The sequence below is a fragment of the Prosopis cineraria genome, unplaced genomic scaffold (assembly GCF_029017545.1).
Source record: "Prosopis cineraria cultivar Desert tree isolate PC_DT_omini unplaced genomic scaffold, ASM2901754v1 PC11, whole genome shotgun sequence".
NCBI lineage: Eukaryota > Viridiplantae > Streptophyta > Magnoliopsida > Fabales > Fabaceae > Prosopis > Prosopis cineraria.
This window is the reverse complement of record NW_026555342.1, coordinates 16740782-16812870: the sequence shown is the minus strand read 5'-3', so window position 1 is coordinate 16812870 and position 72089 is coordinate 16740782. Positions and strand designations below refer to the sequence as shown.

The 72089-nt window shown below is 29.9% G+C and overlaps 2 long non-coding RNA genes across 8 annotated transcripts; one reads left to right on the top strand and one right to left on the bottom strand.

Annotated features, from left to right (window-relative positions):
- The first annotated feature begins 31310 nt into the window (after window positions 1–31310).
- Window positions 31311–43987, top strand: LOC129285275 (uncharacterized). Of its 6 annotated transcripts, none has more exons than XR_008587146.1 (4): window positions 31311–31910; window positions 40257–40751; window positions 42584–42905; window positions 43753–43987. It is a non-coding gene; the product is annotated as an uncharacterized LOC129285275 (long non-coding RNA). The 6 variants fall into 6 exon arrangements; XR_008587149.1 differs by lacking the exon at window positions 31311–31910 and adding an exon at window positions 36095–36440 and having other exon boundaries at window positions 40524–40751; XR_008587148.1 differs by lacking the exon at window positions 31311–31910 and adding an exon at window positions 36468–39804 and having other exon boundaries at window positions 40524–40751.
- On the bottom strand, window positions 31951–35064 carry LOC129285276 (uncharacterized). 2 transcript variants are annotated; one of them, XR_008587151.1, is made up of 4 exons: window positions 34808–35064; window positions 34542–34734; window positions 33284–33358; window positions 31951–32297 (listed from the first exon to the last, which is right to left on the bottom strand). It is a non-coding gene; the product is annotated as an uncharacterized LOC129285276 (long non-coding RNA). The 2 variants fall into 2 exon arrangements; XR_008587150.1 differs by having other exon boundaries at window positions 34542–35064.
- Window positions 43988–72089: the final 28102 nt, after the last annotated feature.

Here is a 72089-nt window from a genome sequence, read left to right as displayed (position 1 = left end):
TTTTAAGTGAGGTGCTTCATTAAATAAGAAAAAATATAAAAAGATGGTATAAATTTAAAAACAATTAACTAACTTATTAAGAGATATGATTCAATTAGAGATACCTTATACTTTTTTAATGAAGAGAGGATATAAAAAAAAATCAAAGTCTAATGTTTTTCTCAAAAAAGGAAAACATATCTCCTCCCTTGATTCAAGGTTAAGGACATAGCTCTCATGCAAAACACTACAAAAAAATAGACTTTTGGTGGTGACTTAAGTTCAAAAGTCATAGCTAAAAATTTTTAGCGGTGACTTTTCACGTTAAAAGGTTGTCGCTATAACAATCGTCGCTAATAATTTTTTGCTGTCAAAAAGACTTTTTATGGTGACATTTGTCCGTGCCAAATTTTTTTTAAGAAATAATAATTTATTTTATACTACATCACTTTGCCATGTGTGCATTAAGTGATGCCACGTCACCTACCATATATGTGACAGATGATGCCACATCACTTACTGTCTTGGGCCACATTACAAGCCATGTGTTCAACAAATGATGCCACATCATATAGCCATCTTATGCCATGTCACATACCACATGTGTACTTTCTCAAGCCATCTCATGTGCCACATTACCATCTTGTGCCACATCACCTACCACATGTGTATCCTTTCAAGCCATCTCATGTGCTACACCACCACTCATACCATGTCACTTGCCACGTGTGTGCCTTCTCAAGTCATCTCACGTGCCACGTCACTACCACGCACCACGTCACATATTTGTTGCAAAATATGACAAAGTTAAGGTTTGAACCTTTGATCTCTTCTATTTCCAAGTCTTAAGCCTTCATTTTTTGACAATTAAACTGAAATGCACCTACAATTATTATATGTGAAATTACATATATTTTATATAATTGCATACACATATATTAAATAATATATTATTAACAAGATATACATATATTTTATTTTATTTTTAATTATTAATATGACAAAATGATTTACATGGATATTTAAATTATAATTTTAATAAAATATTATTTTTTACCAATAAATATTATTTTTGTTAGGAAAATAAACTTAAAATAAATGATTTTAAAATATTAAATGATATTCTTATATACATTGTAATCAATGTTTAAATTATATTTTTATTTTTTAATTAAAAATTATTAAGTATAAAATTTATTTATAAATATGTATTATATTATGTTATGTTAAATATCTTTTATGTTTTTCTTCTCCATATTTTTTTTCAAAAATTAATAAACTAAATGATTAAATTTTTATATTCTCTCAAAATAGCTAAATGTTCCCCCTCTTTTATTGAAAATATATTTTATCAATAATTTTTCAATATCTTAAAAAATTATTTTAATAGAAAATTAATTTTAACCACATAAATTTTATTAATAATCAATTTGAATAATTTTGAAAATGAATACTAATAAATTTTAAAATACATGATAATTACAAGAATCTCATATGTGATCAATCTAGTTAACATCTAATCATTCTCAACCTCATAGCAAGGCAAATTTGAATTGTTATTCATATTATTCTTAGTAATAATTAGTTATAAAAATGTTATTAGTAACTTCTTTTTTATAGCAATGAAAACCTAAATATACTAAAAAAAATTACATAGAATCCTTATCCAAAAGCTATTAGAGCTCAGTAGAAGAAGTAAACATAATATGTATATCAAGCTAAGCATCAAGTGCTCAATATGATAAGTAGTCTACAATATCATTTGCATCTCACGACATTTATACAACTTTAACATCCCACTGCCATTTATATATTTGATTGTAAGTAATAATTTATGTATAACTTAAACCTAATTATAATTGAAAGTAATAACCCATCAAGATTTTAATTTATCATATTAAAATACTAGCTTAATAATATAATTCTTAAAAAAATATGAGATATATATGTCTAAAAAATGATTATGAATAATATAAAATTAGAAATAGTTTAATAATTAAACTTAACACATCTTGACTATTATTTTTTTTGTTTCATGATCCTATATATAATTTATTTCTAATTTTATACATAAAATAATAAATTAAATTTCATAAAGATATTTTGAAATTTTATTTAATTTCAAATTTTTAAAATAATTCATAATTTTTTAAAAAATTTAAATTATAATTCTATAAATGTCACCACCAAAAATATATTATATAAATTATTTTTAATTTTTAAATTATTTTTTATAAAAATACTTTTGGTGGTGACAAATGTTGCCACCAAAAATGAATTATATAAATTATTTTTTATAAAAATACTTTTGGTGAGGATAAATGTCACCGCCAAAAGTAAATTATATTAATTATTTTTAATTTTTAAATTTAATAAAAATATTTTTGATGGTCACAAATGTCACTGTCCAAAGTAAATTATATAAATTATTTTAAAATTTTAAATTATTTTTGTAAAAATATTTTTAGTTGCGACAAATGTCGTTGTCAAAAGTTCACTTTTGGCAACGACAATAGTAAACTTTTGGCAACAACTTTAATTTATCACTGCCAAAAATGAACTTTTGAATCATCACCAAAAATTATATTTTTTTATAGTGAAAGATGATATACTAGAAATATTCATTATGAGTTGCCCAATCTTTCTTAATTTATAAGACATTTTTTGACATAATTATGCATATCAATAAAATTTATTAAATATTTTTTGCAATCTTATTTTTAAAAATACAAAAATATAAAATTTTAAAAAAAATTTTTATTTAATATAACCTTATTTATAAAACATTAAATAGAGAGAGAAAATATAACAAGGTGGGAATGGTAATATTAATAAAAAAATATAGTTAATGAAATTTTATTTTTATCAAAGTGACATTGAATTACCTCTAAAAGTGTCATATGAACAAGAACAGAGGGAGTACTTATTCTTTTTAGTATTTTGCCTTTAAAAGTTCAATGTCAAAACTATGAACTATGTTCTAACAAAAAATTGAGTATCATAAAATAAATTCAGTGATAGGAATAATTCAAATATTTGAATTCTCCTAAATTTCAAATTCAAGAGTTTCTTACATTGTAAAACAAATAATTTAATGTTTTAAGGTTACGAAACTAGCTTCGTTAAAGTTGTTTTTCCCATATTAATATATAAATAAACTTCTTTCAACACCATCTATACAAGAAGGAACATTCTTTGGAATTTTTTTTCTTATATCTAAAAAGTTAAGTTTCTTCAATATTTGAAAATGATATTTTTATGAAAATTTAAACATACTAAATTGATCAGCTATAGGGATGAGAAACAAATAAAGCCATAATTTAGGGGAGATACAGAGCTTACGTAACCCCCTCCCCCCAAAACAAAAAGGTATATTAAATTGAGCCCCTAGAGTTGGCTCACGTAGCAAAGAGTGGAGCGGGGATGAGTAAAGTTAAGGTTTTAAAACTTTTTGATTGCATAGAAAGGTAATTAATCAACGAAAATAAAAAATAAAAGTGCCATAGTATTCCTAAATTTTTTTTTTCCAACGAACAAAGTGAAAATTTCCAAGGCAATGATTTTGGGAACGTAAGTATGAAATAAAGAAGTCACAAGAAAGAAGAGAAGAACATTTAAATTTTTCTGGCCCCCAAAACAAGGATAAATGAATATGAACATACCTTATAGCTGACAAGTGACCTGAGAATGTGTTCGCATCCGGTATTTGTTGCTTTATCTTCAATGCTTAAATCCATTTTATGATACTCTTCTATTTTCAAGCTTGGTAGATCATTAGTATCTTTTGTTACAATTTCCTCCAATATTTGACAGTCATTTATCTCCAACGTAACAAGATTCACCAAACTTTTCGCTGTTGAATTTGTCACTAAATAGATGAGCTGATGACATCCAGATACGTTCAACTGTGTCAAATTCTTGAATGAAGCAGGTAATGGTGCTAACTTAATCAAGCTACAACAGTTTTCAACCTCAAGGATTTCTAAATTTTGGTGAATTGGTGGAAGTTGAGAATCATCCCTCCCTCCATATGTTCTTGAGGTGATCCAAACTGACAAGGTTCAATTTCTTGAACAGTAGAATTTTTTCCATGTGATCGACAATTTGGGCATGTGATGGGAATATCTCCTCAGAGGAACTATGTTTCACATGAAGTGCATTCAACTTTAGAAATCTTTCAAGGAATGCATTTGGAAATGCTACCCATTCATTGCAACATTCTACATGAAGAATTTCAACTTGAGGACAACAGTCCACTGGAAATTGGTCATTTCTGATCATGGCTGCATCAATTTGATCTAATTTCAATTGTCTTAATTCCAGATATCGCTACAAAACAATTATGGATATTTATTCAATTATAAGTACACAATATAAGTAAAAATATATTGTTTTGTAACACATGATTTCTTTTTTTAATTGAAAGCTTATTGAAATTTTTCTATTTTTTTCCTTGTCCAGTGTTGGGAAGTGGGAGTGACCACCCAAAAACGAGAGAGAAAACAATTGAGCAAGAGTAATAAAAGGATGTTACATCTTAACTCAAAATCTCAAAATAAGTTCATGAGTCATTTTCCTTTATCAGATATAGAACTTTACACATGATTAGCTTAAATCCACTGAGTCAATATGGGAAGTTTCATATTGGATAAAGTTGAATTTAATAATTAATATAAAATATACTAACTTGAGCATTGAGATCTTAAATTAAGATGTAACATCTTTCTTGGCCATTTGTTCATTACTCTTCCCGTATACAACCGTTCATTCCCATTCTTGACATCCTCAATAATCAAATTTGCAAAAACATGTATGGTGATGTTTATTGAAAAATTCAAAATGTCATATTTTTTAAAATGATAATTCATGAAAATGTTCTATAATACTAAACGGAAGAGTAAATATTATAACACCATGGAAGATTTATAGATGACAAGTTTTGCAAAAGATGGAAATTGAGCATGCATGCTAGACGCACCTTCTGTTCTATGAAGTGTCGGGAGATCTTCCGTTCTATTGCAAAGTGTTGGTAGATTGTGTAGTTAAGATTAATCATTAGAAAACAATATCAAAGGATTAATTTTTGTGATGGAATTATTTTAATATTAAACAGCCTCTATATCTGGAAACAAAAGTAATTAATTTTTGTCAATAGATTGAGGTTTTTTTATGTGCATAACAGATAGAAGTTTTGCTAACAGGGGATGAAGGACAAGGCCAAGTCCTTCGTATGTCCCTTGATGTTTTGTGGTATATGACAAAAACAGTCACATATATCAAATAATTGAACATCACTAAAGAAACACAAAACTGGGAATCTAATAGAAGCATCATCACATATCTAGTTTTTCAACTTCTTTTAGTTCATTTGAAACTATCCAGTTTCTGTGATTGTGGACTCTGTTGATTAGCATTTGGTAGTTAATAATATATGATTGCAGGTATGCCTGCCCTGTTTTGTAGCTTTGGTAATAGAATTAAATGATTTAAATCTTATCTCTAAATTCAGGTAAAATAACTTGTATTTAAAATTTAAATCTAGCTTTCTTGAAATTAAGTCTTGATTAATTTCATGTATTAAATTATAGACATAAACATCTCATTTTACTTCATTCCTTGTTGTTTGATACCTTTATAGATCATGAAACATGAATCTTGTTTTATACATTTACGAGGATCACTACATCACCAATCTCATTGAACTAAGTAATCTTAATAATAATCTTAGCCACAAAAAGAATATTAATGCCTTAACAAAGCAAACCATGATACCTGACTAAACATTTAAAGTCGAATACATAATTGTGCAAACACTTAGTTGTGGAATGAAAACTTCACAATCATGACACACCAATTTTTGAGTTTTTCACACATTATAGTCAGAATACACAACAAAACAAACCACCTATTGAGGGTAGGGTTTTGATCAAGGCCAAGTCCTTTGTCCTATAATTTAATAATTTATTGTTAAATTATAACGTCAGTCGCATAAAAAACAGCGCCAACTACATAAAATAAGTTCATTTCGACATATATATTAACTACTGAAACAAATAACATGAGAACTCAACAAAAAGCATCAAGGCACAAGCATCTATCCACATATCCTTAATCAAGTGTCAACATCATCACCAACAACACCTACATTAACAAAGCAATGAAAAGAAAAAAGATTATTGAGTTTATATTTTACATACATCCATGCTATTTAGATATAGTAGCATGACCATTCTGTACTAAGCGTCAACAAAATTATATTTATATGATCCTACTTTGTAAATATATAGCATTTATATTGAAAAAATTGGGTTAAATAGTTGGGAGAATTAAATTATCAACGTAATCTTTTTTTTTTAATTTGCCAGTCCCCCCCCCCTTAAAACCACAGCTAGTCTCTTTAAAATAAACAAAAATTTTTCACTTTTTTCAACCAACTCAATCGATGCAATAGAAAGGATGTACAAAAAGGTTAAGAAAAGATAGCTCCTCTATGTTTCATCCCTTAATATATGAACATGTTCTTGATATCATGATATATAACTACTACCGAGAAAGAAATATTGAAATAAATTTCAACAAGCAATTACTCTATTTTTCAGTGATAGAATAGCACAACATGGCAAAAAGTACAAATAGTTTAACATAAGAGAAATCTCTCTAGTAATAAAATCTTGAAACTACAAACCTGCATCTATATAGATGATGGACTCAACTTGTATATATCAATGCCATCCTGCTATAACTTGTATATATCAATGCTATCCTACAATACCAAACCATCATATTAGTTTGCTTGTAAAAAATGTGATCTCAAAAGAAACACTACATTGGCATTTTCCATGCAAAATAATAATTGTTAGTGTGCGTATATACATCATACATTTGCTGACAATATCATTTCTAATGTCTTGTTAAGATCTCTAGCTTTATCCTTCGATTCCATATCATGCTCTTCTAGTTTCACTTTCAACAAATTTGGTGTTTTCAACTCTCCTCAACAAATCATCTTCATTTGGGGGCATCCCGAAATTTTTATCCCATCTAGTTTTGGTAATTCAAAGGAGTGACTATGGTTGAATGTGATTCCATCTTCCACATCTTCATTGGCCTCATTCTTTATTATTTCCTCTATCTTTTTGCAATCATTTATCTCCGGTTTTGGCTGTTGAACTCATCAATTTTAGCCAAATCAAATTTTCAAATGAAGAAGAGGATGGTGCCAACTTAATCAAGCTACAACAACTTTCGACAGTGAGAGTTTTTAGATTTTTTTTATGAATCGGTGGTAGCTAAGAATCATATATTATTCCATATGCTCTTGAGCTGATCCAAATAGGCCACGTTTAATCTCATGAATGGTGGAAATTTTCCCATATGATCAATAATATGGTCTTGTAATGGGAGTATCTCCTCAAAGGAACTATGCTCCATACGAAGTGCATTCGGCTTTGGAAATCTTTCAAGGAATGTGCATGGAAATGTTCCCCCTTCATTTAGAAAGCTTTCTACATAAAGACTTCTCACTTTAAGAAAGACATCCGTTGTCATTGTGATATTTTTCACATTTAACACCATGCTTTTAGTTGTGAAAAATTATCTACAAAGTTATAATTAATAAAATAAATTACAATAGTTAGTAGTGGGCAATTTAATAAATTAGATCAAGATATAGCTTTAAAGAATAATTTCTTGTTTAAAGTATATTAAATCTTTCTTAATTGATCTTATATCTTTTTCTGATATTTATACTTTTCATCATTTCCCCCTAACACCCAAAAATTAAAGTTAGTTCGATCGAAATAAAAATTAAAGTTAGAAAAAATTTCTTCAAATTAATTTTATTGCCTCCTTTCTTTACTTTAAATTAAATTTAAAAAAACCATCATTTACTTTGAATTCGCATTTAGCCCTAGGATTTTTTACAATGGAAAATTACCTGTAAAAAAATAATTGATAAAACTATTACTATATGAAGGCGATTTAATAAATTAGGTCAAGATATGTTTTAACAGAATAATTTCGTAGTTGATTGCAGATAAAATCTTTCTTAACCGATCATCCATATTTTTATAATATTTATATTTTTCATCATTAGTTCCCCCTAAATCACGTCACCATATATACTTTTCTAAAGAATTTTAAATTTTTTTGATATCTTTGGAAATGAAATAATAATATTAGCAAACGGAACAATCACAAAAATAATAGGATTATTTGCAGCATACACATTTGTCAGTCATTGTTTTCTTGTGTGTATATGGTTTCTTACGAAATTAGTATCATGTAATATGAAAAGTTTATAATTTATAAGGGTGGACAAAATATTGAAACTTGAAGATTTGTATGAAATATTTATGCCATGCTAACTTTTAGAGACGAGGAATTTTGTTAAAAATGGAAAATAAGAATGCAAGAATGTTGAAGGTATCACTATTAGAAAAAATTGATTCAGCGAGAGTAAATAGCATATATCCATCACTAATTTCATTAAAAAAAACAATCTCACTAAATTTAAGTGCGAAATACATTTCTCACTAAATTTAGCGGGAGATGCCCTTGCTAAATGTAGTGAGGGATCATGTATACATTGAAAAAGAGTAACCTAATGTCACATCACTTATGCCTCATCACTAGTCATGTGTGGGTTAGCTCATGTCATGTTGTGTGCCATCCCATGCTTTATGCTAAAAGCAAGACTTAAACCCTCACCCTCGTACCTTTTCCAAGTCTTATATTTTCCTTCTTTATCATTAAAATGCACCTATAGTCATTATATGAGAAATTAAATATATATTATTTAACAACATATATATATATATATGAAATAATATGTTATAAAAATACAAATGTATATTATATTATATTTTTAATTATTAATATGCTAAAAATATTTATACTTGTATTTATATGACTCTTTTATATTATATTTTGTAATAAAAAAATATTATTTTTGTAAAGAAAATAAATTTAAAATAAAAATATTGAATATTAAATATTAAATAATTTTATTATGAATATTTTATTTAATTTTTAAAATTGATTTTCATTTTAAAATGCAAATTATTAAATATATAATTAATTAAAAGTTATTTCAAAAAGTCATTTTTATTTTGCAATGATTAGCTAGGAATAGAATCTATCGCTAAATCCCTTGTTAATTATATAATTTTAGAGAGGGATGACAATCCTTTACTATTTTTTTCTCTAATTATCTTATTTTAAAAAGGGATTAACAGTCCCTCGTTAATTATCTTAGAAAAGGATTGACATTCCCTTATTAATTTCCTTACTAATTATCTTATTTTAGAGAAAGATTAACATTTCCTCGCTAATTTCAAGTCTAGCTATGAAATAAACATTTCTCGTTAATTTTTTTGCTAATTTAGTATTTCAAAGAGAAACAGACAATCCCTTACTAAATTTCCTTAGGTGAATTCTATTAGTGTATGTACCTATTGAATGGTAAAGTGATGTTGAATGGTGTTGTTAAAATTGCTCATCCGAATATCTTTTTATGAAGCCACTTTAATGCTTTGAAAGTGCAGGGTATACATGACTCCTGCACATAACATCTTCCAATAACGGAAACTTGAAGATATAATTCCAAACCACAAAAGCTCTTCAATCTTGCAAAATAGGTTCACGAATCATGTTTAGCTTTTTGAGTTTTCAAAGTTGAAAGTTCTTGACCTCTCTCATAACAATCTGAAATACCTACCTTCTAAAATTGCAAGTGAAATCACTAAAAAGTTTATAGTGTGAGAAGCTCCACCTTCTCTCTAGTTTCTTAGAGAGAAGGTTCATCTTCTCATTGCCTTCGATTATCTTTCTCTTCTTCTGCTACCTCCAATGAATTCTCATCACAAGGTAGATCCAAACTTCACTTTTTCTGCTATTTCATCTTATCAAGTATCTCTTAATCCTCCTGCTTCTAAGGAAGAAACAGATTTACTTAACAGAAATATATCCAAGCTAGATGATATTATGTCTGACAAAAATGAAGAATTGTATCAGCACTCAGATATCCAGAATCAATAGGAAAAACGTAACCAAGTTGAGATGCCAAGTATTAATCAACAAGAACAACTAATGGAAATTCAATTTAATGGATCTTCTAGAGACACTACTCTGCCAATCAATTCAAATGCTATGGTACAAAGGGCCAAAATACCCATCTCCTATAAAGACTCTATAATTGGCTACAATGATTGTCATGGCATCAACACAAGCAGAGAAGCTAAACACAGAATGAATCCCTTGCTAAAGAACTAGAAGAAGAGTGGATACCTTCAGAAAGAACCAAGAAATTGATGGGTCAATACCCAGCTCTACAAATTTCAAATGATGAATGGAAGAAAATATGCTTGCTGTAACAGTCACACCCCCCGAGCCCACTGCTGCGAGTGGTGGACTGGGCCGTGCCACCTCACGGCAACCACCAACCAGCTTTCCTCTTGGTAGTCAACTTGACTCAATGGTACCAGGTTCAGCCTCAACTTTGCTATGTAGGAGAGGTTGGAAGATTGAACCTGGGAAGGCTCCCTTAGCGCAGTGGGTGCGGGGAATAACTCCTGAACTACCAGGAGGAAAGCCGGCTGGGTTGCCGTGAGGTGGTTATGGCCCAGTCCACCACTCGCAGCAGTGGGCTCGGGGGGGTGTGACTGTTACATAAAAGGCCTTTTATGTAACAGTCACACCCCCCGAGCCCACTGCTGCGAGTGGTGGACTGGGCCGTGCCACCTTACGGCAACCACCAGCCGGCTTTCCTCCTGGTAGTTCAGGAGTTATTCCCCGCACCCACTGTGCTAAGGGAGCCTTCCCAGGTTCGATCCTCCAACCTCTCCTACATAGCGAAGTTGAGGCTGAACCTGGTACCATTGGGTCAATTACCAATTAGATAGAGATGGAATAAAAGTATAATTAATAATTATTTTTTATTGGTATTATGATAAAAAACTATTATATATATGCTAGGTTGGATATGTTTTAAATTGAAATTATATTTGTAATGTTTTTATAATTTTTTATAAATATATTTGCATGTATTAAAAATGTATCATATCCCATATTTTTGAAAATAAAAGAATCAATATATCAAATATGTATCGTAGCATATCAATATTTGTGCAACATAGATTTCAATATTCATGTTTTGTCTAATTGAAAAATTTGTTCAAACATTGGTTAAATTAAAGTTTAAAATTTGATTATGTTGTCTGCAATTTCACGAAATGAAAAGCTGGTGTTGTTCAAGTTCATGTCGAACGGCGATTTAGGAAGGTGGCTCCACGAGTTGCCAACGGGGGCTACTAACGTGGAGGATTGGAGTGGTGGCACGTGGGAAATTCAAAATGGCGTCGGATCACAGGCCAAAAATATTTAAATTTTTGCAAATGTCTAGGTCATTTTTTATTACTTTTATTTTTAATATTAATTGAATTTAAGCTTGTTCTTTTGTTCCCTTTTTAGGTAATTATTTGTAAAAATTACAACACACCTGGCCCTAAATATGGGGGTTAGTTAATTTAACTCACATAAATTGAGGAAATTAGATAAGTTAATTTCTTGTAAAAAATGTGCATTGGTTATTTTGATATACTCATCCTTTTAATGATTTGTACATTAAAATATTATCAACTTAGCCTATATATGGTCATGTAAGAATCTAACCCCAAAAAAAAAAACAAGGAAATCATTTCAAGACTCAAATAATAAATCATTTTATCACATTATTGTTCTAAAAGAAAGAAAGCTTTGAAAAGAAGAGACACATCCACTTATACATCTATATCCAATTCAAGGCAATGTTTTGGAACCTAGACCAAATGTCAAACTGGAAAGAGTAACGGGTTGTGATTTTTAGGATTCAGTTAAACCTATGACATAAAAATTAAATAAAAAATAATATTTATATATACAAATATATAAATAAAATATTAATTCATTGATAGTGTATGGGATCTAGACGCCAAAGGCTATACACTTGGACAGCTAGAGTTGGAGGTAGAGGCATGTCGGCAGGAGCTCGCGATCTCAGAGCAAAATGTTAGAGTTAGAGGTATGCCGTCATGTCACAACTCATAAGTTTTTGATCTTAATGTCAAAGGCTAGATCACTAGAGCCAAAGGCAAAGGTCAGAGGAGAGATTATAGATTGAGCCCGGGTTATGAAGGAGAAATCAAAGATTAAGAAGAGAATTATAAATTAGAGAAAAGAAATTGTGAACCCCAACGATTCAGCTTAAGTTTTTTTTTAGGCTTCTGGACTGGATTGACCTGCTCTAGTTTCCATGTTAACCCTGGGTCAACCCACTCCAAATGCTTAAGTGGTCCAAATAGTTAAGTCAAGCTGTTGTGTTGAGCGGTTGACGATTGGACTAGTTAAATCATCTCATCCAATTTGGATTTCAAAACACTAATTTAAAGTTACATGCTAGACTGTTAGTTAGTTTGATTAACTCAAAAGTCAGGCATGCAAAAAAATTTCTTTAACATTATTTTCTCTAATAGACAAGTAGTTGATATATATATATATATATATATAAAATATATGCATGTGTGTATTATCATCATTAAGTTGAAGGGAGAATTTCATTTAAGGACCAAGGAAGTAACTTATCTTTAGGTGGGTCCTAAAAAATTTTAAAATATTAGTTCAATCCTATGGGACTAAATTGAAAATAAGTTGAAAGTAAAAAATACCAAAATATCCTCAATTGAAATATTTGAAAAAAAAACCGCCAACCACCATTGCTAGTGATCGAAGCTTCGTCGACGACGACAATCACTGGCCCTCTGTCGCCGAAGCTTCGGCCGCTAACTGGACCATCATCGATGGTGGCTGGAGAATTATGGATAATTAATTTCTCCAAAGGTGAGTATAGAACCCAAAATTCCTTGGTTTGCCAAAAGGTTTTTGACTATCAAACTACTCAACCCATTCAATTATATAATGTATAAAATTATATATATAATAAACCTTGTTTCTAAACCACTTGATTATCACGTTACTATTTAATCACGTGACTTTACTTGTTAATACCTTAATAGAACTTATTAATTAATTAATTTTCTTTGTTAACCCCACAACTCCTGCAATAGAAATAAATTACCTGTTAATTGCGTAACTATATTTGTTAATACCTTAACAGGACTTTGTCGATTACTTAACTCTCCTTGTTAAGTCCGTGACTCCCACAACAGAGCTGCGTGACTTGTCAATTGTGTAATTGTCATTGTTAATACCTTAATAGAACTTGTTAATTACTTGAATTTACTTGTCAAATCCATGACTTCTTTAACTGAACTGCATTACGTGTTAATTATGTAACTTTACTTGTTAATTACACAACAATATTTGTTAATTGCATAGCGTGACTTATTAATACCATAACAAGACTTGTTTAACTATTATTTTAAAAAAGAAACTAAATTATTTGTTAATTGCATAACTTTATGTGTTAATTTCTCAACAAAACTTGTTAATTATCTATTATCACTTGTTAAATGAATATATAATTTACTTAAAAGATTGAGTTTTTCAAATAACGAAAGCGATGACAGTCGGGTCTCCTTTATCAGTATTAAGCATACTTGTTAAAATATATTAGGCTTTAATTGTATAAGATTTTTCAAACCTCGATTTTGATGAATACTGATAAGGAAGACTCAACTGTCATTGCTTTTGTTATTTGACGAACTCATTTTTTTATGTAAATTATATATTCATTTAACAAGTGAGAATAGATAATTAACAAGTATTGTTGAGGAATTAACAAGTAAAGTTATGCAATTAACAAGTAATTTGGTTGCTTTTTTGAAACAACAGTTAAACAAGTCTTGTTATGGTATTAACAAGTCAAGCTATGCAATCAAAAGTATTGCTGCGTAATTAACAAGTAAAATTACATGATTAACAAGTAATGCAGTTTAATTGAAGGAATCATGGATTTAACAAGTAAATTCAAGTAATTAACAAGTCTTATTAAAGTAATAACAATAATAGTTATGCGATTAATAAGTCATATAGCTCTGTTGTGGGAGTCACGGACTTAACAAGGAGAGTTAAGTAATTGACAAGTCCTGTTAAGGTATTGTCAAATGTAGTTTAGCAATTAACAAGTAATTTATTTCTGTTATAAGAGTCGTGGGGTTAACAAAGAAAGTTAAGTAATTAACAAGTCCTGTTAAGATATTAACAAGTAAAGTTACACAATTAATAAGTAACGTAATAATCAAATGGTTTGGAAATAAGGTTTATTATACACACACACACACACACACACATATAATTTTATGCATTATATAATTGAATGGGTTGAGTGGCTTTATGGTTTAAAATCTTTTAGTGAACTAAGGGGTCTTGGGTTTTACACCCACCTTGATCACCTTTAGAGAAATTAATTCTCCATAATTCTCCAACCACCATCAACGGTGGTCCAGCCGTTGGCTGGAGGTCCAGTGGCTGCCGTCATTTGGCGAAGCTCTAGTCTCCGGCGATGATGGTTGTTTTTTTTTAATATTTGAATTGAGGGTATTTTGGTCTTTTCTACTTTTAACTTATTTTCAATTTAGTTTCATAGGATTGAATTGATATTTTAAAATTTTTTAAGACCCACTTGAAGATATGTTGCTTCTCTAGTCCTTAAATAAAATTATCCCTAAGTTGGAAACATGCTATTAACAAAGCCAAGAATAATGTGGTCTCAAAGATCTAGCTAGAAAGATTAGTGTACTAGAAAACTTTATTTAATTCTCTCTGTCTTAAACAAGACAACTTTATAGATATTTTATTGTTTTAAAATATAAAATAATTTGATAAATAAAATTTCTCTAACGATATTTTTCTTAATATTACATTCCAAGTGAAAAAAAGAATTGAAATAATATAATAATGTAATGATTAAATATATAGATACATTTTTAAAAGTTTATAATTTTATTTTTAAAAATAATTTGTTTGTTAAATATTATTATTAAATTTTATTGGTTTGTATAATCTTATATTAAATTATTTTATAATTAGAAAAAAACTGAATGCATAAAATCTGATTTTTTTTTAAAAAAAAACTTCTTTCCGCATCGAATAACTATGAGGCTGCAAAAAATTCAGGTTACTTTTGTAATATATGGATAAGTCATCATAAGATGTTTGTGTCGCATGGGCATGACATTGTCGATTTTCGGCTTTTATCGTAGTTTGTCTGTCTGCTCACAGGCATGCTATGCTTGCGTGTAAATGTGGAATCATAAACACGTTGGTCGGAAATTATTGAGGTTCGCTCACATTTTTTTCTTTTTTAAGTCTTTAATTATTTCTCTTCTCTTTTAATTGTTTATTAATTAATTCCATTCATAAGCATAAAATGTGCAAAACTATTCTAAGCGACATCCAGGTCCCAAAAAAATAAAAAAAAGGGCGATTCCACTTATTAAACCGACACATCCCCTACTAGTTGATCTACATGCATATTGATTCTCATATGAAATTGAAATGATTTTGAATATTCTGCAATAATAGTATAATTATGGGAAAAAATTTTATAGTTACCTTTATATATTAATATTGTGCTTGACATGAGAGGGAAAGAGAAAAGTGGAGGAAAATGACATTTTTTTCCTACCTAAGGGGAGAAAAAATTGAGAGGAACATAATATATAAAATTTACATTTTTTTTTCTTCAACTATTTTCTTCAGATATGGGGAAGTTTCAAAAAGAAAACTTAATTTTTAAATTTACTCAAGAATCTTTTCGTTTTCCTCCTATTATTTTCTTCTATTTTCATTTTCATTTTTCCTCTGCTTCAGAATTTATATTATTATATATTAAATAATTTAAGAAATAAAATTTAAATTCGAACAGAATTATTTTTTGCCTGGATTAAAATTCACAATTATATTTTTATTCAATTAATAATATATAATAAAATTATATAAATAATATACTAAAATATTAAATTTTATTATATATAAATATTTTTTACAAATAATAAGATTATTATTATTCATATGAAATTAACAAATTTTTCTTTTCATTTTTTCTTGCTCAACCAAGCATAGAAAGGAAAAATTGCAGCCATCTCTCTCCTCCTTGTTTTTCCTTGTGAGCTTAACACTAGGTGAATGTGTTTGTTTGCAGTTAAATCAAACCTTATGAATTTTATAATAAACTATTATTATTGATATTATTAATGTATTAAAATTCAATTATCTTGATTTGATTAGATGAAAGTATATGAATTATATAAGGCTAAGTGCATAAATCTTATCATATGATTATATAATATAAACAAAATTTATTTATTATTATGCTTTTCATAACATTATATTCACTATTTATTTAGGGGGAAAAATAAAGATTCAATTGAGGTCATTGGCACTTGATGCTGGAGTGCTTTAGTATTGGATTTGTACTGCTTTTCTTTTGCTTTATTTCGTGTTTCAAAACATGACATCAAGATTCGATTTCATGACCCTGTTGCTGGGTCTGATGCAGCCACTTAGCAGAAGAGGAAGAAGGGAAGTCGCCGACAACCTGGAGCAAGATGAGTAGTGGCGGAAACTAAGCTGCAGATGACACACCAAAAGCTCCGTTTTTGATGACCTGACGGCAGAAGCATGACCTGGAGCAGGGCGAGCAACGGCGAAGAATGGAGCTGCAGACGACGCACCAGCAACTCCATTTTCAGCAATCATGTCCAACGCCCTTGGAGTCCTTCTTAGGTGATAGAAACATACAGTGAACAGGGAGATGACGCCGAGAAGGAGATTTTTTTTAATAAATATAATAAGATTTAAAATAAAGTTTTCATATTTAAATCTTATTTCCTAAAGAATATGGATCATAAGGAAATTTATCAACATGAGCATGAATCTTTATCAATATATCAATATATACATAAGAAGAATTGAGATATATAAATTTAAAAGTCATTACCAAGGCTCTGATGCCATGTGTAAGACCTGTATATCTTAATTCATATAAACAAGTAAAGTAATGTATGCGTACCTGAAGAATCTATGAGTGCTAGAGAAATCTCGATTATCTCAAGTATAGGCAGGTACACAACCCACAGGTTCCCAAAGTCTTTAGAGAGTTTAGAGATAATGGAAGTAGAAGAAATGAGTCGTGTATCTTGCGGTTATCGACTAATCATCTTATATAGATCAGATCGGTAACCGCCTTATTAAATAATAAATAATTATATATTTCATTATCTCTGACTCAGTCAGTTAAGAGATAGGGAATAACTAACGGCTACTGGGTTGTGGGTTGGACCTCTGCCAATTGGACTCACTTGTGTGGTCCTTCTATCACGGTCCACACAAGATCATAAAAACCAATCTGATTGGGCTTATTATTTAATGTTAATCTATAAATAAATAAATATTCCAACAATTTCCCACTTGAATTGCATTAATTAAGCAAGTTGTATAGACAAGCCACAAACAAGATTCAAAAAATGAAACTCCACAAAATCACTAAATCCTATGGGGAAACAAGTGATATGATATCTCATAATCTGAATAAAACATGAAATTTTATTTCAAACATAGCTCAGTAAGATAACAACATAAATCACTGACTCCTATGGGGAAACAAGTGACATGAATAGTGTATCACAACAGAATCATTGAATCCTATGGGGATACAAATGATATAGACACATCTAACTGAACTGAACATAACTCACAGAAGAAAACAAAGCCTAAAGAGAAATTGCAACACAAAAGGTTCTCAAAACCTCCCACTAAACCAGGGCATCAAAGGAATTCATAATACCCATACAAGTTACATGATTTTGAAAAACTTCTACAGGTAAGCCCTTAGTCAGTGGATCTGCAAGCATCTGTGTGCCAGGAATGTGTACTACACGGGTCTAAGACTCAGCAATTTTTTCTTTCACAAACATAAGTTTGATATCAAAATGCTTTGTACGGCTCGAATTTCTGTGGTTGTTAGCATAGTATACTGTAGATTTGTTATCACAGTAAATGGTTAGAGGACGTGATATTGACTCAACTAGACGCATGCCAGATATCAACTTCTTCAGCCATATAGCGTGACGTGTAGTCTCAAAGCAAGCAATATACTCAGCTTCTATAGATGAAACTGCCGTAAGTGTCTGTTTCACACTTTTCCAAGAGACAGCTCCTCCAGAAAACATGAAAATATATTCGGTCGTGGATTTATGATCATCCAGACAAGAGGCAAAATTTGAATCTGAAAAGCCAACAATCTCAAGGTCTTCTGACCTTTTAAAGTCATAATCAAAATACCCAACAATCTCAAGAGAATTTGACCTTCTGTAAGTCAACATATGATTCTTTGTACCTTGAAGATACCTCATAACTTTCTTAGTAGCCTTCCAATGATTCGGACTTGGATCTTTTAAGTATCGACCCAGCACTCTAATGGCAAAGACTATATCTGGTCGAATATACACTTAAACATACATAAGGCTGCCGACAGCGAAAGCGTATGGTATCTTTCTCATTTCAGCCCTCTTCTTATCATCCTTGGGACACTGTAACTCTGACAGTAACTCACCTTTCTGTACAGGAGCAGGTGAAGGAGAACATGAGTCCATTCTGAATCTCTTAAGTACTCACTCAATATAAGTGGTCTGTGATAAACCAAGAATACCACGAGATCTGTCACGATGAATCTGTATCCCAAGAACGAAGGAGGCTTCACCCATGTCCTTCATGTCAAAATGGCAAGACAATAGGTGTTTTATCTCATTAAGGAAATTTATTGAATTACTGGCTAACAAGATATCATCAACATAGAGAACAAGAATGGCAAAATTGTTCCCATCAAACTTTTGATAGATACACTGATCTGAGACATTCTCAACAAAACCGAGCGAGGTGATAACTTCATCAAACTTCAAATACCATTATCTAGAGGCCTGTTTTAACCCATAGATAGATCTCTTCAATCTGCACACTAGATGTTCTTTACCAGATTCAACAAAACCATCAGGTTGTGTCATGTAGACTTCTTCATATAAATCGCTATTCAAGAATGCAGTCTTGACATCCATTTGATAAAGATCAAGATCAACCTTGTAACTAAAGCCATTACCACTCTAAAGGCATCTTTAGTGGATATCGGAGAGAAAGTTTCTGTGTAATCAATACCTTCTTTTTGGTTGTAGCCTTTAGCTACAAGTTTGGCTTTATATCTATCAATTTCACCTCTAGTTCCTCATTTTATTTTAAAGACCCACTTGCAACCTACTGGTTTAATACCTTTTGGTAGCTCTACAAGCTCCCATATGTGATTGTAGTACATAGAGGCAATTTCTTCACTCATAACCTCCAACCATTCAGAAGAATGCAAGCTAGAAATAGCCTCTTCATAAGATATTGGGTCTAAACTATCAATAGCATCTAAATCAAATTCCTGCATATACACCATGTAATCATCTGGAATAGCAGACTTGCAAACCCTTTGGGACCATCTTGGTTCAATAACCAGATCCCTATCACCTTCTAAAGGTGGTTCATCTTGAGCTTCATCTTGATCCACGGCATTATTTTTGTCAACATGAGGGTTTGTCAAGATAGGTATAGGCAAAATGCTACTTTCGTCATGCAAAGTAATATGCCTAGGCACAGAGCTCCCACTGTCTAAGGCATATTCAAAGAAATAAGCTCAGTCAGATTCAATTACCCTAGTAGTGTGATTTGGACAATAGAATCTGTACCTACGAGATCCGATGCAATAGCCAATAAAGAAACCATCAACAGTTTTAGTATCAAGCTTCATCTGTTGTGGATTGTAAGGTTTTACCTGTGTTTTACAACCCTAAACTCGCATATGCTTCAGCACAGGAGTCCTTCCAAAATACAACTCATATGGAGTCTTTGGAACTGACTTGCTAGGAACTTGATTCAAAATATAAACAGCAGTTTTAAATGTATCACCCCACAAGAATTTCGATAGTGAGGAGTGACTGATCATACTCCTAACCATATCTATGAGCGTACGATTTTGCCTTTCTGTAACCCCATTTTACTGCGGGGTGCCAGGCATAGTATACTAAGCTTCAATGCCGTGCTCTTGAAGGTACAAAGCAAATGGCCCAGGGTTCCTGCCAGTCTCAGTATATCTCCTATAAAATTCTCCTCCTCTATCAGATCTCACACACTTGATCAACTTGCCAGATTTTAATTTGACTGTTGCTTTAAAAGTCTTGAATGCATTAAGAGACTCACCCTTTTCACGCAAGAGTTCAATCTATCCATAATGAGAGTAATCATCTGTGAAGGTGATGAAATATCTGAAACCACCCATAGCCGGAGGTGTAATAGGTCTACAGATATCAGTATGGATTAGGTCTAAAGTGTTTTCAAACCTTTTTGCCCCTTTAGTTCTAGCTCTAGCAGGGAATTTTCCCTTTATACAGTCAATACAAGTCTTAAAATCTGAGAAATTAAGGTCTTGTAAGACACCTTGCTTGGTCATGTGCTCCAATCTCTCTCTAGAGATATGACCCAAACGACGATGCCATAATATAGAGGAATTATCATTGGGCCTTTGACATTTATGCCCAATAGCAGCATTGATATGGAGATTAGGAAGTTCCAGTGACTAATCATTCAATCGATATAAACCATATATCAAGGAAGTAACACCAACATTAATGGAATCAAAACAAATGTCAATTTTCCCATTTCCTTAAAAGAATGAATAGCCACAAATATCCAATGCAGAAGTTGAAATTAAATTTCTCTTCGCAGAAAGTACATAAACAACATTGTTCAAATGTAAAACATGACCAAAATTTAAATACAAAGAAACAGTTCTAATGTATTCAACTGATGCCTTGCTCCCTGCTATGCCAAAAACTAACCTCTGTGTCTCACTTAGAACCTTCTGGTTTCTTAGCCCCTGTAGAGAATTCACAACATGTATAGTGGCACCAGAATCCAGCCACCATAAGTCAAAGGAAGTTTCAATGGTGTTAGATTCAAAACAAACTAGAGCTAGAGGGGCAGTTTGAAGAGTTGTACCTTCACTTTCTTGTTTATTCTTCAATTTGAAGCAATTAGCTTTAATATGACCCTGTTTCTTGCAATAATTGCATAACCCCTTAAAGGGTTTCTTCCTCGACTTCCCACTTTTATCACCATCCTTCTTAAAGGTTGGATTATTAGGCTTTGGGCATCATGATTGTTCCCCTTTTTCTTATATGACCCTCCAGATTTGCTGCTAGAGCCATGAGAAACATAGTTTATTGAGTGAGAGGAATTCTTCTTTATAGCTTCCTCTTCTTGAGTGACTATCAATATCATCTGGTTAACAGACCATTCAGCTTCTTGTGAGTTGTATAAAGTCCTCAAGAATGCGTACTCTAATGGCAGTGATTGAAGAACACGGTAAACTAAGGTACTTTCACCCAAATCAATCCCATATGACTTAAGCTTGTTATAGTAATGAACAAGTTTCAGAATGTGCTCCCTGACACCAGAAACTCCGTCATATCAAGTATTGTTAAGAAGTGACAGATAGTAGTTCTTTTGAGTCTTGTCAAGCTTTTTGTATTTATTACCAATAGCTTTTAAATACTCCACTGCAGTATCATTTTCAAGGATGCTGTCCCTAATTTCCTTTTCAATTGTGTACTTGATGATCGCTAGACAGATCCGGTTGAACTCACTCCATTGTTTATGGAAGGCTATTTCAGAAGCACTGAACTTGGAAGAGAGATCCGCAGGCTTAGGCTTTCTCAGAGCTAAATCTTTCTTAGAAATGGTCAGATACATATTGAGGGACTCTTTCCAGTCATCATAATTAGTCCCATTGAGAGCCTTCACAAAGGATAGTTGCATAAAAGCGAAAACTAAAATTGCAAAATAGAAAATAAGAAATATTAATTATGCGTGCACAACATAATTATAAAACAGAATTCCCTAACAAGCGATTATCAATTATGCAACTATAACCATGCACCAAGAAGGCTCATATACCATAAAGATTTAGCTCACACAAAAGTCCATACAAAAATAATGCATTAAACATTTCCATACCTATAGGGTACAATAAATATCTAACACATTAAAGGAGTACTATTAGCCTATCCTCAAAGCCAACCATCAAAATCACATTAATAATGTCATACCTATGGGGTATGTCTATTATCAATGCTACAAGATCCTAAGCATCATCAATAATTTACAAAGTCACAAATTTTATGACTTTAGGACAAAACAAAATAATTTTAAAAGTCCTTAGGGTCTTTTGGGAATTAAGGAACAAATTTAGGACTTGAGTGAAATTTTGAAAGGTTATCAGGGGCAAATAAGTAATTTTGAAATAGATTTGGGTCAAAATTGCAATTCTGAAAGTTAAGGGACTTATTTATAATTTTTAAAAATTTCTTGAGGTTATAGAGTAAATTCAAGAAATTATAGGCTAAATGAGGTAATTTAAACTAAGGCCAAAATGCAATTAACTGAAATGTTGTTTTTTTCGTTGCACTGTCCTGGGCCCATTCGATTTGGGCCCACCACTAATGCCAACCCATGAAAATTTCCCAATTTTTTTTAAATAACGAATCTAGGCCCAAACGAATTTTGGGCCCAGTACCATGAAACTGGATTCGGTTTCATGACCCTGTTGCTGGGTTTGATGCAGCCGCTCAGCAGAAGAGGAAGAAGGGAAGTCGTCGGCGACCTGGAGTAAGATGAGCAGCGGCGGAAACTAAGCTGCACACAACGCACCAGAAGCTCTGTTTCTGACGACCTGACGGTAGAAGCACGACTTGGAGCAGGGCGAGCAACGGTGAAGAACGGAGTTGTAGACGACGCACCAGCAGCTCCATTTCCGGCAATCATGTCCGACATCCTTGGAGTCCTTCTCCGACGATAAAAACATATAGTGAACAGGGAGATGACATCGAGAAGGATATTTTTTTAATAAATATAATAAGATTTAAAACAAAGTTTTCATATTTAAATCTCATTTCCTAAAGAATATGGATCATAAGGAAATTTATCAACATGAGCATGAATCTTTATTAATATATCAATATATACATAAGAAGAATTGACATATATAAATTTAAAAGTCATTACCAAGGCTCTAATGCCACGTGTAAGACCTGTATATCTCAATTCATATAAACAAGTAAAGTAATGTATGCGTACCTGAAGAATCTATGAGTGCTAGAGAAATCTCGATTATCTCAAGTATAGGTAGGTACACAACCCACAGGTCCCCAGAGCCTTCAGAGAGTTCAGAGATAATGGAAGTAGAAGAAATGAGTCGTGCATCTTGCGGTTATCGACTAATCATCTTATATAGATCAGATCGGTAACCGCCTTATTAAATAATAAATAATTATATATTTCATTATCTCTGACTCAGTCAATTAAGGAATAGGGAATAACTGACGGCTACTAGGTTGTGGGTTGGGCCTTTTTCGATTGGGCTCACTTGTGTGGTCCTCCTATCACAGTCCACATAAGATTATAAAGACCAATCTAATTGGGCTTATTAATTAATATTAATCCATAAATAAATAAATATTCTAACAGTTTCATGATGAGATAGAGTGGTTTTAAGCTTTTTGATCAAAGTTTCTAACACTTGATTAAGATTTGCTTAAATTCCCTAGCTTGCTTTAAATTTTAGGGTCACATATGTATCTTATCTCTATGTACATCTTCTAGTGTCCATCTGAACAAAAAGGGATGACAAATTCAATGACAAAAAATGATCAAAAATAAATTAATGATGTGCTTGGATTAATAAATATTTTAATTAAATTCCTCATTTAGATTAAAAAATTATGGATTCAATCCAAATCTATCTCTTATTATGATTTTTTTTATAATTTAAAATTCTTTTTATACCCTAGTTATTTAAATCTTGAATCATTTCAAACATCACATTCTCTTCATGTTTTTGCTATTGATGTCTTAATGACTCTATCTTTTCTCATCTTTTGTCAATTGAAAAATATAGGTAATTTCGTCACTTCTAATTTTTTTTCCTATTAAATTTCAACAAATTTCTTTTCTTCATTTGATTTTTTTAAATTATATCATAACAAAGAATTTTGAGTATATGAATTCTAAACATAAAATTTAAAATGCAAGATTTTAAATATAAAATTTAAATTTAAATCCACCAATCAAAACACCACCTCAAGTAAATTAGTTTACGACTGTGGACAAATTCCATGCTCAAACAATTGGAATTTAAAAATATCTACATTTATTGTGAACCATGATACAAAATATTGTAATAATTTCTTCAATTCTTAATGATAGATATGTGAATGATCAAAGATTGTTTACTTTAGGGTTAAAAAATAAATTGATCCCTAAATTATAGATTTAAGAATGTTTAGAACCCCAAACTCATTTGTTCGATGTATTATTCTAATTTTTAAAAATGATGCAATATGTTTTCTACTGTTAGCAAAAGTTAACTTTGATCATTTGATGACTTAAAAATGACTTCAAAAATTATTAAAAAAAAAGAACCCAAAAGGTTATAATAAAGAACTCAAAAATTATATACCAGGATCTAAAAAATTATATAAAAGAATTAAGAAAATTTTATTGGTCCTTTTTTTTTGTAAATTTTGATATTATTTTCTTGTTAACTAACGATCAAAGACAACTTTTCTTAACAGCAAGGGTCATATTATACCATTTTTAAAAATTAGAGGGGCATATCATACAAATAATGAGTTTAAGGTCTTTGATATTACTAAACCTATAGTTTAGAAGCTAATTTATTTATTTTTTGACCTTTTAGCTTATTGGATTAATGTCTTAATGACACTTTTTTTTTTGGTCGTTGCCAACATTGAGTTAATAATTCAGTTGAAATTGAATGTAGTTTTGACTTTCGAATTTGCTAGAAGTTACGTGTAACTTAATGTGTGTTATATGCACACATTCACACATATATTTAAGGAAGAGTTTGAAAGTATTTTTTTTCCTAAATATAAAGTGAAATTAGAATAATTAATGCTTTTTTTTTACTGATTTTACCCCTTTTTGTTTATTGTCATTTAGATTCTTAAACAACAGTTTATTATATTTATTAATTACAAAAATGATAAAATTAGAAAGTTATAATTTTTTCCTACAATTTGAAGGTTATAACTAATATTGCTTAATAAGCACGAATTTTTTTTCACTTCATCTTATATTAAGGACCGGAGTAGTAAGTTCCAGTTACTTGTAAATGAGTTAATAAAGAAAATTTTTCTTATTTAAGACTTGTTTGTTAATTTTTCTTATATTTAAAAATTAATGAGTGCATTGCAACTATCAAATAATGGGAATTATTAATATACATTATTATAAAGAAAGATATTTCATTATTGGGGCAATTATCCTTAGGACTTACGATGCAGGTTCATCCATGGCTGGAAAAGGTATGCGCGCGAAATCCATGGAGTGCTCCTATAAAAAATTAAGGAAAAAGAATTCATAAATTTAATGTCTTAAATATTTTGGATCAAGAAATAGTGCCCCATATTTTTTTAATGTATACTTTCTCTTGAGATCCATGGAAAATCTCCATATGTAAAGGGTTGTGCAGATTCTGGATGATCAAGATATATATACTCATTCTCTATTTTAGTAATTGCAGCCTCCACTTCGTCAATTAAATAACTACGAAATTAAAGATACAACCTCTCACTATAATTAATGACACTAGGTCAATGAATTTTACACACTATGTTCTGATAGTTTTTTCATTCCTCCAGTACCCTTAGTTTATTCTGTCAACAACTTTACTCTCTCTATTTGTAAATATGCCTAAAAAAGATGATGAGATGGCAATAATAATGTTAAATATGGTAACATGTGACTAACATCATTAATATGTGCTAAGGTAGAATTATGATTTAGCAAATTAACAATGCTGTCTACTCCATTCTATTTCATATTTCATGTTTCAATTTGTGAAATTATTCTACTTCAGCACAAATTAATAGTGTTAGTTATAAGTCATCATATTTAATCTTTTTTTTGGGTTAGGCTTATTTGATTATATTAATTTAATGTTGATGAATATAAAAGATTAGTCTGAAATGCAAAGTTTGGGCTCACTGACCCGCACTCCATATTTGAGAAAATAATGCTTAGCCACAAAAAAGCAGAAGAAGAACTTAACAATACATAACTAAATTTAGATTTTAAATAAACTTATATATAAATAAATATTTAAAACATTTCAATTTATTTCAAATTATTTGTATACAATTATGTTATATCCATTGTTTATATTATATTTTTAACACTTGATCTTTGATTGAGAAATCATGAACAAGTGCACTTTTCTAGTCATTTCATGATAAAGACATTAGTTATATTATTAAGTCTTGTTCTTTAGAGAAAATAGACTCCCATACTTTGCGTCCAAAAATTATGTAAATTAAAACACAGACATATAATTCATTTTCAATTTTTCCTTCCCCCTTTTTCGGTTTTGGGTTGCATACTTTTGAATTTGCCATCTTTTTTTCTTTTTGCCAGATGGAAATTGCCATCTTGATTATTGTTTTTAAAAAAAAAAATTCACGAACTTCACCTGGATGTTTACAAATTTCTCCCCATATAATGCATTGGTTGGGATATCTATTTTTAAAACAAACATGGAGAGAGAGAACCTATGTTTATGTTTTTAAAATCGATTTTTTCCATTTTTTATTTAGTATATAAAATTAATGTCAAAATATATTTTTTTATGTAAAGTGTTAGTGAATAATAGATTTTTATTTTTATAAATTATTTTAATTTTCATTCACTTTTTTTATTACTTATAGGTATCCTTCTATTAGAAGCAATCCTATTCGAGGCGTGGTCAGGTACTATGTGAGCACCTCTTTTAGAGATTTTTTATATTTTGTTTTTATATAAATAATCATTATATTTTTTATTTTGGTGGTCTCAATTATGCATAGGGAAAGTTACATATGAGTCACAAATAAGAACATTAGTTACAAATAAGTTTCAAAAATTTGTCAAAATACTCTCAAGTCCCATGAAATTTTGTTGCGATTAATCATATAAAATGACACAAATGCTTGTGGACTTGTAATTCTTAGAGATTGAATTATAAATATTTTAAAATTTTAATTTTTTAAAGACTTTTATATTTAAAAAGTTGAACTTGTAAATTTGAAAATATTAAAGTATTAATATCATAAAAGGTTGATTTGTAAATATAAAAAGCTTCACTTGTAAATATTGAAAATTTACTTATTAATCTGTGACGTTTGATTTGTAAATATTAAAGTATTATTATTTTAATTAAAATATTTTTCAAAGAAATATTTTTTGATCGCCAACCAATGTCGGTTATTAGTCAATGCTTGTTAGTGGTCAACCTATGACAATTAATTACAACTAAAGATGTTTGAGTCTAAAGATATCTGCATCGCTTAACATGGTAAATTAATTATAATTAAAAGACTTGAAAGTAGTTTCAAATTGAAACTTATTTGTAATTTTTCTCCACTTATTTTTGAGAAAACTAATAGATATTGTCATTCAGTATTATAAATTAAATTCACGTCCATAATACAAGGAAAAATCACATTCAATTTCCCTCAAAAAAATTAATTACAAATAAGGATTAATATAAAATAAATTATTATTAAAATGAGAATATGTCTTATCTTTTCTTCAATGGCACTTGTTATTAATTTTTGTCTGTAATTAATTTCTTTTAGTAGGGTTGGATGTGATTCTCTAGAAAGCATTTTGGTGCTTCTTGTTTTTGTTAAACTATGACAATTGAGTTATGGAAGATCCTAGCCGTTCAACTAGTAGAAAATCCGTGTCCGTCCATGTATTCATTTCTTCATTATTCTTCTCTCCCGGACGCTCTTGACGGTGACTTGGTTTCTTCACCATCTCTAGAAACATCTCATCAGCAGGTTCTTCACACTGACACACCAGCAAGTTCTCATTACATGTTTTCCATCTTTGTTCTTGTTGCCATCTGCGATCTGATGCTCCAGATCGTTTCACTTAAGTTGTACTACGGTGTGTATAGTACGAAAAGGGGGAAAAACCTTGAAATGTTTTGAGCTTATAGAGCTTGAAAGTTTAAATGATCTGTAAGTATTAAACCTTCTTAGTTTTTTTTGTGATTTTTTCCTATTGATTTTTCTCATCAGATTTATCGGAACAATCCGTGGTTGGAAAAATTTGAAAGTGAAGCTATTGTGTTAACAATACTTTGAACGTTGATGTTCTTGCTTGTTGAAATCTTATAGTCTATAAAAATTAAGCATAGCATGTATTATCAAACTTAAATCAGGAACTTGATCAGTATTATCTGATATTCTCTTCTATTCTTTTACATGGTCGTGGTCATGCATCTTAAGGCACCAGGCTTATGATGTTAACTTTAAAATCAATACCACTTAAGTTAAGAGCTGGCTAAGTTATTTGAATATCGTTTGGTTCCGGATTATAATTTATATTGCCTTGAGCTCGCCAAGAATAAAACTTCCTAGTCAATGACCAGCATCTGTGTGCTTGTGGACTTTGTTGATTATCATTTGTTCTTTTTGCTAACATGCTGTGTGCAATTGCAAGGTATGGTATATAGATTTCTATATTTGAAAGTTTGAAGGTTGTTTGCATATTCTTTTTTACCCTTTATTTTCTTTTATCAATAGATAAAGCTAGAAAAATAGGCTGGTACGACCCTAAAGAGTCGGCTCTTGACGAGCTTGAGCCTAAAGGGCCAGCTCATTTAAGCTTGCGTTCCTTTTGAAAGGCTTATCTTTAAAACCCAGCCTTAAGCATAACGGGTTTAGAGCTGACCTACGGGCTTTAAGTTCTTTTACATTTTTTTTATATTTTTTAAATTAAAAGTAATTCATTCATTCTACTATAACATAAAATCTTATTCCGATGTCAAATTACATAGACAACATGTTAGTTTTTAACATCAACAGTATCTTAATTATGCAAAAATTCTCTTATTTCAAATAATAAAACATTAAAATTTATAAATTCTTAATTCAAGTCATACAATACAAAATTAAATAAATATAAAAATACTCTATTATTAAAAATATAATTTAGAAATATTAACACACATACATAACATGAATCAAATTATTGTCTTAAATCTAAAGTAGATCAAATAATTACTTTTCTGTCCAAAGAAATCATTGTCTAGAATTACACAAATCAAACTTTATCTAGAAAATATTAAACAAACCAAAGTATTATGTAAATTTTAATTCTAAAAAACCACTATAACAACTAAATATTTGAAACGTTATCAAATATATTAACAATATTACCATAATAAATAATATTTTAAAATATAAATAAATAAAATGGGCCTAAATGGGTTGGCCCAGGCCCTCAGTCCATTAGGGCTGGTCCTTATATACTCATGTTCTGTTTCGAAGCTCTAAAGCTCAAGCCCGGCCCTAGCAATTATCAAATTTAAACGGGCTGGTCTTACGGGCTCGGCCCGTTTTTCCAGCTCTATAGATAGACTTGCATATTTTGATCCAAAAATAAAAATCAATAAACATCCATATTAAAACCTACTTTATCTTTCTTTGTTTGTTTTTTTTCCATTTTGCAGCACGGTATTCAATTTCTTGAAGAAATTCTTCAAAATAGGTCATCGAATTTTGTGGAGTGGCTCATTAATCATTATTCCATTGATTGGTGTCAAAATTCTTCTATCTGCATGAGGGGCATCATTTTAGGCTGTACATGAGCCACACATAGAAGGACTGAGCATGAGAGAATCCACACACCTCTGATTCTGTCTTCGCTAAAATTTAAATTTGAAGATTTTGTTCTTTTCTATCTTCAATGCATTGACACTTACTATATCAATAGAATTTGCATTCGGTTCCTTCTGTCTATGAATACTTTTCTATTTGGATTCTAGGAGGAGTAGGATAGGGCCAATTACCATTGTAAACTACGGTCATGATGAAATAGCAATGTCACCTGAGCCTGAGGTACTCCCTCTCGTGTCCTCCCCCCTTTAAGAACTGATATTAATTTGGACTGAGGACATGACAATTTTTGTATATTATTTGTCTTCTATATGTTCCTTCTTCTTTTTCTTCTTCTCCATGTTCCTTCTTTTTTTTTTCCTTGCATTAATAGAGTGGTGTTTCTTAAAGTTGAAAATTGACCAAATTTTTAAGATATTAACATTGTAATGACCCAAAGTTTTAAAGAAAAAAATTATGATTAAATATTTTTGATTATATTTTATGAAGTTTCTTTTAAAGGAAGGGTGACTTAATAATATTTACTGTGGGTGTTTAAGGTCTCGAGTTTGAACCTTTTTAATGTACATAGGTAAATTTTATTTTTGTCTCAAACTTAAAAAAAATTATCATATTACAATTTTAATTTATTTAAAATATTTTATATGTTGAGATTTTTTTTTAAAAGTACCCTATACTTTTGAGATGAGGTAATATATTTTCCCCTTCTCTTCTCTCCTTCAATGAGATTTAAGCATTCTGGACTGATAGGGGTAGAAGAGAAAGAGGGAGAGAGAGAGGAGAATAGAGAGAAATAGAGAGATTAATTCCATTCATAATTTTCCATTACAACCTAAAGACCTATTTATAGAGAATATATCTAAATACCCAAACTACCCTTATATTCCTTATTTCCTTAATTACCCCTATTATTCCCAATTCCCATGTATCAATACTCCCCCCAACAAGAGATCCTTGTCCTCAAGGATCAGTACAAAAGCAAGAAAATACATATCTAAAATAAGACTTAGCTATATATATATATATATATATTTGTTGGCCTTAAGCTGCTAAAACTAAAATAATTTGAGAACAAAATTAATGGACATCAAAAGCCCAAACATGTTGTAGTGCTCTGTTAATCCATAAGCCCATAAGGCAAGCCATATAAACTTGTGAGAAGCCCATTGTTGAAGCTTGAGAACATCCCTTAGCTCCATTTTCAAGACCCAATTCCAACTAAAAGCTTTTTGAGAAGCCCAAACTTCATCAACATAATGTCTAACATCATTGTAATTAAACCCATTTGGCATTATTCCCTTTTCAAAAGGCTTTTGGGCCAAGGATGCGGGAGAAGCCCAAAACATGTGCAAGCAAGGTCTAACAACACTTTTATCAAATCCATTTCTAATGGGTTTTAATGGATTGACAAGTGGATCACACTTGTGGTGCCTCTGGAAATTATTGGTAAATACCTGAAGCAAACACTTGCAGTCACGAATACGCATTCTTATTGCTGAAAAAAATCGAATAAACTTCAGTAAAAACTAAAGACCCACTCTCTCTTCACTCAATCTGATTTCTTTAATAACCCTACCCGACCCAAGCTTTCGGCCATCTGCTGTCATCGTCACTGCATCTATCACCATCACCGCATAGCTCTGCTTCCTCATTGTCCTTGAAAACATCAGCTGTGACGGCCTCATACTCACCATAACCCCCTGCAGCCGCGACTCCACTTATGCTCGATAAGTCAAGTTCGCCGGACCAAAGTTCCTCACTATCTTGAGGAACGTCTTTTTGGTTACCCCTTCCGATGAGCGCAAGAACAGAGCCACAAAATATGGGTAGTTTAGATTCTCCACTAATAGCTTTTGAGCTAGGCAATTCAACTGTGAACCATTCATCTCTATAGTCTGACCCAGGTTGAGATGTCCAGCACTAAAGTCATATAAGACGGAAGCTTTCTCGCTACCTTTGTAGACCGCAAGTTAGTTTCTGTTATCCAATAGAGTTGCGATCAACATCATCACTGACCTTATAGCAGCTGGACTCTAATCTAGACATGTCGATTTTAACAACGTTGTTGCACCAATGATATGAGGACAAGCCATTGAAGTGGGAATGTCTGGAAAATTTTATGAGCCATTGTCATCACTATCAAGATTCTCGTCGAGCTTCAAGGTTGTGAGCATTCTATCGACTTCCTCTTCATCTATAGTCAGGCTACAACTTCTGTCACACCCCAAAAATCAGGTGTGACCGGCACAGGATATGGACCACAAACCTCACATCCCTTAAGCCGTGATAGAAGAAACTCTGAATTTAATATGTTAAACACACTAATAGAGTAATTAAAAATTATTACAATATTAAATCAGATATTCAAGTTTAAAGGAAATATGAGGATCCTACCTGTAGTCTATGTGGAGCACTTAAGGTCAGACGCCAACATAGGTATAAAGTTCAAATTTTCACCAAATTAGGATTTGACTAAAATAATTCTTCTGCTTCAATTCAGCAGTAAAACTCCTCAGTGGATATATCGAGTCACGAGTTCCACTATACCATCTGAGACCAAAATATCTTTTCCAGTGAATAACGTCCCAACAATAAATAATAGAACATAAATAAAATGAAAAGTTTGAAATAGTTATGTAAGTTAAATAGACAAAATTTTCGTAAAAATTTTATAACTTCATAATAAAATGGTTTTATAAATTTCAAATAAAATCTCAAATTATTAAACTATCATAGAAAATGATAATATCACTTAATTTCAATAAAGCACATAAATGAAATAAATATTTATAAACAAATTGCTAAATAAAAACCAATAGAATATGAAATCATCAAACGATTGGATTCATAAATATAGGGACTTATCAGAACAATTAACAAACGTGGACACACAATCCACGAAGGTAACTAACCAAACGCGGCTTATGCCACGAAAACAAACGTGGACACTCAGTCCACGAGAGTAAGTAACCAAACGCAGCCGAAGCTACGAAACAAACATGGACACACAGTCCATGAGGGTATATAACCAAACGCAGCTGAAGCTACGAAACAAACGTGAGTACGATGCTCACGAATAACCATCCCTCCGTTCCACGTGCGTTGGCCATCGCACGGGGCTAGCACCTCCTATAACACCCTGCTAGCTAGGTGTACCATGGCGCGTCAAGGGCTAACGGAACTGCCGTTAGCAACCAGTGTTCTATATAAAGTCCCTTTCAAATTCAATTTCAAACATGCGAGAATTTGATCACTATTTAATCAACTTTTCCTTTTCAAAGTCGAACTCGCATGAATTGTTTTTCCATAGAAATTCAATAATTTCCAAAATGAAATCCCACAATTAAAATTCAAACTTGTATTTACTGATTAACTAAAATGATCAATTCTGGTAAAATAATTTCACGAAATAAAGTAATTTAATCAACAAAATATCTCATAGTCACATTGCTGTCGTAAAAAGAATTTGCATAAAAATGTAATATTCGAATAAAAGAGATTTTAATGAAATATTAGTTGGGACGCCATCCACTTACCTGATAAGCTCCAAGAATAATCATATGTTCTTTCTAAACACCTCTACACTTCCCTTCAGCTACGTACTCTACTGCCTAAACCATAAGAACAAAAAACTTTCTTCATTAAAAGCTCTAATTCATATATTTCTAACTAATATTCATAAACCCACTATATATAATCTAGAACATATTAAAGTTCTCTCAATCCCTATTGGTACTTAGCCCACGAACCATAGTTAAAAACTATATTCTTCTTATTCTTTTTTTCACACCTACAATAATATACTTATTTCAACCATGCCCCCTTCTTTTTGTAACCAATAAGTAATTTATCCTTAAGGTTCTCCAACGATGCTTTACAAAAGTATGCTTTATTCAAAACAGTACAATTTCTTATCCCACACAGCCACAACTGATCGCATAACACCTTTAATTCAGTATCATAAATATTATCAAGTATAACAAATTTCTTTATTGTTTCCATGTGCTTTAAGACTCAAACTGATCCAACAAATTTCATAATTTCACATAATAAGTTCAAATACTAATCTATCACCAATAAGCCAACTTCTTGATTTGATTTCTTTTTTCCAAGCTTCATCACAAAAAGTAATTTACTTGTTTTATAATGTAATCAATGATACCTTCATCACTCTTAATTGTCTCAATAGTTCAAAATTTATCTCTTACTCATTTCATCAAACATTTGGTATACCACCCAAATTCCCAATTGTAACTTATAAATTAATTTCTATAATTCTTAAAATAGAAATCAAATAACCTTCAACCATTAATATACACAAAAGTTTCTCAATCCCAATTCTTGATAGATTTTGATTTTAATACTTCTATTCAAATCTCATCCCAACAATATCCAATATAACTTCTGAATTTATCATATTTTTTTTTCCAATCAAAATCTGTACTAAGAATCAACTTAGAATCAAGAAAAACTCAACCCAAACTAATTTCATTTTGGTTCAAGTCCCTTCCTAAGTCAGGCATATACAGGGGCAGAACAAATAACAAGGGGAACTTTGCAAGCTCAATCACATAAACATACACACACAAAGTCACGAGGAAGGAAAGCTTCGAACCTATCCTCACGTTTAATCAGCAACAATGCAAAATTAAGGAAGCAAAAGATTCGGATAATGTAAAGACAGAAGAGGAAGAAGGACCGAGCAACGCAAACAGGGAAAGCCAATATATATATATATATATACGCACCACATAAAATCATTAGAGATGAGAATGGGAGAATGAGCTCCCTCACCAGATATCGGCCACAACGACTATGAAGGGAGAGCAGTTCGGTGCTGAACAGGGGAAGCAGAAAACCAGTAAATCAACGTGAATCAACCACTCCCCAATCTGAAATTTAAGAACCCATAGCTCGATATTAACGGAGGAAGAAAAAAACGGCCGCCAACGCGAATGAACAGCAGATGGACGAACTGAACGACGACCTACAGTGTTGAGCGATCAGTAACGTAGAACAGAGGAAAAGGAAGAAGAAATCTGCAACATGCTCAAGCTCACTGGTGACAGACGAAAAGAACAGCACAAGAAGGAGATCGGAAGAGACGCAGCTATAGTTTAAAGCTCTCTCCCATTCTCCTTGATCCAGAGCCTTTGAATCTTCTCAAACGTACAGCAACGAATCAGCGAGCTCCAGCACCTGTCAATGGCGGACGGTCGAAGCAACAACAGCCACTATCATTGGCAGTGGTTGAAGACGAAAGAAAAGAAAGTAGAGACGCAGAGGAATCACGAAAGAAGGAAAGAAAAATCAGCCATCTCTCTCCTCTGGACCAGTCTCTCAAATGAAGCAGAAGTTTCCCGATATCTCTTTTAAATTTTTTCTTCTTCTTGTTTTTTTTTTAGCCTGAATCTGATATAAGAGTATTCGGGAAAATTATGAAAAGGAGCACGAGAAAATCACAACAAAGGACACACAAAATTTACTAGAAAGAACACAAAATTTTTTATAATTTAAAATCAGACTTTTACTAGAAAAAAAAAATTGGACTCTGAATTCTTGAAAAATTTTCCAGCATAAATTTCTATAAACTACTCAATTCTACTTATTATAAACTTTATTTAAATAATACATTCATTATGAGAAAAATTTGTTCAATTTAAAATTTAAGGTTCTTACAACTTCATTCTGCATCACTTCTGTAGTCCTCCACTCTTGATTTGCTTTAATCTTGATGTCATCCTCAAGTTTTTCTTCATCTTCGGCAATATCATTCAACTCCCCATTGTTTCTGCGTCTATGTTACTATTCTGTTGTTGGTGGTTGAACTCGAGCTCAGTTGAAACATGGTTCAGTGTGTTAAACAGTTCACCTATAGTGACCACAAGAGAGTACAAGCACTTCTCGGTAAGCATCGAAAGCTTAGCCGAGATTTCGTGCATTTGTTGAGAAATGTGAGACATGGTTTGCTTGATCTCACTGAAGTCGTGAGTCTGTTGGTGTAATATCTATTGGTTGTATTGAAGCCAAGCTGATTGCATCTCCAAATGATATTCGAGAACACCAAAGCGTTCATTGGATCGACTCTCCGGCAGAGCCATGGCCAGAGAGGAGGCTCTGATACCTTTAATAGGGGTAGAAGAGAAAGAGGGGGAGAGAGAGAGGAGAATAGAGAGAAACAAAGAGATTAATTCCATTCATAATTTCCCATTACAACCTAGACCTATTTATAGAGAATATATCTAAATATCCAACCTACCCTTATATTCCTAATTCCCTTAATTACCCCTATTATTCTCAATTCCCATGTATCATGGACGGTGGGGAGAATTTTTGTTCTGGAAGCTTCAATTCCTCAATCCTTCAACCTCTGTTCTCCACCTTCATATCTGTCACTTATCTAATCGCTAGCGACCATGGGGTATACATTGCAGAGGCGCGCACGCTGTCTCCTTGTTCGCTGTTCTGTCTTCTCTGTTGCTAAACTATTTTCTTCGTCCTTATTTGTGCTGTTGGTGGCCGTGGGAAGCTAGCCTGCCGGAGAAGTAATGCACAAAGGGGCCTTATGTTGCTGCTATTGGATGTTTTCGTCAGCCTTTTCTCTCTCTTGCTTCATTGCTGCAGAATTTTTCCTCCCCTGTTCAGCACAAGCTTCAACTTCTCCCTTTCTCTATCTTTAGTTGGCAATATGAGGTATAGAAGCTTCACGTCATCTTCCTTCTTGTTGTTCTCTATGTGTGTGTGTTTGTGTTATGATTGAGATGGTGATTCTTCTTCTTTTTTGCTGCTGTAAATGTTGAGTAAGAAAGATAAATTAATTTAAGCTGAAGTTCTTAGTATTAAGAGAAAGATAATAATTGATAGATTTGAGTTTTTAGGAGAAGATTTGTTGATGTTTATATGTGACTTGGGCAGAGAACTTTGAAAGTAAGAGGCTTGTTATATTGATTTTTCTCTCTCGCACATAAAGTTTTTGATAGAATGTTTGAGTGAAAATTTTATTTAAATGAGTGCTTAAACTTGACTAAGTTAATCCTAGTTAAATTTCAATATTTAGGTCACTTGGTTTTTCAGTAATGTATGGATAGGTAAATATGTGTTTTGTGTATATGTTTGTGACTAGGATTGTGAATTTTTGCTTGTTATCTGTTCTGCTCCTATGTGTGCCTGAGATAGGAGGGGATTTGAATCAAATGAGGATAGTTTGGGTTGGATTTTTTTTTTAAATTCAAATTGATTCTTATTGTAGAATTTGATTGGCAAAACATGATAAATTCAAAAGTTATATTTGATATTGTTGGGATGAGATTTCAAGAGGAGAGTATAGAATTAGAATCTGTCAAGAATTGGGAGTTGAAGAACTTTTGTATATGTTAATGATTGAAGTCTATTTAAATTGTCTTTTGAGAAATTACAAAAATTAGTTTATAATTTATAATTGGGATTTTGGGTTGCATATCAATGTTCAATGAAATGAGTGAGAGTTTAACTTAAATATAACAAAGAAATTTGATCGTGAAGTGATTGTGTGACTTTTTGAATTTTTGGGCATTGTATAGTTGACAATTTGTAAATCATGGTGTTTTATGACTTGATTTCAAGAAGTACTCAAGGTGTTTGATAAAATGAGTATTAGAAGCATTTTTAGATTAATGGAGTAATTAAATTTGGAGCATGTCTACATATATATACTTTAATTAAAATTTAACTTCATTATTTGATCATTGTGAGGTATTCTGGAATTCTTCTCTTTTCCTTTATGGTTGGTGTTGAAATTTTGACTATTCCTTGTTGTATCAATTGCTATGCATGTGTAGGGAAAAGGTTGATGTTCTAACAAGCTCAAATAAAAGATTAGGAAGAATCTCGGTTTATTTGAATTAATTTTTTATAAGAACATGATTTTGGGAAGCTTGGAAAATTTAAGTATTGAAGGTAGAAAATTTTGGAAAAAGGTAGTTGGTTGATAATTTAAAGACCAAGTTTGTTTGTTTGTTTATTCTTTTGTTAGTTTTTTGGGTGCATATATAATGTTTATGAAAGGAAAATTATGAAAATTGGATATGCATGATTGGAAATGTTGAATAAGTCATAGTTGGAGTATTTATTTTCTATAGAAAGATTTGAAAACTTGGAATATAGTTTATATGCATGTATGTCATAGATTTATTGATTAAACTCATCAAGGTATTTTATTGGTGAAAGATTGATGATGAAATTTTCTTTTCTATTTCTCTAAATTAGTTTAGATTGAAAATTTGATTTATAAAATGTATAAGAAATAACAATAATATCCCTTGGGGCATTAGGGAAGTAAAGTATGGGAAATATTACAAAAATGGCTAACCAAGAGTAAGGTATACGTTTGGAAATGTCTCAGGTAAGTGGATAACGTCTCAATCAATTTATTTACAAATTTTTCTTTTTATCAAATGCTATTTTCAATAATCTGCAGTTATTAATATTTTCATATTTTTCTAGTCCTGATCTCTTTTGTTAATTAATTTACTCTAGGTCTTGAAGTCACGACATATGCTTTTAAAGTTGACGAAAATGCTTTTACAAGTTCTAAGTTATTCTCTATTTGAAAAAGATGTTCACAGAAATTGGTAAACCGGTTTATCAAATATTAGTTATGAACTTTCATGATTAGAAGGATTGATGCTTTGACAATTTATACATGTTTGATATTAAGAAGAGAAAATTTTATTTTGAAAGTGACTGTTTTTTTGCATGTTCAAAAATTGATTTAAAAGGGACTTTCTACATAACGCTGGTTGCTAACAGCAATTCTATTAGCCCTTGGCGTGCCATGATACACATAGCTAGCAGGGTGTTTATAGGAGGTGCTAGTCCGTGCGTAGGCCAACGCACAAGTAACGAAGGGATAGATATTCATGAGCATTATACTCACTCTTGTTTCATGGCTTCTAGCCACGCTTGATTATTTCGTGGTCTAAGCTATGCTTGTTGGTGATTTACCATCATGGATTGAGTGTCCACACTTATTGATTATTTAGCCTCGTGGACTTTGTGTCCGCACTTCTTAATTGTTTTGGTTAAGTCTCGCTAAACATTTGAGTTTTGAAACTTATCATTTGTGCAAAATGATATTAGTTAAATGGACTGTATTTCTTCACATAGATTTTTGTAAGGAGTTTCACATATAGTAATTGTCTAAAATATAAATTGAAGTATGAAAAAATGAAATTCTAATGCTATGTCATTATTATTTGGATTCATACATATATGATTCATGTATTTACATAGAATCATGCTTGAGGTATGAGCTTCTAATTTGCTTTCAAATAGATATTCTTGTAAAATTCTTGTATTTTTTTTAGGTACATTTCTCTATTTTCTTTAATTTTTAATTGGGACGTTATTTAATGGAAAGATATTTTGGCCTCAGATAATATCAATACTTAGGATCTCCTGTTGATCATTGAGAGAATTTATCGTTGAACTGAAGTAGACGAATTTCTTTGGATAAATCTCAACTCGATTTAAATGTGAGTTTATGTATTATTTTTATAATCTGCTTCATGTGCTCCACAATAACTATAAATAGAATCTTGAATTGTAATTTATATTATTTGCCTGTTATGAAGGAATAGAGCTCAGTATTATTGATTTGGTTCAGTAAATGATTGTTGTAAAAATTTTGAAAGGATTTATTTGTATGGGAGATTCTGCCAAAATTTCTACAAAAAGGTTGGGATTGTTTTGTTTACATGAAAGTGTTGCAATGATTTCTAGTCCTATTTCAAACACACTAAGATATTAAATTAGAGTTTTTCTTGATAAAGGCTTAAAGGATGTATGTTTCTACATATATCCTATGCCAGTCACATCTAATTTTTGGGATGTAACAAATAGTTCCTTAGGAAATTTGGCCTTGTCATACTTTCCATGCAGATTACTTTGTAGGGAACCATTTTCTCCTGCTTTATTGTAGGTAATAAATTAATAACCTATATTTGGTTTTGATTTCTGGATGGAGAGCTAGATGGTAATGATCGAGTCATGTTTAGGGAAGAACATCGAACAACCAATGGTATGTCGTCTTTTGATTGAAGTATGTTATGCTAAATTTATTTGATCATTTCTCCAGACACCTCATCCCAATGTTGGTTATGCTTCGAGAATGAATATTACTTGATTAATTTGTTGGCAATAAGAAGAATATGTTAAAAGCTTCACAAAGTCACTAATTTCTTATGGAACAAAAGAATTTAAAATTTAGACTAGTAGTCTGTTCTTTCATCAAGCCTAAAAAAGTCTATTATTCTTTTTGGAATTTGTATAAACAGGTCTGGTAGATAATTATGAATATGAGTTAATGAATTTGAACTTTCATATTATCATGGTAATTAACATATAAAATAGTTAAAATTAACTTGCATTATATATATTCAATCAAGAAAAATTATTCAATTTACTTTTATGTGCAATTTTTTTTTAGCCTATAGTTGATTGTTTAACTCTTTTAGTTCTGGATAAGTGCAGAAACTATTTATTTGAGAATGTGCCAATTTTATGGCCTTTGCTTGGGTTTTTAAGATTAATGGGGGAAAAAAAGCTCAAACATTACATTGGGGTGGTTTCACTTCACTTTTCCAAGTAAAAATGGCCAAGTAAATATGTAGGGTAAGTATGCTAGGTCCATAATGCATTGGAATGATGCTATTGTTTTATTTTTCTTTAACTGTTCATCATTTTAATTCTTGTTCTGCTTTTTTTTTTAATTTAACTTTCTTGAGTGTCATTTTTTAGGTGATTTGCTAGATCAAGCGTCATCAGTATCCGTTCAAGTTTTGACGCTAAGCAATCAATTTAACACTCTTCAATTTTCTGAGCCATCTCATACTACGCAAGTTGACACTGGCTGAATCAGATGGTGTAAAACATGGAGAAGCAACTCAGGAAGAGCAAAAATTTATAGATCTAATGGATAAGTTTCTCCCATCACCACCAAAAGTTAAATGCCTTGAAGACCTTCAAGTAAGTTCCATCAGAATAATTTTTCAATAATCAATAAATTAATGCTCTCGATAAATTTTAGAGATGTGCGAATTTATTAAATTGAATTATTGTGATTTTCTCCCCTCCCCCTTAACAAAAAAAAACAGCTTTTGTCTGCTTGCTTAGTTTGATGTCTTCTTCCCTTTTTGCTTTGTTCCACATGAAAGCTTTGCTTTTAATTTGCTAGGAATCTCTAAACTCTTAAGCTTCTCTTGCTTAACTATTAACTTCATTATTTTCATATCATGGTTATTGAATATGATTAAATCAATTTGGTGGGACTCTGGAAGAGGTGTTATGTAATATTACACTCTTTAATCCCTTCTGACTTCCAGTCCTGTTTAGTAATTGTGCATCATAAGTAAACTACACAGACATAAATAATTCTAAGGTCATGTATAAACACTTGAATATAATGATCAACGTTTAGAATTTTAGCATTGAAGTTTTGAAAAAGATTTAGTGTGGGAATCTACCTACTTAAAATGAGTTTTAGTTGTAAAAGTTTGGAAATCACTTAGCATGTGGGGTGTTCAATGAATTCGGCAGCTGCTCTTGTTTAATTATTAAATGGTGATATGTGGTTTGATTCATTATCATGTTCCCTTTAATATGTGTTTGAGACTTTAAAATATTTTCAAACATTACAAATTGGCGATCAAATCATCAAGTTATTGAAAAAAGTGATCATTTGCCATAACTTTTCATTATGAAGTTTTTTTGGCCACTAAACTTCTGTTTCATTGAATGCACCTTAAATTATTGTTTTTTCTCACCCTGTGGACATTCTTTACTCTGGAAGCTGAATGGTCATCTACTCATTAATCAGTACACCAGAAGTTTAGCAGTTTTAAGTAATAATTTAAATTAGAAAATTGTTGCACCCTCAATTTTTGAGAAAGTAGAAAATTATTTTTACCCTTTGTAGATTTGTTGATTTTTCTTGACATCATTACTTTGATGTTATTATTATAGAGAAAAATAAGTAAATATCTTGAGTATAAGAAGGCTGGAAAATGTTTTAATGCTGAAGTTTGCGATAGGAAGGACTATCAGAACCCTGACTTCCTGTTGCATGCTGTGAGGTATCAGGATATTGACCAAATAGGATTTTGTTTTAATAAAAGATGTATTCGACCCTCATGGATATGACCGAAGTGACTACTGTGACGAAATAGGTCCTTGACTATTTCTTCTCTGCATCTATCTTGCTGTGCTTCCCTGTACTTCTGTATACTATGCTTATATTTTACCTGATTTTGACAATTCTATGCTTTTTGTGTGTTCTTAGCAACATTAGTAGTTCATTTTGTCATATTCTGGATATACTGGTCACTGGTATTTAGGTTGTTTAGGCTATTATTGTTCACTACACAAAGAATGGACTTAATATCTAATATTAGGGAACTTGTTTGTTTTCTAACCTGATGTTGAAATGATTTTTTTACTGTCAGATTGTGTTTCTTCTCTTTAAGAATCCTTTTGACAATATTATTTAGGCTGAAATGGACGGCTAACAAACATGTATAGTTGTGTATATATAGGTCTATTTGTTTTAGGATTCTTTCCACATTTTTTTTGAATATGATGGTCTTGATTTGGGAAACTAAATACTAGCCTAGTTTAAGCTTCCAATATCGATTTAACCAACTTATTGGTTGTGCGATATTATTTTTTCATGTCTTTCAAGTACCTAACACTGATGTTGCTTTTTTTCGCCTCGTATGTTTATTATTATTTTGTCTGACTGTTGCTGTTGATTTATTTTTGCTTATGTAACTCCTCTTTTGCATGTCCCCTGTCTGTCACAGAGGCAAATATGAGGCGTGAAAGTGACAGGAAAGAGCAAGAAAAGAAGAAAGCACATGAACTTGAGTTTGCCTCTGGGGGAACACAACCAGGATTTTTTACTAGTGTTCCGAGGATCATTGTACCTATTGCAAGTTATATAAAACAACCTAGTTTACCTATGATAGACAAAGTTCATTCTTACTACTCATATTCCATTTTATCTTGATTTTCTCCCTTCTCTCATTTGGTTTTACTTTATCTTCAGGTGGTTTGGATTTGATTCCTCCTACAGTTGGGGCCCCCAATTAGGATGGTAGAAAAAAAAAATCAAAGTCGGACAAGGTATTCATTTAAACAAATGCTCCAACATGTGCAACTTGCTCGAAACTTTTGTTTGTACTTGCAAGATTTTAGTGAATAATCTTGTTTAGGTGGATGGTGATTGGAAAAATCCTCTACCGTTTGTGGGGCTGGATTCAACTGTATCAATTGGTGGGGTTCAAGCTGCAATTTTATCTACTACTAATGCTAGTGGTGGATACATGCTTTTAGCTAAGATCATGAAGAACTCCGAGCTTCTGTGTTGTTCTATTTGCTTTTTTTTTAGTTTCACATGTAGATATGTTATTTATTTCTCATGGTGCTTTTATTTTGGCTTACGCTACAATATGTTATTTCTTTATGATAATTTTATATTTATATGCCTGGTATTGGTTGATAAATGAATTATTTTCTTGGTTGTTATTTTTCACCTTGTTATTGGTTGTTTTGGTTGTTACTATCACTTTTTGATGAAACATTGTCAATGTCAATTGGGTGCTTCACTAAAACTTTTGGGTTTAATGTAGTTTTTATTGGTTGCTGACCATGGTTGATCTGTTCTTTGAACTACAAATCTCCAAGTGTTTCTAGACATCAGACCAGGGTGGTTCTTATTTTCTAACTGAACCAAATAATTTGATCAGATTTTGATACCTTTGGTTGTGTCTGGGACTAGAAGCAACAAGGACCGATTTTTGCGCTACCCATCTATTATACATTACCGGTTTACTTCTATTATTAAAAAAATGGCTTGATTTTGCATTTATTTTCATATTTCTTGAATATACATGACTACATTTTACTTATCTAGCAAAATGACGCATGCTTGATGCAAATATACAATGACCATTTTTGTAATGTTGGACAGGCAGCAAAAATGAAGAGAGGTAGAGGAGAAAAGATCATCTGAAAGGAAGGAAAGAAGGTCATGAACCCCACTCATTTTGGTCTGTTAAACTAATAGTTCTAGTCATTTTTAAGTGCTTCAGATTGTTCTTTACAAATATGTTCTTGTTCTATTCAATAACTTTTGTGGAGTCATTATTTTGTATATTATAAAATGTCTGAAAGAAAGTGTTCAAACTATGCTTATCACTGTAGCATCTCAGTTAGCTAAATAGTTGGTTTCATTTTAGTTAAACATTTTTGAGAGGACATTGAATCGGGTCAAAATTTCAACTAGTTATGGCATTCCATATGACGTAACCTTCAACTTTCAAAATTTGCAAATCCCAATAAGGTTGAAGCTTGTCACTTTGTCTAGAATATTTAATGTGGTTCCTTCCTACCATGCTTGCATCATAGGCAGCTAGAACTGCGTTAAATATGATGTAAGGATGGTGGAGAAAAACTAACACCAACAACAATCATCACTTTATCTCATTGGGTGGAGTTGGTCGTATGGATTGTGAGAAACAATCAAACATGAAAGAGAAAGCAAAAAAAAACAACCAATCATCAATGAATTGGTGGTTTCTAGGTTTGTTGGAACTTTGACTTAATTTAGGGTTAATGAGTAAAATGGACTTTGAATTCTTACTTGAAAAGTTCCTTAAACTCTAAACTCTTAAAATGTACAAAATAAATTTTAAACTTTTAATAAATAAATTTTGAGCAAATTACTCCTACAATTTATGTATAGAGCATTGACTATTATGCAGAGCAAATTAGTCTCAGTATGGTTTGCTGTGATGAATGCATTGCTGGTCATGGCAAATAACTTTTAATTTCTTTTTGCCTTTTTTTATAATGTTTTTCAAACGATTGGTATTTCATACTTTCGTATATTCTATAACTCTAATTTAATGTTATTTTGACTTATGTTTATTTATTAATAGCGAAAACTTATGATCCCATTTAAAAAGAAGTTTAAATATTAGATAATTTTAATTAATTGATTAATTTTGGTTTTAAATTTATTGATGAAATTATCAGCTTTTGCATCATTTGTAATTCTATGGTACTTCAACTTCTTTTCAAATGGAATCTCAAATTTTCACCATTAAATAAATAAATATTATTTAAAAGAAGACTAAATTAGAGTTATAGAATATACGAAAGTATCAAACACTGATTATTTAGAAAATATTATAAAAAAGGGCAAAAAATGTCATTTAATAAAATTATGGGTTGTTCACCATGACTAACGATACATTCATCGCAGCAAACCATGTTGAAGCTAATTTGGTTTACATAATAATAACATTCTATACGTAAGCGGTGGGGATAATTTGCTCAAAATTTTAAAATTTAAGGTCTAGAACGCTATTAACCTAATAATTTAGAGTCTATGATGCTAATTGACAATGACACGTCAGCACTAACTGGAGCCTACAGTGAACAATCATGGCATTTAAATATTTAATGATTAGGGTTTATTTTACTATAAATTTAAAAGTTTAAGATTTGATTTGCACATTTTAAGAGTTTCGGGTTCAAGACATTTTTTGAGTAAGAGTTCAAAGTTTATTTTGCTCATTAACCCCTTAACTAAACATTGTTAGAGAAAGGCATTAAACCTTATATAGTGCATGTCATATGTTCGATGAAACATGTCAAAGAAAATATAATTATAGATGTTCATAATTAAAAACAATAATATTAAATAAAATAAAATTCTCTCTTCCAGTAACATATCTTTTGTTTTTTAATAAAATTGAAAAAAATGTAGCAAAACAATGAATATTAGTAACATTTGAACCAAAATATTCCCTTACCTCTCTTTGCATATCGACATTTTTAATCGCCTGGTTTGTATTCAAGACTCGACGAGACGCAAACAAAGCATTTTAATACCACTACCCACAATAATAGTGATCTATAATCACTTTTGATCAAAGATTCTAAAAACTAGGCTAGGAATTGAATTAGATAAATTGTTAGTTCAAATATCAATGGTCAAACTGTGGTTAAGCCATGATCCAACTTAGGATATTCAAAATTAATCTAAATCAATTACATTAAATTGAATCAAACTGATGGGAATCAATCAAAATCAGTTATAAATAAGATTTAATTATAAATTACTAGTTAAAAATATGTTACAATTAATTTTTGATGATATTTAAATTTTATAATCATGTATTTTAAGAATAACATTTTTTTGAATAGATAAATTTGCTACATTATTGTTAAAACATATTCAAGATATGTCCCCCATTTTTTTTAACTAGGATTGTATTATGCAAAAACCAATATGAAAACAATTCATACTATTAAGTTGATGTTGCAGTAGGGTCATGCACGCTTTGGTAATAAAGTGGTTAGATTTAAATCTTATCTCTAATTTACATAAAATAAACTTATATTTATGTCTACATTTCTTGAAGTTTAGTCTTCATTTTATACATATTAAATTTTAAACATACAACAATAACAAGCCCTACCCCACTAGATGTAATCAATTACAATAATTGCACATTATTATTGTGCTCTATTATCAACCAAACTCTTGAGAATATTAAATTTTACACATAAACATCCTATTTTATTTCATTTCTTGTTCTAATTGATACCTTTAGTTTCATGTATTTGCTAAACTGTTGGAATGTCAAGTGTGAGTTGGTTCTGTGGTATGCGCAAAAAGTCCATTATCATATAGACTTAGTTAGAAAAGAGATATATTATTGAAAAAGACTCATAAATTCAATTATATTTTCCCTCTCTTTCAAGATACTTCCCGAATCCAACAAGCCCATGTTCTGAACAACCTAATTGAAGTAATTAATTTTAATTATAACCTCAGCTACATAAAGAATATCAATGCCTTAACGAAGGAATCGATACAATACTTGAATAAAAATTTACAATCACAATACATGATTAAGAAAACCACACAATAGTTGAATAAAATGTAAACTTCACAACATAGCACACCAATTTCTGAGCCTTTCACACATTAAACTCTTTAAACAGGACAAACAAACCACGTATCAAGGGCAGAGTTTTGACCAAGGCCAAGTCTTTCATCCCTTAATTTATTGGTGGGACTATTGCCTATGACAAAAATAGAGTTCCATGTATCAAATACTTTAACACATAATGCTACTGATACATATAATTTGAGAATTCAACAAAAGTATCAACGCCCAAACATCAATCCACATTCTTTACCAAGCTAGTGTCAACATCACCAATAACAACACCTGCATTGATCAAGCAATGAAAGCAAAAGGATTATTGAGGATGTACAGAAAGGAAAAAACTTTGATATATATATATATATATATAGTGTGTGTGTGTGTAAGTTTACAAAAAATGAAACACCAAACGATAGCTCCTCAATATTTCATCCCTTCATATATGAAGCTGTTCTTGATATCATGATATATAACTACTATCGGAAAAGAAATATTGAAGTAAATTTCAACGAGCAATGCTATTTTTTAGTGATATATAGAAAAGCACAGATAACATAATTAAAAAAAAAGTTTAAGAAAAGAGAAAGTTCTTTACAACAAAGTCACGAAACTATACAAACCTGCACCTATGAATGATGGACTATTTACTAACGCCATCCTGCAATACAGAACCATAATATTAGTTCGCCTGTAAAAATGTAATTTTAAAAGAAACATGCCATAGGCATCAATAGGAGGTAAAGACTTCTATATTATACCATTGCTGACAATAGTTGACAATAGCATTTCCACTGTCTTGATATTGTCATCAGTTTTATCCATCCATTTCTTAACACGCTTTTCTAATTTCCACATAGACAACTTTTGTGCTTCCACTCCTCCATAAAACTCCTTCATTTGAGGGCATCCATTCATTTTTTTCTTTTCCAGTTCTCGAGATTCAAAGGAGTGACCTTGTGGAGAAAACATTTTCAAGCTTGGCATATCAGTAAGCTTGGCACCTCCACAGAACATTGTGAAATGAGGACAATTATTTATGGTGACATTTTCCAATAATGGAAACTTGAAGGTATAATTATGGCCACAAAAGCTCTTCAATTTTGGCAAGTCAATAAGTTCCAAATGCTATAATTTGCTGAAAATGATCTCCTGCTCCTGGTCATCCTCTCCCTCTTGCTTTGTTGTTATTTCCTCTATCTGATTGCACCACTCAATTGTGAGGCATGTGAGATGGACCAAGCTTCGAGCTGCTGATGATGTTAGCAAAGCGGTCAATTGATCACACCATTTCACGTCGAGATGTGTGACAGTTGTTTGAGAAAAGATGGATGGTCCCATGCCTTTCTTATTGGAAATACCAACAAGAGCCACTTTTACAAAGGGAGCAGCTAGTTTAGTAACACCAACCCCTCGAAAAAAACCACTATCCCAAACAAAGACGCCAACCACATCCCCTAGTATGAGACAGTCTAAACTTGGGAAGCTGCTCAATAATGATTCGCCCGGCAAAGCTGTTACCTTTTTAGCAAATAGAGCACGGCTTTTTACTTTGGGAAAGTGGTGCATTGCAAACTGCCCACTCCCCATCTTGTCTACTACTTTTATATCCAATCGCAAGTCCTCCAGATTGGGAAGAACCTGCACAATACATCAGAAAAGCACATGCTCTTTTTGATTAACTTGAGCTTGTAATTATGATAAATCAATGTCAATACGAATTTATAGAGTTTCAATCATCTATTGTGCCATCCCAATGTCATTACTCCTTTCTACTCCAAAACAAAATATAAAAAACTAAAGCTTATAACATCTTCCAAAAAAAACGAGGAAAAAAAACTCTATCCCCTCTCCTAATTCATCATGCAATTATTTTGTGAGAGGACTCGAAAGTGAGAATTGGTGCTCCACTTTTTAGAAGAAAGAAAATAAAATTATTCAATTATTTTACAAAATTTATTAATTAAGATATTAATTACGGAACTTACATTCTTTAGTTTTTTTTTTTAAGCTAATCATCAAATTCTAAACTATATTCCACTAAAGATTCTAGTCATAGGAACCATTCATATTGTGAAATACAATTTTAAAAAATCAATTTCAAGAGTTTTTTTATATAGGTTGTAAAAAAATAATAATTTGGTGTTTCATTTTTTTTTAAATGATAAGAGCTGATTAGAAAGGTACCTTGTCATGAGAAAATAGAGGATATTGTAAGCCTAGTGCGCTCCCTTCCTCAAGTATTTCTGATGAACTTGAGGCCTCCTTTTAAAATACCTCTAATTCATCACAATTGCCAATATGTAACCGTTGAAGGTGGGGCCATTCTAATTTCTCTCTCTGTTGATAGAAGTTCCTCAAATTTGGAAGGGAAGCAAGGAGAAGAGAAGTCAGCCTAGAAAACACAAATGCAGGAGCAACAGACTCTGAAACTTGATCCTTTGCAACAATTACTTCAATATTGCATTCCCGTATTTCAAGCTGTTCAAGATGTTGAAGCATGCCTTTAGCTATAGATGCAGGAAACACACTCGTGAGGCTTCCACAATAAGAAACTTCAACCTGCCTTAGACTTAGGAAGGAGACATTTCCTTTGTTGTGGTGATTGCTTCACACATTCTTCAATTTTGGTAAACCCGATAGCTTTAACTTTTTCAATGGCACATCCACTGATGATGACTGAGGTGTCTCTTTATAATTATTCAAATTCGATAAACCAGACACCATTTCCAACTCCCCACAGTATTCTACTACTAATTCTTCCAAATTGCTCAAGGATTTTAGCACTTGGATGGGAATTAGTTTCACAAAGCCACAACTCTCCACACCTAGTTTTCTCAACTTGTTGAAAGAGTTGTTTGGAAGTCGTTCATCCCATATAAATGAAATCAAATTGTTTAAATTTGATAATTCCAATAGCTTCAACATTGGAAATAATACCTGTTTAAAGAAAATATGATTAAAAGAAATTCACTTTTGATCTATAGACTTATTTTTCATGAAAAATTGTTTACATGTCTAAGTACAAAGATCTCGTGTACCACCATATTTTTTAAGAAATTGTTAAAAGTTTAAATTAAATTCAAATATAGAACCAATAAAATAATGATAAAATTGCAAGATCAAAAATGTCTTCAAAAGAAAAATTAACAAGTAACCAAGGGCATGTTGGGTTTCTGTCCTAATTTTTTATTTTTAAAAACTGTTTTACAATACAGTTTTTTAAAATTATTTTTAAAAACAACATAAAAAAAAGTTTAGCTGTGTTAATTTAAAAACAATTTTAAAATTAAAAAACAGGCTAATAGTTATAGTTTCTAGTGGTTAACAGTGGCATGGCTTATGTTAATCATCGGTCAAGATAACTGTAGTGTTTAATAATTGAACATAATGTAGTTTGAAAACAAGAAAAATAAAATGAAAACAGATTTAAGATATTTCTATTTTTTTTAAAAATGAGAAAAATTTTAAAAATAATTGGATTCAAACCACTTATCCACCAAATAAGATTTTTTAAATTTGTTGTTTTAAAAACAAAAATCTGCTTTTGAAAACAAAAACCAAACAGCCCTAATACATTCTTAATTAAGTTTCCTTTTTAATTTACTTATACTAATAAACTTCTTCCAACACTATCTCTACAAGAAAAAAAATCCATTTTCTAGAAACCATCCCTCAATTTGTGGGCATTATTTAAAATTGAAGTTTTCACAACGATAACAGGTGGGGGAAAGCAAAATATAAAGCTCATAAGAAAAATACCCGAATAGCCTAATAATATCTGCTTAGTGAAAAGTGATTTAAAAATTTAAAAATAAAATCTAAAATGTGGATATGGACTTGTTTGGTTTCTATTCTCTCTTTTTTAAAAAAACTATTTGCGATACAATTTTTAAAATCATTTTTCAAAAAAAAATCTGTATGGTTGTATTAATTTAAAAACACTTTAAAATTAAAAAATAGACAGATAATTGTGGTAAATCACTGTTAATTGTGATCATAATTTTCCATAATAAAATATTATGCATTTTAAAAATAAAAAAATAAAAATGAAACAATTTTAAGATGTTTCTATTTTTTTGCTTTTAAAACAAAAAAGAGAATTAAATTCAAAACAATTATCTAACTGTTTTTTGAAAAAAAAAACAAAGAAGCCCTAAAACTTCATGCTAATGCAATCTACCTTATATTAAAAAACATAATCTCCCTTCCTTTTTAAAGTTTTGTGTCTAGGCTTTTTGAATTCCCGATCCATGAAAGTAAAAAATAAAAAAAAACTCCAAAACGTCGAACTCAAGCCTTTTCCTTTAGGATGCAAATCAAATAATTTGATGTTTCAATTTTTTATTTTTAATGCTTGGTTAGTTTATCTCTTTTATTATCTTATTTTAAGTAGTTTATAATATAAAAAAACCTGCAAATTAAAGTGCCACAAAGCTGTTTTCCATGTGCAAAACCTCAAATTTTTTCCAACTAGATAGGAGATTTGGTGGAATCACTGAGTTTAGAGCAATGGGCTAGATTAATCATTTGTAATGAAGTCAACAATGTCAACTCAAATGGTAGATGTTGAATTTCGGAGTCAGCAAGACTCAAGGTTGTTAACTGCTTCAAGCTTCCAACTTAAGTTATGTTTTCTAGAATACATGTGTAGACACAACGTTTAGTTTTTTCAGAGAAATAAGAGATGGCAATGATGAAAACCTCACATTGACAAAACTCAGCAATTTGAGTTCTTTTGTAGATTTGAAAAATGTACTCGGTATGGCCAAATCACGAGTTTTACTATTTAATAGGAAGAATTCTAACGTTGGAGCAAATAACTCTTCTGGAATATCACTAATGTCACTTTTTTCTAAGCAAATTCCCTTGTAGCCTTCTAGCAAATTTTGGTCTGGCCATTCTTTCAACCTTCCATGTCTCACAATGAAGGCATGTAATTCCTTGCATGCAATAGACAGTGCAACATCTCGAATGACATCATGGATTGTAAAATGTTGACTGGAAAAGCTATCAAGAAATAGATTCAAAGATTTTAGCTTACTTACCACAGCAAATATTCCAGCTTGAGCATCTTCCATGTCTTCTATATGTTTAAGAAAATCTAAACCCATAGAGTACATGAGTAGGTCTTTAATTTCAGGATCATGGGGCAACAGGGTAGAGAGCAAGCAAATATGTTTGCTCTCTTCAGTTAGATGATCGTAGCTCAACCTTAAAATGGGATCAACCTCTTTAATTCCTGTGATATTTCTTCGTAAAGGATTTTTCAAACGTGCAAGGGCACTTTCCCATACATTCAGATCTTCAATATTTCTCAATGCTTTTGCAGCTATTACAATCGCTAGCGGCAAGCATCCACACTTTCAAACAATCTCTCTGGCTCTAGTTATCAAATAAGGACTGCTTGATTCAATGGAAAGTTCAGCAGTGCACTTGAACAACTCCCATGCTTCATTATCTAACAAAACACCCACTTTGTTAATATTTTCACGTTTCATTAGGTTTGACAACAGCATTTCATTCCTTGAAGTTAATAAAACTTTACAACCTTCATTCTTTTTGGTGTTATTTTCATCACCAGTAACAGGAATTCCAACTTCGGCAAAATTAAGTTCCTCCCAAAGATCATCCAATATTAGCAGGATATTCTTCTCTTGCTTCAGCCTTTTACATAGGTGAGAAGCTTTTCCATCTGTAGTTTTTTCATTGAGTTGCATACCCAGCTTCTCAGCAAGCTGGTATTGAATGTTTTCAATATTCACATGATCAGATACAGTTGCCATGATCACCTTTTCAAACATCTTTTGATACTTCACCTTCTTTGAAGCCCTTCATTGCTTTCTTTGCTGGTTAATTCTGGCATCCATTTACGATATGAAACTTTATCAAAATTCCGTGTCCCATAAATTTCAGCAACTTCCTGTGCCATTTCCTTTGCCCTTTTGCTTAGTTTATACCGCAACCACAAGTTGGGACATGAAGTTAAGCTACACTCTGTTTTTGCTTGACTCACTTCTTCATGAAACTTTTGTACTTTCTCCGATATCTGTTGCACTCTTTGCATCCAGTGCTGAACTTTGTCTTCATTTTCTCATGCATTGTTTGTCGCCTCATCAATTCGATGTTGTACCGATCTCTGTTACACTCTGTTTTTGCTTGACTCACTTCTTCACAAAACTTTTGTACTTCTGCTTGACTCACTTCTTCACGAAACTTTTGTACTTCCTCCAATATCTGTCGCACTCTTTGCATCCAGTGTTGAACTTTGTCTTCAATTTCTTCTGCATTGTTTGTCACCTCATCAATTCGATGTTGTACCGATCTCTGTTCAAGCTCAAGTTCCTCAAGTTGTTGATTCAGCTGGTCCATGTTTCTGTAATAGCAAACCAGATAAAGAAGTTGCTCCCAAGCTAGGTTGAACAATCATTCAATTTAAAGAAAATTGAATGATTGTTAGATAATATATATTGTTGAAGAGGGGTATTTTAGTCCAATAGATCTGATTTAACAAATATAAGTAAAATAAAATATATGGGAAGTTGATGTATTTTATTCTTTAAAATATATGTAAACCTGAATCTTATTACAATAACTAACTTAGCTCATATGGGAATCAAATGATCAATGAGGGTATGGATTACTTGATACACATGACTCAACACTATGGGGCTTATTATTTATCATTACACATCCTCTGGTTTCAAAATATAAATCTTATGAAGAAATTTTGTGTTTCAATTTATACGTCTTTCTAAACCATTACATCTTTATTTATAATTAATATGGAAATTTGGTGCAGATAAAATATTTACATGTCATTAAGAAAAGAGAAAGAAAAAAGGCCCTGCCGTATAGTATTGCATGAGAAGTAATTGCTTGTATAAAATTCATTTTTTCCAAATAAACTTTTAATAAAATAATTTTTCACTAACAGAAAAATAAACGACACTCAATGTGTTTGAAATCTCTTGATTTCCCACAGTTGTATTGTATCTCCCAAATTTATTTTAGATTTTAAATGAAAAATTATATATTACTCCGTTTTCAAATATAAAAGAAAATATCATGTATTTCTTTTTTTTTATTTATAAGCAAAATTACAAGTTTTCACTAGACAAATTTGTTTCATTAATTACAAAGACAATTTAATCCAATAATTATTATACTTATCTAATTTTCTTAAACTACGTGGATTATTTTCTCATATATTAAAACATTAAAGAAGTAGCAATTAAAATTATAAAAGGAGTTAATCAAAATATGGAAATATACAATTTCAAAGCGCCAAGACCAAAAAGCTGAGCCATCATAAATCATAATTAGAAAAACAAAAGCAAAGAATTAAATATTGAGTTGAGGGCTGTACCAAAACTCCTGAAGACTTGGTAGCTTGATCAACGACAACGGCAGCTTGGTTGAGGGTCCTTGGCAACAACTAGAACCCTGATCCGTGGCCCAGTGGAAGAAACGAGAAATCAAAAAACAAAACTAATGAAATAAATTGAAAAATTATAAAATTAGAACAAAAGAAAATGTAAAAATCAACTCCAAGACTCGAGAAAGCCTGTGATAAGAAAAGAGCACGTAATCTTTTTCAGACACTATTAACAGGCATTCACTGCTTGTGCCATCTAAATTATTAAAATATAAATTAATAATATAAATAAATTCACTCATTTATTAATTTTAAATAAAATATAAATTCATAATCATTGATGAATTTTAAAAATTTAAATAATAAAAGTATTCAACACCTACATTAATATAATTTACCAAATCCAAATTCTTTCCAAGAGATGAGGTGATGTTGTTACTCAATACTAATTGTTAATTATTAATAATGAAAATTTATTATAAAGTAAATAATACTCTTTTTGTTTTAAATTATAAGATATTTTTTAAAAAATTCCACATCTCAAAATATAAAACACTTTGATAAAAATAAAATTTCATTAATAATACTGATTATTATTACCATTTTTATATATTCTCTCTCTTTAATATTCTCTCAAAAATAGAATATTAAATCAATGACATTGTTAAAAATTTATATTTTTATTTTGCAAAAGTAATATTATAAAACGTATTTATATAATTAACTTTATTGACACATGATTTTATTTAAAAATATCTCATAAAACAAATGCAACATATATTAGATATAGAACACTTAGTTATATTAGAATACTGAAAAGATGTAGAGCACTCAAACTTTTATTTTAAAAAATGTGAATTTTAAAATTTAAAAATCAATATTAAAACATTTTAGCTATTATTTTCAGATATTTTATAGATTAAAAATAATAAAAATATGATAATATAATTTGTTATCAAAAAACATCTATAATAATGCATTCAAATATGTGATATCTTCGCATAAAATAACTTAAAACTTATAAAATTATTTCATATTTTATATATTTTTAAGAAAATATACTTTTAAAAATCAAGTATTCAAGTTAAATTTTCTAAACTCAACCCTAATTCTTTTCAAACTTAATTCGAACTAGCTAGAATTATCAGCTCGAATTAAGTATGTAATGTTTAGCCTTTTCCTTTTACCGAAATGCATTTCATAATTTTAACTGGTTTAATTCTTTAATCCTTTTTATAGGGTAAAGAAAGAAGATTATTTTTTCCATAAAGCAGTTCATCATTTTGCTATATTTATAAATATTTATAAATATAAAATATTTTATAATATTTTAATGTATAATTATAATTTTTTAAAAAAATATTTCTGTTAATAATGAGTTTATATTGATTATAGAGTATTTAATATAGATAAGTATGAAAAGATAAAATTAATTTAAATAATTATTTTATTGAGGAATGAAATTCAATTAAAATTACTCAAGCAATATATGTTACATGAAAAAAGGGAAAATTAATAATTTGGAAGTGGGTGGATTTCGAGAGGACAGAGAATACTGGTTTAGGAATACATAAAGCTAAACTGAAGTTGTTGTCGCCCGCATCTAACGCGCAAATTTTTTTTAATTAATTAATGATTCAGGGACTCGATCGAGTTTTATACCGGTCACACAGAAAGAAAAAATTTGAAGTTAATGTCAATCAAGCTCATTTTTAATCAATAATATCATGGCAAATATTTTTTAATATGTAATATTCTTATAAATGAATAATTTTTTTTACACTATGGTGGTCAATTTGCCGAAGCCAACACTATGTAAAAATAATAATCATAAAGCGAATAACACCTTACGTAACGGTCGGATCAGGTTTCTTCTTTCTTCTTGGTTGCCCTCTATATTCTGAAAGATAAGAATATGAATATACTGCACAATTTGAAACACAGTGAATTTTGTAAATACAGATCAAAACTATTTTACCATAAATCTACGAATATTTTCAACTTACAGTAGCCACGTGAAACTTTGACATTCAAAGTTACATAAACCTCAGGTCTCCCAGCAACAGTCAACTTTCCTTGGAGTTCCAATACAGATCAAGCACGCGAGATCACCTTTTCCATGGTCTTTTTAGCAACTCTAAGTAACAAATGCTTCACACAGATCAAAGACAACTAGGAAATCTGAAGGTTTTCGCAGAAAGATGAACTTGTGAAATAAAAAAAATGAAACCAACAACAAATTAAAACAAGAACATACAAGAAAGAAGTCCAACTATCACAGAACGTGAAAGCACAGAGGATAACCAGACTTTTTTTTATATAAGCAGTGACAAATTGATAAGAGCAGTTTTTTTTTTTTTTAAACTTTTTAGGATTTTCTTCTTCAGGAAATATAACAAAAACCAGCAAAATGGAAGTTAAAAAAATGATCACGAGAGAAGTGCCAGCAAAAAATACAAAAAGAAGCAGGCTTAGGATTTTTTTCTTAAATATGAGAGACAAAAGAAAACAGAACAGAGATCAGAAAATAGAAGCAAAACAAAGTAAAGTGTAGAAAAGACGTTTAAGAAAAAGTTCACAAATTAAACACAGAAAAATCAGTTTGCAGCAGTCCCGGCGAAAGATGGAAAAGGCAACAACTTTTTCTATTTTTTTTTTTTTTTGTGGAGCAGGGGGAAAGGAAACAGAAAATTAGAAAATGCGAATAACACAAAGGAAGTTGCAGAAATGAAGTAAAAGAAAAGGATGGAAGAGCAAATGGAAGAAGGTCTGTGAGACTATGGAAGAAGCAGCAGAAGATCTGAAGCTTTGGGAGGAGTGGACTGCAAATTGAGAAGTCCAGACAAGAGACATTGTTTGCTTTATATGAAAAGAAAGGGACATTTTGGTCTCTAAGTAAGGATCAAAATGTCATTTTAGTCCATTGATTGTTTTCAATAAAAAATCATTTTTTATTTGAATTCAAAAATCAAAATGTCCTCTTCAATTATTACCTCCGTCATGTCACGTAAAATGAGGAAAAAGAAAAAGAAAACAAAAGAAAAAGAAAACAAAAGGAAAAAGCACCACCCACGTGACATGCTACTTTAAAAAGGTCATTTGGGATCCAATGAATCTGCTGAGAACTCATCGTTTTTAAGAAATTTAATTTGAATAATTTATAATTACAATTTTTTATTTTTATTTTTAAAAAATTATTTTAATGAATATCAAATCTGAAAGAAAGATAATTTTTTAACTGTTGGTTTTAAAAAAATATTTAAAAAATAGCTGTTAAAAAATTGTAAATTTAGAGCATGAATAATAAATTTGAGTAATTCTGTATAGTAGGTTGGGCCCTGGATCAAATCCTATAGAAAGCTGCAGTGAATTTTGATGGATATAAGAATATGAACATGCTGCACAAGCTGAAACACAGTGAATTTTGTAAATACAGATCAAAACTATTTTGCCATAAGTCTATAAATATTTTCAACATACAGTAGTCGACGTGAAACTTTAAAATTCCAAGTCATACAAACCTGAGATCTCGCAGCAACAGTCAGCATTCCTTGGAGTTCCAACACAGCTCAAGCTAAGCATGAGAGACCACCTTGAACATGGTGTTTTTAACAACTCTAAGAAACAAATGCTTCACACAGATCAAAGAAAACTATGAAATCTGAAGGTTTTCGCAGAAAGATGATGAACTTCTGAAATCAAAAATAAAAACCATCAACAAATTAAAACAAGAATATACGAGAAAGAAGTCAAACAATCACAGAAAATGAAAGCACAGAGGATAACTAGACCCTTTTTTTTTTCTTTTTGAGATATGAGCAATGACAAATTGAAAGAGCAGCTTTTTTTCTTTTTTTTTAATTTTTAGGATTTTCTTCTTCTTCAGGAAATATAACAAAAACCAGCAAAACGAAGTTAAAAATGATCAGGACAAAAGTGCCAGCCAAAAATACAAAAAAGAAGATTTAGGATTTTTTTTTTTTTTTAATATAGGAGGGACAACAGAAAAACAGAACAGAGATCAGGTAATAGAAGCAAAAGAAAGGAGAGTGCAGAAATGACGTTTAAGAAAAAGTTGAGAAATTAAACACAGAAAAATCAATTTGGAGAAGTCCCAGCGAAAGTTGGAAAAACCAGTAATTTTTTTTTTTTTTTGGCCGAGCAGAGAGAAAGGAAACAGAAAATTAGAAAATGGGAATAACACAAAGGAAGATGGAGAAATGAAGTAAGAGAAGGTGGGAGAGCAATCGAAGAAGGTCTGTGAGAGAGATCTGAAGCTTTGGGAGGATTGGGAGAGCCCAAGGGTCCCAATACCTACAGGGGCTACCGTACTAAAATTTGAATTTTTGTCAATGCCCCATGCATCATCGAAATGATTACTTTGATTGGAGGATACTTTTGGCAAAAAAAAAAAAAACAGAGAGAGAGATTCGAGGATACTGGAGGTAATAAACAAATCAGATCTCATTTTAACAACCCCCCCCCCCCCAAAATCAGTTTTTGCTTTCTGCTATTCTCCTTTGTTTTCATTAGTGCTTGTTTAGTTTTTTAATTAAAAGTTACTCCCTTAATTTTATTTATAAAACAGTAAGAAAATATTTTTTATTCAATTTATAAGTTATATTATTAAATTTTATTACCCTCCATTAAATTTTTAAAAAAGAGAATATATTATTAAAATATGTATATTTAATGGAAATAAAATAAAAAAATATTAAATTTTTAAAAAGAATTAACAAATTTTAAGATTTTTCTATCTTAGTAAAATATATTAAAAATAATTTATAAATAAAATTAGAGGAGTAGTTTGTTCAAAATTTATGTAAAAAAATTAACTAAATAAAAATTAATTAATGTAATGAAATTTTTATAAGGATGGTTCATGGATGACCCTGGCTCTGGAATCATTGATAAAATGTTTTTTCCTTTATGAATTTAATCAAAATATACAAGAAAAAGTTAAAAAAGAAAACCAACCAATCGACTGTGAGAAATCACGTGGGAAAGTCAGAAACAATAAACCATGAAAGAGAAAGCGAAAAAGCCAACTCATCATCAATGAATCGTTTGCTGGTTTTTAAATTTGTTGAAGAAGTTTTTTTTTTTAATTTTTTATCCAGGGTTTAAAAAAAAAAATTGGAGAAGGGCATTAAACCTCCTAGAAAATATCATTTCAAGCACTGTTAAAAATATTTAATGCTGCCTCTGTATTAAATTATAAAATATTTTTAAATATTATATATTTATAAATTTTATTAAATATATTTAAAAATTATATTTTTTAAAATATAAATATAAATTTTAAAAAATATTGTTTATTTAATAACCTTAAATTTACACTTAATTGGTATTATTAAATAGAGAAAGAAATGATAATATTAAAATAAATTTATTTAATGAGACTTTAATCTTCACGAAAGTGTCTAATATTTTGAAATAATAAATCTCTTTTAAAAGTATCTCGTAATTTAAAACGAAAGAAATATTAATTAAAAATAATTTTTTTAAAAAAATATCACTGCAAGACTAAGAAATCAATTTAAAGATAATTTTATATAAAAAACTTTCATACCCCTAACTTTCTTTTTTAAATTGACAGGTAGCTATTGTTAGATTTATTATACTAAGTATGCTAAAAGATAGTATACTTTATCAAAATAGCTTAAGTCATTTGATTAGATATTTTCTAAACTTTATATATCATAATTCATTTTCTAATTTTTTAGATGTAGAACTTCTTTTTACACTCTAATATTCTCTCTATAAAGTGATTTATTCAATAGGGACATTTAAAAAAAAAAGACAATGATTATATTTTAAAAAGTTAAAAATATTTTAACATCCAACCTTTCAAAAAAATATAACCTCACATTTTTGAATGTAGTGAGTGCTTATTTTTATTTAATAAGAAGTTATTCACTAATTAATAAATTAAAAAATTTGAAAGAATTTGATTGTGAGAAAGGAGAACTGTACATTAGGCTTTAACAAATAGTCATTCATAAATTAACAAGTATTCATACGTATTTAATAAGGAATCATTTGTTTATTGACAAGTTCAATAATATAAAAAAAAAAACTTGATTGTGAAGAGAGATAAATATAGATCATATTTTAATAAATAATTATTTATTAATTAATAACCTTTCATTCTCACTTAACAGAATATCATTCGCTTGTTGAAAATTATATATATTTAATAAAAATAAAATTAAAAATTTATTGACCTTTTAAACATAATTAATGAGTTATAATCTGTAAAACATGGTAAAAGTGTTGTCAGAAATTTATTTGAAAGTATTTAATTCAATAAAAATTAGTTAATGTAATGAAAATTTTATAAGGATGGACGTCTCTAGTTCTGGAATCTTCAATGAAATTTGGTAAAAAAATTGAAATTTCTTTTTTTTTTTTACTATTTGGATTTAGTCAAAATATACAAGAAAAAGTAAAAAGAAAACCCAAAGCACGAAACAAGCCATTGTGTGACTGAGAAACCACGTGGGAAAGTGGGAAACAATAAAGCAGGAAAGAGAAATGAAAAAAAGACGATGATCATCAATGAATTATTGGGTTCTCGGTTTGTTCCATGAGGGCTTTTTTTCTTTTTAGGCATTTTCTACGATAAATGTCCATTTTTCTTTTAAAATATTTTTTGAGCAGCACCGACACACTTAATTTTGATACATTTTCATCTTTAAAGTAGTTAAAAAATATGTATAATAAAGTGAGATTCATTTTGGAAGAATAACAATATTTTGATTAGTTAAAAATATATATAACAACAGAAATTTATTTGAAAGTATTTAATTCAATAAAAACTAGTTAATGTAATGAAAATTTTATGAGGGTGGACGTCTCTAGTTCTGGAATCCTCAATGAAATTTGGTAAAAAAAGAAAAAAAGAAAAACCAAAGCACCAAACAATCCAGTGTGTGACTGAGAAATCACGTGGGAAAGTGGGAAACAATAAAACAGGAAAGAGAAATGGAAAATGACAACGATCATCAATGAATTGTTGGTTTCTCGGTTTGTTCGATGAGGGCTTTTTTTCTTTTTAGGCATTTTCTACGATAATTGTCCATTTTTCTTTTAAAATATTTTTTGAGTAGCACCGACACACTAAATTTTGATACATTTTCATCTTTAAAGTAGTTAAAAAATATGTATAATAAAGTGAGATCCATTTTGGAAGAATAACAATATTTTGATTAGTTAAAAATATATATAACAACAGAAATTTATTTGAAAGTATTTAATTCAATAAAAACTAGTTAATGTGATGAAAATTTTATGAGGATGGACGTCTCTAGTTTTAATTCAATAAAAATATACAAAAAAAAGTAAAAAAAAAAAAAAAAAAAAAAACCCAAAGCATCAAACAATCTACCGTGTGACTAAGAAATCGCGTGGGAAAGTGGGAGACAATAAAGCAGGAAAGAGAAATCAAAGAAGACAACGATCATCAATGAATTGTTGGTTTCTCGGTTTGTTTTTGTTCGATAATTGTGCATTTTTCTTTTAAAATATTCTTTGAGTAGCAGCACACACTAAATTTTGATACATTTTCATTTTTAAAGTAATTAAAAATATATATATATATATATATATATATATATATATAATAAAGTGAGATTTATTTTAAAAAAATAACAGCAAAATTCTACTAAAATAAATGATTCATAATTTTTTTATATTCGTAAAAATATAATAGTAAATAAAAAAATTTAATATATAAAATTATAATTTGCTATTACATCATTATAAATATAAAAAAAAATTATGAATATTTAAACAAAATTTATGAATCATTTATTTTCAACAAAGGGTAATTTAAATAATTTATATAAATTTATTAATAATAGAAAAATTCTTAAGGATTTCAGAGAAATTATGACATTTTTAAGGATCAACTTGTCATTTATATATTTTAAAGGGATTTTATTGTCATTTCCCATTCATTTTATTGAATCTTTTTCTAAAGATTCATCTTCTCTTATAATAAATGAACTCTATCTTTTTATATTTACTCTTATTTAATAAAATATTTCACCCTAAAAAATATAAAATAATATATTCAATAAGGGCACTTTAAAAAAAAGATAATAATTACCTCTTAATAAACTCAAAATTTCTTACATTTTTAAATATCCAATCTCTAAAAAAATGTCTTATATCTATAGATAGAGGGAATATTTTTTACCTTAATGTTAAATACTCAAGAATGTTCATTATAATCAAACTATCTTCTATCATATCATATTAACCAGTAAAGTACCCGTGCGGGGGCTTTCTACAATAATATTTTTAAATAGGTGTTAATGTCACTTTTTTTTTAAATAATAACTTGTAGGAGATATCTTCTCTTTATTATTTTATATATAGTGAGGTTGTATAATTATCATCATTAATATTAAATATGCATATTTTTGCAAAGCAAATGATAAAAATTAAAAGCATATCATGTAAATGGGAACAATAAAAAACTGATTAAAAAATCATAATTTTTTAGATCAAGTTACCGAAGATCTCCTTATAAATGACATTAGAAGTTATATGTGTGAAGTGACTATATTCATCAAGAGCCAATATCTTTAAACCCACCCTACTTCAACATGAGAAACAATAACATATAATTGGCCATGAATTAAAAAAGAATGAGGCAGGTATAAACCAACATGACAGGCTCTAACCTTGGCTCTTATTAACAATCATTGCAAAATGATATACTACCCCCTTCTCATAGCAAATGACAACTTAAAATCAAATGGACACATAACAATACGCAACATACGTATTTTCATCCCTGCATTTGATTTATCCATTTCTTGGGCCTCAATAACATGGTTTCTAATTCATATAACTATAAGATGTGCACTATTGCATAACTCCATAAATTTATCAATATTTTGCATTAAAATAATTGGGGCGCCCACTTTAAATCTTATTTCATGTTGTAATTAAATTTAGAAGATCAGTAGAGTATATGTCATCAAGTGAATTCATATTTCCATCTTTCACAATACTATCAGAGCCTTAGTATATAACTTTCTCTATAGAGAGCAGGGATAACATGTACTTATTTATTTTTTCAATCACAGCCAACATAGAAACTAGTATGGCCTTATCTCTAAAATATGAAAAATTATATATATTGGTCTGGTAAGGAAATCTAGGAAAGTTAAATCAATAATTGACTTTATTAAATTATCTGAACCATCCAATAACAAATTAGCTAGGAGCTTAATATCCGTAGATCTGTCATTAACTCCAATAGCAAACCCATCACCAATTGAGATAATTTAGTTAACAAAATCCTAAAGAATATTATAGATGCTCCATTATTTGTTTCCAAAAATTTCATATTTCTTATTAGTGTAATAAGTTGACAATTGTCTCAAATGTATTGAGAGTTAATGGTAGCAAAAACATGTTCTCTTAACTCAACTAGAATAATAGGAAGGATTTGCATGATGTAACAGTCCTCACCCCACCCCGACGGGGATCATTTGAACTGGGCCCACCCACATCATTGTAGCAAAAGCCAGCTTTTCCTAAAGTAGTACTTGGGTTATTCCTCACCCTATCAAAGAGGTCTTTTGGAGCCTTCCCATACTTGAACCTTCAACCTCTACCATCTTAAAAAAGTTGAGGCTAAGTCTAGTATTATTGAGTCTCTTGACTCAATGGTACCAAGGTTGGCCATAATTTCACTAAGGTAGGAGAGTTTGGGGGCTCGATCTTTGAGAAGATTCTAAAAGACCTCTTTGATGGGGTGAGAAATAACCTATATATTATCATGGGGAAAGTCGCACGTGAGCCAATGAGGGAACACGTGCCAGCACCACATTCGCCAACAAAAAAGGCTGGGGGTCGTGCTGTTACACATGAAACCTCTACTAAACACAACTTTTCCTCTAAACAGAGTAGCTAATGGGTTAATTACTTAATTTTAGAATATCCGTTAAGCATCTATTAGGAAATTCAAAACAAAACTTGTGCACAATTAGAGCCTCATCACATGTAATCAATGACATGTAAACTAATGTATAATTCAGCCAAATTGCTCTCTTGTTTTATCCTGCATATTGTGTCCTTTATTGGCTTTTTATATGGGAGCAATAGAGAAGCTATCCTGCTGGATGCTATATTGATAACAATTTTACTCTGGATTGTAATAAAGTAGATAGTGCCCTCCAAACATATGTCTTCCTAGAACTATCATATCTATATAGGGAAAAACTCCTTCATTGTCAAATGCAATGACATTGATGATTTTATCATGGATTGTCCTTTACTCCAAAGGCAGGGATTGAAGCAACGTTTACAACTCAACAGACAATGCAACCCTATCATAATCTAGTTCATTTTTTATTAATATGTTATCACTTGCATCCAAACTTCACATTTCCCAAGCTCAATCAATGTAAAGTTATGCAAATTAGCCTCATCTAATTATAATCCTACAAAAAGAATGTTAATATGTAAGCAATGCTATTTGCTATATTATAGAAATTCTATGGATATTATTGCATTAAAGAATAAATTAAAGATGCCAAATGTGATTATATATTATATATTACAGTGTCTAATAATATTTCTTTGCCTGTGCACAACATCATTCTTCAAGAATAACTATATAAAGCTAAGATTAGGGGAGTTGACAACTTTTTTAGGCAACGCATCACCAAAAAAAGGTAGACCTACTGCTTCAGTTTGAAACATCATTGTATCACCGCTTTCTACACAGATGCTATCTCAAAGAGAATCTTAGGATTTTATCTAAGTGAGGAATTATAGGTAAAGTGAAAGGGTGAGACTTATCATTGTTTGGTCTAGACTTACTTAATCTTGTAGAATGGAAAGAATATGAATGTGCAAAATATACTTACTTTATGATGACCTTGACAAATAGAGAATGTCTTTTAGACATAGGCAAGATGGAAGAAGCTAGATAAATACTAACATAAATTTTAACTAAAGATAGCTTTGAGGACATTAGAGAGGAGACAAAGCAACTCCTCCATAACCTTGCATGGGACGTAATGAGAGCACATTTGACAACCTGAGAAAGAGAATATGCAAATAATGTATGATATTGTACCTTTAATTCCTTTAAGTCAAAATGCTAGATGAATATAATTATTGGTTCTTATTTTTTCCAAGGGTACACTTACCATATAAATATATCATACTCTAATCAACCAACATAATCATACAATCTAATTCCTCATTTTTTATTCATCATAATGGATAAATATGTGATCTTGATTATTTAATTTATTTTTGGCCTGTGCATTCTGATTAGTACATCAACACATATAATTTTTTTTTTCGACAACAACACATATATTCTTAATATACTTTCATCCTCCATTATTTTAGGTATAGCACTAAAACTTACAAAATTGTCATCACAAGTTACCAATAAAATTTTGATCCTTTTGATCTAATCAAACCAAAAAAATAAATAATGTTGGCATAACCACTACAAATTAACCCTATTTGGAACTGAAAATAATGCAAAATGAATGACCACCATAAATTGCCTTGATTATCTTTTTAAAAGAAAAATTCACTTAAAAGGCATCCAAATATAAGTTTTAATATGTTATGCATATTTTCATTTGACCTGGGCATTGTGGGAAAACATTGTGAATGTCATTACATAAATTTAATATCATAAAAAGGATGAAAAATAAATAAGATTTATAAAGAATATTGATTATATTTACACAATACAAAATAATATAGTAATACAAGTGGCTAACAAAATAGTACTGTAGATGAATCATAATTAAAAACAAAAAACAAAATTAGGCAAGAAAGTACATTGATCCAAAATGAATTTAAGAAGACAATTTATTGAAACTCAACATAAATAGAACCTCACATCATGCTTGTTCAGTTCTTTGTCTTCTCACATCTCATTGTGTTCAATATAAGTAGGATTCAAGGTGATGAGAGAATGTCACGTGTCTATTTTTAAGTTTGTTGCAACGTTATGCTTCGGGATGTCTTTTCTGCGATTCTATACTCTGGAGTCAGGTTTGAGGTTAGGTTTATGATGGTTTATTATTTTTATATACATATAAAATATATTATTCAGGTTTGGAGTTAGGAGCGGGATGAATTGTTAATTTATATACATACATATATATATAAATCATTTTTATCTATTTAAAATTTAAATCTAATCATATTTAAATTTAAATTAATATCTATCTATTTAAAATTTTTATCTATCTTAAATATATGCCAAAAATCAAAGTCCATATGATCGACTACATATATTGGGTTTAAAATTTAAATTAATATCTATTCAAATATCTATAAAAAAGAATCTCTGTTTGAATATTTAGATCTATCATCATAATTTTAAAAAAATATAAATATAATAAATTATAGATATCTATTTATTTTTTGTGATGATAGAAATATACCTATTTTATACTACTTTTAATATTTTAAAAATGATTATGAGAGTAAAAATAATAAAGTACATATTTTTTTAATTACAAGACTGTATACCATCAATGATTTACATTTTAAAATATTAATTTTGGTTGATCCGTATACATATTTAGTATTGCACTGTTTAAAAATATTAATTTTGAGCAGAATTTATGAAGCCCATATCCTTAATGATTATTGATTTTCAAATTCAAGTTAATCTGGTATTACCTTAAATATCTATTCTCACAAATAAGCATTTAATATCTATTATCTTAATTTTGAAAAAATCACCCTTTCATTTTTCCTTCCAATTCAATCTTATTCAATTTTAAATTACTAAACCAGGCTAATAGCACATTTCATCCATTTACATTTGACTCACTCCTGTAATTGCATTAGGTTTATTCTCCTCTCGACTATTATTCATATTAACTATGGCTTCTATATTTGATATCTACACCATTCATATCATCAACACAATGAAAAAGGAGTGGCATATTGTGGTTTGAGTGATTTATGTTTAGAGATTTCTTGTTAGAAATCATTTGACGAATCCAACAGTGTTGAATTGGTCTTCAAGATGCAAGAGTAAGTGTTTATGACTTTTGTATTTCCTTTTTACAATTTGGATCCTATCAATGATCAGATCCCTACCATCACTTAGAAGCATGTTATGATACATTTTGGGGATAAATTGCAACCCTTTGAAATAAATGAAATTTCAAAATTTGGGGTCTCCCATTGTTCCGAATCATCGTATTAGATAATGGACCATATTAGCTTCATGTTCTCTACTATTTGTGAAGTTGCTTCTTGAGACAAGTTCCATCCATCTTTTTAAGTTCTTGAGACATAGTGAAATTGACTAGCCAAACTTCACAGGCTATTGTTGAAATAAAATGAAGGAGAAGAACGTTTATGCTATCAGCACTTCAATGTCACTATTTCATTCAGTGCTTTTAGATTTGATTATAAATAAATGGTGTTGGCTGTACATGACTGGATTTGATTAATACCTGTAACATCCTTGGATCTAATTATAGGTGGGTATTAAATTACTCTTAATCGCTTGAATAAGGTGAGATTCACTATGAAATTTCATTTTAGCTTAAGTTAGTTTATTTAACAATATTTTATTCATGGTACAAAATGTTATCTTCCAAACTTTCACTTAGTAAGTGTTGGAATAGGAGGTTAGGTGCATGGCTAAGGCAAGAAAGTTTAGGATTTGTACCACAATGCTCTAGGTTATGTTGTGGATCCTATGTTGCACATATTAATATTGGAATTTGTCAAGAGACCTTCAATCAAATATATATTTATTGGATTTGGGTTACATCTTCTCAATGAAGAGCAGTGGAATTGTATTGCATCCTAAATTGGTGATGCAATTTAAAAAATAATATATCTTTTATGGATTAGAAAAAGGTTGCATCTTGTTTGTGACATTCTCTTTCATCTACTACTTAAACGTAGTTTCTCACAATAATTAAAACCTTCTTGTTGTCTTTACTTTTGTTTATACACATAAGTTTAATCAAATAATTTGAGATTTGAAAAAAAAATTTAAACCATTGATATTTTTTATAAAACATTTGAGTTTCTACACTTTTTATCAATGAATTAATTCGCAGCATGATACCATGCTGCACTACAACACTAAAAAATTATAAGATTAAAGTTTAATTGACTTCATATATAAATTTTTCCCAATTTTAATAAAATTATGTACTAAGCAACACTTTTTTAGTTTGTTATTTACAAAGCAAAATCCATAAAATATGATTTTAATAAAATAGATAAAAAAAATTTTATATACAACTTAGTGAAATAAATTTACCACCTATCTAAAATAATATTAATACACACACACACACATGTATTATGGGCATTTTGTTTTGATGAATTTTCTTTTCTTCTAATATTTAATTAGGGTTTATTTTAAGTGTGACTTCCACTGCTATAATGACAATTATTTTGTGCTTTATAAATTTAAGAGTTCAATATAAATTCATTTATTTTTACTTTTTTTATATCTCTCACATGTGAATTATAGTTGTATTGTTTAATGGATCAAAATATCTACTACAATTGCATATCCAAAAAAAAAACATATATGTTGCAATTGACATTAATTAGTAGTTTCAAATAATAAAATAGAGACTATTAATTATAAATTTCAATTAGCAATAGGGAAGCTACGAAACACATCATGTTCCCAACGCAACCACTAAATTGATATAATATATATTATGGTAAAAGATACTATGTTAGACATGTAATATATTTTTGGTTTTGAATATATTAAAAAGTCATTTATTTATTTTTTCAAATAAAAAATTATATAAATTTTCATTGATAGTTTGATAAATATATTCATTTAATATATTCTTAACGTAGGATAATATGAGTAAATAAGATATTACCCTCATCTCGGTTGAGTTGCCAATTGCATGAGATCACACGCATTTTTGTCATCTGTAAATGCTTATTTACAATGCCTAAATGCTTTTAAAAAATTATTTTTTGAAAGGTATGATCAGTTCTGAAAAATCATTTTTTTGAAAGATATGATTAGTTCTGAAAAATTATTATTCATAATTGCATGTATTTATGGTTACACTTGCACCTCCTCTTTCCATGTTGATTTGATGACAAACTTTAAGGGGGAAAAAAAAAACATAGCAAGTACAAGTAGAATATCAAACTTGATGTACTATATCGTGAGTGTAATGGCCGACTAAATGATCTAGCAATTGTGGAATAATGGGTGAATGTCATCAATTTTCTCTTCCATTCTTCTCTCGCCACTATTTAATATTTTATTTTATTTAACCTCCACAATAAAAAATTTTAAATGGTTTTTTATTTAGGCTTTTAACCATCAAATAAACCTCATGTTTGGTCTCATCCATTCATGACAAAAATAATAAAAATAACCATTGTTCAGTTACATAGTATATATATTAGGAAAAAAATAGATACTGATCCTCATAATATTAGCTTTGCCTATGGATAACACTTGAGGTCACAAATCAAGGAGGATATAAGCCCGTTTGTTTTAGCTTATTTTATAAAAAATTACTATTTTTTGAAAAAATTATTTTAAAAGTTTTTATGATGTTTATTTAAACTTTTAAAAATAATCAGAATTCAAAAAATGTAGATTTTTGATTATTTTAAGAAGTTACATTGAATAGTTTTTAAAATTAAACTAATGCCATAGATAAGAGAGTGCGTATTCTATCATAAAATTTTTAAATAATATAATAATAAATTATTTTTATAAAAAAATCAAGAAAGAAATCATAAAATTTAAAAATAATTAACTAATAATACATTTTTTATTATTATAACCAAACATTTGTCTACTCTTTACAAAATTTCTATAAAATAAATTTCTTTTTATAAAATATCCAAATCTCTAAAATATATAAAAAAATTGGCAAGAAAAAAAATACAAATTACTTATTTTTTAATCTTAAATAAATGTGCCCTGTTATAACTTGTTATATTTTAAATTGTCACGAGTTATTAAATTTTATATATACATAAATCTAAGTAAATAGAAAATTTTAAAAATGACTTTAATTCTTAATTTGTATATAAATTTGTGTAATTAGTTTTAATTTTAAAAATGGAACGCATGAAATTGGATTTAATATATCAAGGATGTTAAATTTTAAATATTTTATTTATAATTATGTTCTTTATTTTACTATTTTTATTGAATATTTAATTTAGGATAATACATTTATAATATTTATTCACCGCCAAATTTTGTTAATAACGCATCTCTCTCCTCGCAAGTTTATATAAACTCAAGATTTTAACAATCTTGATTGGAATAAAATAATAGTTTATGCCATTTTTTTGTGAGTACCTAATACTATTTTTTATAATTAGGATAAAATCTATGCGGTAGAAAAATTCAAATCAAAATTGGATACTTCATATAATCACTATATATTAATTTTTTTAATGGGTCCAAATTAAAATTCAAAATTAAACATAAAGTCTTTTTTATTATTAACTGCATTATATTGGCAATCCAAATTAATTGAATATTTCGATTGATACTATTAATACATCCTACTCAACTTCTAGTGTGATCAAATTTTCAAATACTTATGGAAAATATGATTAATTTGGCAAAATCAATTTACCTGAGTATGATAATTTTTGCACCTTTAATGTATCTTGGTTACACATTTGAATTTTAAATCTAATATTTACTGATATTAAATGAAGCATAAATAATAATTAGAATATACAATTATATTTTTGAAGAATATTAGAATCATATAGTTTTTTAAAATAAAAACTAATTATATTATACAATAATTAATTGCTATAGAAAACAATTCCAATACTATTATATTCTATTATTAAAAAATTTATCAAAACAATATTATCTTTAAAATCAAATTAAACAAATAAAAAGTTCAAACTATTAACAAAAATCTTAATTGGTTACATGATATATTTATATTTCAATCTTAAACTTAAATATTTATAACATCTTAATCAAGCACAATTATGTAAAACAAATATTTAGGTTGATACAGTTTGATATTGTATAATTATTTTAGGTAATTACAATAAATCAAAACCTAGAATAATTTTTTTAATCGATCTCATAATCCTCTGAACCAATCTAATTAAAAACAATTACTAAACCTAATGTCTGAAATATAGAATTACATGAAAGTCGAAAGTCAACCCAAAATATAAAATCCAGGAAGAATATCAAAACTAATATACTAATCCTACTTTCATATATATATAAGAGATAAAATGTTATTTTTTTAAATTTGAAAATATCGTTACTTAAATAGAAAATATTATTTACATATATTATTCACCAATATTTTGAAATTAAAAAAAAATAGAAGTTATACATCTTTCAACTACCCTATTAATTTATATCTATAAATGTTTAAAATATCATCCTAAACTAATTCATAAACTAATAACCAAACCTGATTTTCGAAGTAGAGAATCACAAAAAAGACACCTTGAAAACATTAGAGAAGTTACTGAAAATTGGAGAAGCCAAGAAAGATTTATGGCAATGACCCATGAACAAATAGATTACCTCATAAATTGCAAAAATTCAATCACCCTATAAAAAAAAGAGTAACTAATATAAGCCAAATAAAAAAGGAGTAACTAATGGGGACAAATGAAATTGTCACCTTTTTGTGTTAGACCATAGTCACAAAGACTCAAGCCAATATTAAAGATGAATTACTCAAATCATGTGTAACATCCTAAAAATTTTAAGACTCAAATTTATTTAAAAAAATAAATAAAAATAAAATAAAATATCTATAATTAAATTAAAATTTAGAATAATTTAATAGAGGCCTAGAGTTTGAATTTTACTAAGCAAAAGTTTGGTTTTATTTAATTTTTAACTATGGAAAAAATTACCAAAGTTGACCCAGGCTTTTGTGCAATAATAAAAAATGTTGGGCCCTTTCTTGTAATTTTTTCCAAACTTTTTGACCA